The sequence below is a fragment of the Sinohyriopsis cumingii genome, chromosome 8 (genome assembly GCF_028554795.1).
Source record: "Sinohyriopsis cumingii isolate HCF-2022 chromosome 8, ASM2855479v2, whole genome shotgun sequence".
NCBI classification, from domain to species: Eukaryota; Metazoa; Mollusca; class Bivalvia; order Unionida; family Unionidae; genus Sinohyriopsis; species Sinohyriopsis cumingii.
Window position 1 is genome coordinate 97,193,324 of NC_142968.1, and position 72,089 is coordinate 97,265,412.

Below are 72,089 nucleotides of genomic sequence, written 5' to 3' on the forward strand. Positions count from 1 at the left end.
TCATTTATTCCATTGTTTCCCTCATTGCAAACAATATATGTACTTATTGATTTACAGAAAACACACTATTCTTGGGAATGGATGTAAGTTTTAAAGGAAAATCTGAAATTAAGGTACTTATGAAAAACAAAGACCTTTCCTAATTTATTATCCCTTTCTTCCGAAACGGCAGCTAAACACTGTTTTATTCACCAATCTACATATGTTTGCTTTCAAAATTATAACACTTTGAAATGCGATTATTGGATTTCATTATATGTATGGTATAATGTGAATTAGATGAATGCATAGGTCAATATCTGGTCGTGTTTCTATCTAATAGGTGTATTTGCTTATGTATTTATGTCCTACCTTTATGTACACGTGTTCCTCGCTATCAGCTTCTGTCAATTGAATAATCGTCGCTTTGAAATGCCTTTAGAATGACATGATTTTGAAATCCAAGATGTTAGAAGTTTAATATATCAACATGATTTAGAAGAACCAGTAAAAATTAAATCGAATAATGCATTGAAGATATATAACTTACCTGTTTCTGCAGTTGGCCCGATGGCTTTCCGGCCGCATTTTTCTATAAAGTATGCAATCCTGTTATTTGAGATGACCTTTCAACGATATCAACCGTATTCGTTTATTAATACAAGTGAGGTTTACGAAAAGGTTAACTATTTATTCAATTGTTTAAAATAAGTAACATTTCAGGACAATATTTAACAATTTAAGCTTTCTCGTAAAAGGACAGATTTACAAAAGTATTATTTACATTTTGTTTTCAACTTCTTTTAGTTTATTAATAGGTTCACCAGTTCAGTAGAGATGATTGTACATTTTATTATCTTTTTGAATAATGTATATTACTTTAGTCAAAAAAACAAGACAATAGTGGTACAAGATAACGAAACAAAAATAGAGGAAAAATAAATCAATAAACCTGTTAATACATTACCCACCTCTTCCGGAATAACGATACTAACATCATGACTCTGTAAGGAAACACTACATAAAGTGAGGCAAATATCATTTCTAATAAATTTTCAAGATCTTTTAATATCTTATTTAAACTTTGAAACAAGTAAATTCTAACAACGTTATCTGTAGTATGCGCTTAATCCGTAGATATGTGAAAGTAATTAGTGCATAGGATATTACCATTAGCACTGCATAAACCCTTTAGGGGGCGCTCACCAGTTATTATGTACTTTTGAGAGAGTGACGTACGTAAGGTGAAATTGTTTGTATTTAAAACATGCACAGTGGAGAGAATGTTGGCATACCTCTATGCTACTTTAATGTAATGTAGCTGTACTTTCTTTTGGATATTGTACTTTTGGAAATTGTACATAATCTAAGCACACTGCTAACTAAAATGACTGCTCTTTTGTGCTCACAAATCGGCCTTAATTAGTTTAAAGTACACTATAGATCTATACATAGCAGCGATTAAAATAGGGAAAATGAATTTTTCCACACTAGAAAATACCAGCTTCTGAAAGTGCAATGAATGAATTACCAAATACATAAAATGTAAATGGTTATCGGCTCTTTGTATACAATTTACCTCTGAAGTTCAGGAAGTGAAAATGACCAAGTGGAGCTAGCACTTCTTTGAAAAGTGCACATCTGGAGTAAGGCCAAACAGTATACTTTATAAACCATATTAAACCCATCAATCAAGCAACAAAATAAAGGAAATTATAGGTTCCTTGAACCATACGAAAGATACAAAGGTCTTTTCTAAATAGCCAGTATAACCAGTGAGGAAAGCCGGGGAACTTCTTTTTTATTTAAATTTCTAACTCTATGCAAAATACGAAACAGTAGAGCGCCACCTTATGAGCAGAGTTGCTTTCAAAAGATCTCAATTGTATAACTATACCGGAAACTACAGATACTATGAATGAGGATAGAACATATTTTGGAAACCGTTTATCAGTAATATTTTATTTCAGGTATTGGGAAATTCAAAAATGTAATTATCGCCTTCTTTCATTATAAGTCAATATGTAATCTCATTGTCATCGTATCTGGAATTGCATTTAAATCATTGCAAACAAACACATTTGACATTATCATTTAGAATTCCAACCTCGCTAAATCAGATATTCATTTGAAGAAAATCTTTTCTATTGAAGAACTAAGATAATGGAATTGCTACAGTATGTTCTCCTTCGACATTATTTGATAGTAGACTAAATGCAAAATATGAAGGAGAACTTTTCGTTTCCTAAATAAGCAGGAATAAATTCCCATATAGATAATGCCTCATCTACTTCTTTTAGCTAACACAATCTGTTTTAAGAAATCAATTTGTAACTTATTCATGTTTTTATATTTATCAAACAAACAGTAAATGATCTTGAAGGACATCAAATCATTGAGACTAAGTAGACTTGGCCTGTCTTCGCCGATTTTGAAGTAACATTATAAATGGGTTTTTCATTAATGTTTTTAATGATTTGACAAAAATCCAATGTTGTGTTTATAAATCCGAAATGTCAATGCGCACTTTAGTAATTCATATGAATATGTAACATAAATAGTTCCTCTTGAACTCTTCTGACTTCAAAAACATAACTGGATTCCAAAGACTGATCAAAAACAGGAATAAATTATTCGTTTATTTATACACATTTATTGGAGCTAGAACGTCATATAAGGTGTAGATTCTCAACAGAGAAAACTTGTATAACTGTTAATAAGACTGACATTGAGTACTTGCTACTAAAACATTTTGGTTCACAACTTACAAACATGTACAAACTTTCGCTATATAGACATGTTGTAATAGCTTACAGCTATGAACAAATTTGTTAAACAAACAATATAAATTAAATATAAATACGAATGCGAAATGTTTACAAAGTAGAAGTGGGATAGGTATAGACAATATACATAGATGAAATAGGTAGGTAGTGAACTACAATTTCGCTTAAGCAATATATTGCGCGTTTTATATCTTGTTTTCAAATTTATGTTGGTTAAAAGAAACTATTGACTTTAATTATACAGATCGTCATCGGTTCTGCTTCTATCTTACAGATACAACTTCTCTGTACACACGTTTCCTCGCTTTCCCCTTATACAAATTCAAAAATATGTGATCGAAAACGTATTTAAATAACATTATATATAGATACCATGTATATATATATATATATATAAAGATTTATATATATAAATATATATAAATATATATATATACATATATATATATATATATATATATATATATATATATATATATATATATATATATATATATTAAACTACTAATCAGGTAATCCGTTCAATTTAGAAATACCAGGAATAAACAAGAGTTTCCTCGAATTCGTTGACTACCCCGAGTTTTCGAAACCGTCACATCACAAAGTGCAGGGAACTCTATTTTCGTCATAGATACAGGTGTGTTGGTTTTCTAAAATAAAGAAACTAAACTTGATACTTGAGGTAGACCTTATCTGGTAAATGTTGTGAGCAATGAGTTTGGTGATAGTCTAAAACGTTTTCTTTAAACAGTTGATTTTGGAAATTAGGAACTCTGTAAACTGAAAAGCACAACGCAGAGCCATTCACGGTACATATTATCTTTGTTAGAACATTAATATTCCATGAGAATCACATTACACGACGCTCAATCTAAACAGGCACCCCATAGTTTACAAGAAACCTGAATTGGCGTATTTGAGCGATATAGTCATGGTAAATTTGAAATACAAGGTTGACAATACCTTTTAAAGAAAGTTATCGTATAATAAATCGCTAAATAAAATTCAGAATAAGCATCAACAAAATATAGCAAATATTCAAGAAACACACAGAATGAATCAGAAGATCACGTTTTGCAATAACTATTACATTTTGCCCATGTGCAGACTTCTGCCTTTTAATAGTTACTACTTTGACATTTCCAAGAAATAGAGAATGTCGAAATTGTAAATTAGAATGAAAGGTACAGAACAATTTATGAAAAAAGGAGACCTTTAAATAAAGTTTGAAAATCAGTACCATTATTTGGTTCTCATTTTAAACATGGCATGACATTTATTATATAATATAATAAGAAATATTTCATGTGCTGAAAATCAAGGTAAATACTCTGTCGTGCGGACAACTGTACTTTTTAAGTAGATACAAACAGTTTTCCTCGTAAAAGTTATTAAAATGTAGACAATTCTCAAAGATGAAACTGGTACGTAATGAGCAGGCTTTTATATTGATCAATGTAAATGTTTTGTTTATATTGTATGGTTAAGCTATTGAGGAAGTTATATGTGATGCTTATAGGAGACAGAGTAAAATTGAAAAAAAAATTCATTTCTTCTATTGTTTTCTTCGTTGCAAGCAATATATGTACTTATTGATTTACACATAACAGACAATCTTGGGAATGGATGTACGTTTAAGAGGCAAATCTTAAATGAAGGTAATTATCCAAAACAAAGACCGTTGCTAATTTATTATCCCTTTCTTCCGAAACGGCAGCTAAACACTGTTTTATTCACCAATCTACATATGTTTGCTTTCAAAATTATAACACTTTGAAATGCGATTAATGGATTTCATTATATGTATGGTATAATGTGAATTAGATGAATGCATAGGTCAATATCCGGTCGTATTTCTATCTAATAGGTGTATTTGCTTATGTATTTATGTCCTACCTTTATGTATACGTGTTCCTCGCTATCAGCTTCTGTCAATTGAATAATCGTCGCCTTGAAATGCCTTTAGAATGATATGATTTTGAAATCCAAGATGTTAGAAGTTTAATATATCAACATGATTTAGAAGAACCAGTAAAAATTAAATCGAATAATGCATTGAAGATATATAACTTACCTGTTTCTGCAGTTGGCCCGATGGCTTTCCGGCCGCATTTTTCTATAAAGTATGCAATCCTGCTATTTGAGATGACCTTTCAACGATATCAACCGTATTCGTTTATTAATACAAGTGAGCTTTACGAAAAGGTTAAATATTTATTCAATTGTTTAAAATAAGTAACATTTCAGGACAATATTTAACAATTTTAAACTTTCCCGTAAAAAGACCGATTTACAAAAGTATCATTTAAATTTTGTTTTCAACTTCTTTTAGTTTATTAATAGTGTCGCCAGTTGAGTTGAGATCATTGTATACTATCTTTTTGAATAATATATATTACTTTAGTCAAGAAAACAAGACAATATTGGTACAAGATAACGAAACAAAAATAGAGGAAAAATAAATCAATAAACCTGTTAATACATTACCCACCTCTTCCGGTATAACGATACTAACATCATTACTCTGTAAGGAAACACTACATAAAAGTGAGGCAAATATCATTTCTAATAAATTTTCAAGATCTTTTAATATCTTATTTAAACTTTGAAACAAGTAAATTCTAGCAACGTTATATGTAGTATGCGCTTAATCCGTAGATATGTGAAAGTAATTAGTGCATAGGATATTACCATTAGCACTGCATAAACCCTTTAGGGGGCGCTCACCAGTTATTATGTACTTTTGAGAGAGTGACGTACGTAGGTGAAGTTGTTTGTATTTAAAACATGCACAGTGGAGAGAATGTTGGCATACCTCTATGCTACTTTAATGTAATGTAGCTGTACTTTCTTTTGGATATTGTACTTTTGGAAATTGTACATAATCTAAGCACACTGCTAACTAAAATGACTGCTCATTTGTGCTCACAAATCGGCCTGAATTAGTTTAAAGTACACTATACATAGCAGCGATTAAAATAGGGAAAATGAATTTTTCCAGACTAGACAACACCAGCTTCTGAAAGTGCAATGAATGAATTACCAAATACATAAAATGTAAATGGTTATCGGCTCTTTGTATACAATTTACCTCTGAAGTTCAGGAAGTGAAAATGACCAAGTGGAGCTAGCACTTCTTTGAAAAGTGCACATCTGGAGTAAGGCCAAACAGTATACTTTATAAACCATATTAAACCCATCAATCAAGCAACAAAATAAAGGAAATTATAGGTTCCTTGAACCATACGAAAGATACAAAGGTCTTTTCTAAATAGCCAGTATAACCAGTGAGGAAAGCCGGGGAACTTCTTTTTTATTTAAATTTCTAACTCTATGCAAAATACGAAACAGTAGAGCGCCACCTTATGAGCAGAGTTGCTTTCAAAAGATCTCAATTGTATAACTATACCGGAAACTACAGATACTATGAATGAGGATAGAACATATTTTGGAAACCGTTTATCAGTAATATTTTATTTCAGGTATTGGGAAATTCAAAAATGTAATTATCGCCTTCTTTCATTATAAGTCAATATGTAATCTCATTGTCATCGTATCTGGAATTGCATTTAAATCATTGCAAACAAACACATTTGACATTATCATTTAGAATTCCAACCTCGCTAAATCAGATATTCATTTGAAGAAAATCTTTTCTATTGAAGAACTAAGATAATGGAATTGCTACAGTATGTTCTCCTTCGACATTATTTGATAGTAGACTAAATGCAAAATATGAAGGAGAACTTTTCGTTTCCTAAATAAGCAGGAATAAATTCCCATATAGATAATGCCTCATCTACTTCTTTTAGCTAACACAATCTGTTTTAAGAAATCAATTTGTAACTTATTCATGTTTTTATATTTATCAAACAAACAGTAAATGATCTTGAAGGACATCAAATCATTGAGACTAAGTAGACTTGGCCTGTCTTCGCCGATTTTGAAGTAACATTATAAATGGGTTTTTCATTAATGTTTTTAATGATTTGACAAAAATCCAATGTTGTGTTTATAAATCCGAAATGTCAATGCGCACTTTAGTAATTCATATGAATATGTAACATAAATAGTTCCTCTTGAACTCTTCTGACTTCAAAAACATAACTGGATTCCAAAGACTGATCAAAAACAGGAATAAATTATTCGTTTATTTATACACATTTATTGGAGCTAGAACGTCATATAAGGTGTAGATTCTCAACAGAGAAAACTTGTATAACTGTTAATAAGACTGACATTGAGTACTTGCTACTAAAACATTTTGGTTCACAACTTACAAACATGTACAAACTTTCGCTATATAGACATGTTGTAATAGCTTACAGCTATGAACAAATTTGTTAAACAAACAATATAAATTAAATATAAATACGAATGCGAAATGTTTACAAAGTAGAAGTGGGATAGGTATAGACAATATACATAGATGAAATAGGTAGGTAGTGAACTACAATTTCGCTTAAGCAATATATTGCGCGTTTTATATCTTGTTTTCAAATTTATGTTGGTTAAAAGAAACTATTGACTTTAATTATACAGATCGTCATCGGTTCTGCTTCTATCTTACAGATACAACTTCTCTGTACACACGTTTCCTCGCTTTCCCCTTATACAAATTCAAAAATATGTGATCGAAAACGTATTTAAATAACATTATATATAGATACCATGTATATATATATATATATAAAGATTTATATATATAAATATATATAAATATATATATATACATATATATATATATATATATATATATATATATATATATATATATATATATATATATATATATATATATATATATATATATATATATATATATATATATATATTAAACTACTAATCAGGTAATCCGTTCAATTTAGAAATACCAGGAATAAACAAGAGTTTCCTCGAATTCGTTGACTACCCCGAGTTTTCGAAACCGTCACATCACAAAGTGCAGGGAACTCTATTTTCGTCATAGATACAGGTGTGTTGGTTTTCTAAAATAAAGAAACTAAACTTGATACTTGAGGTAGACCTTATCTGGTAAATGTTGTGAGCAATGAGTTTGGTGATAGTCTAAAACGTTTTCTTTAAACAGTTGATTTTGGAAATTAGGAACTCTGTAAACTGAAAAGCACAACGCAGAGCCATTCACGGTACATATTATCTTTGTTAGAACATTAATATTCCATGAGAATCACATTACACGACGCTCAATCTAAACAGGCACCCCATAGTTTACAAGAAACCTGAATTGGCGTATTTGAGCGATATAGTCATGGTAAATTTGAAATACAAGGTTGACAATACCTTTTAAAGAAAGTTATCGTATAATAAATCGCTAAATAAAATTCAGAATAAGCATCAACAAAATATAGCAAATATTCAAGAAACACACAGAATGAATCAGAAGATCACGTTTTGCAATAACTATTACATTTTGCCCATGTGCAGACTTCTGCCTTTTAATAGTTACTACTTTGACATTTCCAAGAAATAGAGAATGTCGAAATTGTAAATTAGAATGAAAGGTACAGAACAATTTATGAAAAAAGGAGACCTTTAAATAAAGTTTGAAAATCAGTACCATTATTTGGTTCTCATTTTAAACATGGCATGACATTTATTATATAATATAATAAGAAATATTTCATGTGCTGAAAATCAAGGTAAATACTCTGTCGTGCGGACAACTGTACTTTTTAAGTAGATACAAACAGTTTTCCTCGTAAAAGTTATTAAAATGTAGACAATTCTCAAAGATGAAACTGGTACGTAATGAGCTGGCTTTTATATTGATCAATGTAAATGTTTTGTTTATATTGTATGGTTAAGCTATTGAGGAAGTTATATGTGATGCTTATAGGAGACAGAGTAAAATTGAAAAAAAAATTCATTTCTTCTATTGTTTTCTTCGTTGCAAGCAATATATGTACTTATTGATTTACACATAACAGACAATCTTGGGAATGGATGTACGTTTAAGAGGCAAATCTTAAATGAAGGTAATTATCCAAAACAAAGACCGTTGCTAATTTATTATCCCTTTCTTCCGAAACGGCAGCTAAACACTGTTTTATTCACCAATCTACATATGTTTGCTTTCAAAATTATAACACTTTGAAATGCGATTAATGGATTTCATTATATGTATGGTATAATGTGAATTAGATGAATGCATAGGTCAATATCCGGTCGTATTTCTATCTAATAGGTGTATTTGCTTATGTATTTATGTCCTACCTTTATGTATACGTGTTCCTCGCTATCAGCTTCTGTCAATTGAATAATCGTCGCCTTGAAATGCCTTTAGAATGATATGATTTTGAAATCCAAGATGTTAGAAGTTTAATATATCAACATGATTTAGAAGAACCAGTAAAAATTAAATCGAATAATGCATTGAAGATATATAACTTACCTGTTTCTGCAGTTGGCCCGATGGCTTTCCGGCCGCATTTTTCTATAAAGTATGCAATCCTGCTATTTGAGATGACCTTTCAACGATATCAACCGTATTCGTTTATTAATACAAGTGAGCTTTACGAAAAGGTTAAATATTTATTCAATTGTTTAAAATAAGTAACATTTCAGGACAATATTTAACAATTTTAAACTTTCCCGTAAAAAGACCGATTTACAAAAGTATCATTTAAATTTTGTTTTCAACTTCTTTTAGTTTATTAATAGTGTCGCCAGTTGAGTTGAGATCATTGTATACTATCTTTTTGAATAATATATATTACTTTAGTCAAGAAAACAAGACAATATTGGTACAAGATAACGAAACAAAAATAGAGGAAAAATAAATCAATAAACCTGTTAATACATTACCCACCTCTTCCGGTATAACGATACTAACATCATTACTCTGTAAGGAAACACTACATAAAGTGAGGCAAATATCATTTCTAATAAATTTTCAAGATCTTTTAATATCTTATTTAAACTTTGAAACAAGTAAATTCTAGCAACGTTATATGTAGTATGCGCTTAATCCGTAGATATGTGAAAGTAATTAGTGCATAGGATATTACCATTAGCACTGCATAAACCCTTTAGGGGGCGCTCACCAGTTATTATGTACTTTTGAGAGAGTGACGTACGTAGGTGAAGTTGTTTGTATTTAAAACATGCACAGTGGAGAGAATGTTGGCATACCTCTATGCTACTTTAATGTAATGTAGCTGTACTTTCTTTTGGATATTGTACTTTTGGAAATTGTACATAATCTAAGCACACTGCTAACTAAAATGACTGCTCATTTGTGCTCACAAATCGGCCTGAATTAGTTTAAAGTACACTATACATAGCAGCGATTAAAATAGGGAAAATGAATTTTTCCAGACTAGACAACACCAGCTTCTGAAAGTGCAATGAATGAATTACCAAATACATAAAATGTAAATGGTTATCGGCTCTTTGTATACAATTTACCTCTGAAGTTCAGGAAGTGAAAATGACCAAGTGGAGCTAGCACTTCTTTGAAAAGTGCACATCTGGAGTAAGGCCAAACTGTACACTCTATAAACGATATTACACCTATCAATCATGGAACAAAATAAAGGAAATTAAAGGTTCTTTGAATGATACGTAAGATACCAGGGTCTTTCATAAATAGCCAGTATAACCAGTGAGGAAAGCCGGGGAACTTCTTTTTATTTAAATTTCTAACTCTATGCAAAATACGAAACAGTAGAGCACCACCTTATGAGCAGAGTTGCTTTCAAAAGATCTCAATTGTATAACTATACCGGAAACTACAGATACTATGAATGAGGATAGAACATATTTTGGAAACCGTTTATCAGTAAAAATTTATTTCAGGTATTGGGAAATTCAAAACCGTAATTATCACCTTCTTTAATTAAGAGTCAATATGTAATCTAATTGTCATCGTATCTGGAATTGCATTTAAATCATTGCAAACAAACACATTTGACATTATCATTTAGAATTCCAACTCGCTGAATCAGATATTCATTTAAAGAAAATCTCTGCTATTGAAGAACTAAGATAATGGAATTGCTATAGTATGTTCTCCTTTGACATTATTTGATAGTAGACTAAATGCAAAACATGAAGGAGAACTTTTCGTTTCCTAAATAAGCAGAAATATATTCCCATATAGATAATGCCTCATCTACTTCTTTTAGCTAACACAATCTGTTTTAAGAAATCAATTTGTAACTTATGCATGTTTTTATATTTATCAAACAAACAGTAAATGATCTTGAAGGACATCAAATCATTGAGACTAAGTAGACATTGCCTGTCTTCGCCGATTTTGAAATAAGCATTCGAAATGGGTTTTTCATTAATGTTTTTAATGATTTGACAAAAATCCAATGTTGTGTTTATAAATCCGAAATGTCAATGGGCACTTTAGTAATTCATATGAATATGTAACATAAATAGTTTCTCTTGAACTCTTCTGATTTCAAAAACATAACTGGATTCCAAAGACTGATCAAAAACAGGAATAAATTATTCGTTTATTTATACACATTTATTGGAGCTAGAACGTCATATAACGTGTAGATTCTCAACAGAGAAAACTTGTATAACTGTTAATAAGACTGACATTGAGTACTTGCTACTAAAACATTTTGGTTCACAACTTACAAACATGTACAAACTTTCGCTATATAGACATGTTGTAATAGCTTACAGCTATGAACAAGTTTGTTAAACAAATAATATAAATTAAATATAAATACGAATGCGAAATGTTTACAAAGTAGAAGTGGGATAGGTATAGACAATATAAATAGATGAAATAGGTAGGTAGTGAACTACAATTTCGCTTAAGCAATATATTGCGCGTTTTATATCTTGTTTTCAAATTTATGTTGGTTAAAAGAAACTATTGACTTTAATTATACAGATCGTCATCGGTTCTGCTTCTATCTTACAGATACAACTTCTCTGTACACACGTTTCCTCGCTTTCCCCTTATACAAATTCAAAAATATGTGATCGAAAACGTATTTAAATAACATTATATATAGATACCATGTATATATATATAAAGATTTATATATATAAATATATATATATATATATATATATATATATATATATATATATATATATATATATATATATATATATATATATATATATATATATATATATATATATATATATATTAAACTACTAATCAGGTAATCCGTTCAATTTAGAAATACCAGGAATAAACAAGAGTTTCCTCTAATTCGTTGACTACCCCGAGTTTTCGAAACCGTCACATCACAAAGTGCAGGGAACTCTATTTTCGTCATAGATACAGGTGTGTTGGTTTTCTAAAATAAAGAAACTAAACTTGATACTTGAGGTAGACCTTATCTGGTAAATGTTGTGAGCAATGAGTTTGGTGATAGTCTAAAACGTTTTCTTTAAACAGTTGATTTTGGAAATTAGGAACTCTGTAAACTGAAAAGCACAACGCAGAGCCATTCACGGTACATATTATCTTTGTTAGAACATTAATATTCCATGAGAATCACATTACACGACGCTCAATCTAAACAGGCACCCCATAGTTTACAAGAAACCTGAATTGGCATATTTGAGCGATATAGTCATGGTAAATTTGAAATACAAGGTTGATAATACCTTTTAAAGAAAGTTATCGTATAATAAATCGCTAAATAAAATTCAGAATAAGCATCAACAAAATATAGCAAATATTCAAGAAACACACAGAATGAATCAGAAGATCACGTTTTGCAACAACTATTACATTTTGCCCATGTGCAGTCTTCTGCCTTTTAATAGTTACTACTTTGACATTTCCAAGAAATAGAGATTGTCGAAATTGTAAATTAGAATAAAAGGTACAGAACAATTTATGAAAAAAGGAGATCTTTAAATAAAGTTTGAAATCAGTACCATTATTTGGTTCTCATTTTAAGCATGGCATGACATTTATTGTATAATATAATAAGAAATATTTCATGTGCTGAAAATCAAGGTAAATACTCTGTCGTGCGGACAACTGTACTTTTTAAGTAGATACAGTTTTCCTCGTAAAAGTTATTAAAATGTAGACAATTCTCAAAGATGAAACTGGTACGTAATGAGCTGGCTTTTATATTGATCAATGTAAATGTTTTGTTTATATTGTATGGTTAAGCTATTGAGGAAGTTATATGTGATGCTTATAGGAGACAGAGTAAAATTAAAAAAAAAAATTCATTTCTTCCATTGTTTTCTTCGTTGCAAGCAATATATGTACTTAATGATTTACACATAACAGACTGTTCTTGGGAATGGATGTACGTTTTAGAGGCAAATCTTAAATGAAGGTAATTATCCAAAACAAAGACCGCTGCTAATTTATTATCCCTTTCTTCCGAAACGGCAGCTAAACACTGTTTTATTCACCAATCTACATATGTTTGCTTTCAAAATTATAACACTTTGAAATGCGATTAATGGATTTCATTATATGTATGGTATAATGTGAATTAGATGAATGCATAGGTCAATATCCGGTCGTATTTCTATCTAATAGGTGTATTTGCTTATGTATTTATGTCCTATCTTTATGTACACGTGTTCCTCGCTATCAGCTTCTATCAACTGAATAATCTTTGCTTTTAAATATTTTTAGAATTATTTGATTTTGAAATCTTAGATTTTATAAGTTTAATACATAATCGTGATTTAGAAGAACCAGTAAAAAATTAATCGAATAATGCATTGAAGATATATAGCTTACCTGTTTCTGCAGTTGGTCCGATGGCTTTCCGGCCGCATTTTTCTATAAAGTATACAATCCTGCTATTTGAGATGACCTTTCAACGATATCAACCGTAGTTGCTTGTTAGTGCAAGTGAACTTTTCGAAAAGGTTAACTATTTATTCAATTGTTTAAAATAAGTAACATTTCAGGGCAATATTTAACAATTTTAAACTTTCCCGTAAAAAGACCGATTTACAAAAGTATCATTTAAATTTTGTTTTCAACTTCTTTTAGTTTATTAATAGTGTCGCCAGTTGAGTTGAGATCATTGTATATTATCTTTTTGAATAATATATATTACTTTAGTCAAGAAAACAAGACAATATTGGTACAAGATAACGAAACAAAAATAGGGAAAAAATAAATCAATAAACCTCTTAATACATTACCCACCTCTTCCGGAATAACGATACTAACATCATTACTCTGTAAAGAAACACTACATAAAAGCGAGGCAAATATGATTTCTAATAAATTTTCTAGATGTTTTAGTAACTTATTTAAACTTTGAAACAAGTAAATTCTAGCAACGTTATATGTAGTATGCGCTTAATCCGTAGATATGTGAAAGTAATTAGTGCATAGGATATTACCATTAGCACTGCATAAACCCTTTGTGAGCAGAGTTGCTTTCAAAAGATCTCAATTGTATAACTATACCGGAAACTACAGATACTATGAATGAGGATAGAGCGTATTTTGGAAAGCGTTTACCAATACAAATTTATTTTAGGTATTGGGAAATTCAAAAACGTAATTATCACCTTCTTGAATCCAGACTCAAAATCTAATCTAATTGTGTCAACGTGTTTGGAATTGCATTTAAATCATTACAATCAAAAACATTCGACATTCTCATTCCGAATTCCAACCTCGCTAAATCAGATATTGATTCGAAGAAACAATCTCTGCTATTAAAGAAATTAGATGATTTAAGTGCTACTGTATGCTCTCCTTTGACATTCTATGATAGTATACTAGATGCAAAACATGAAGTAGAGCTTTTCGTTTTCTAAATGAGCAGGAATAAGTTCCCATATAGATAATGCTTCATCTACTACTTTAAGCTTACACAATCTGGTATGAAATCAATTATTAATTTATGCATGTTTCTTTATTTATCAAACGAACAGGAAAAGTTCTTGAAGGTCATCAAATCATTGAAACTAAGTTGCCCTTGCCTGTCTTCGACGATTTGGAAATAAGCATTCTAAAAGAGTTTTTCATCACATGTTGATATCATTTTGTCAATTTGGTTTATGGCTCTGTATAGGACAGTCTAAATGTGATAAATAATTTCATTCCGTTTCACTGCAAGGGTAAAGGAAGATATTTTTAACTCTTTTCCTTTCAATGCTCATACAGCCTACCATATCATTTCAATGGAAATATTTATAACGAGGCTGATAATATACAATAACCACATTAGTATAACCATTTCTTTTCACAAAATATTGTCAAAACGCAAAGAAAAGGCAAATTCTTGACATTCTAAATTCTTGTAATATCTATGTCGTCCAAGAAGTGTGAATGTGGGCTTTGAAAGCCATCTCTATCCCAAGAATTTTCTCTTGAATCACATGTGATTGCATGATCTAGGTGACAAAGTCAGTGCCATTCATTATATATCCTTGCAACTATACTGCATATGATTTATTTTGCAGTGATTGCTTTTCAGTGCGACAAAACACTGCAGGAATACGATTATTGGTCATAAATACACTGTATATGAAATATTCTGCAGATAGTATCTGGTTTGAGTGAGAATATTTTTTATTGATTGTGGTAATATTTCTATGTAATATATTTTGCATAGATTTAGCGAGAATATTGAGTCTACAATATATTTAATAGAGATTGTATTAATGTACATTATATTAGAGAATTACCTCGAGATACACGTGTTATTTTTTCTAATACTCAAAAGGAGCATCTTGATAAATTAAATGACTTAGTGATTTTACTGGAAGAACAATGTCGTAAACAAGGACAAGATTATTAAACAAAAATCTGAAACTCAGTATAATGATATTGTGCAAGAAAACTTTAAGCCGCTGACGTTGACACCTCTTACGAGTCTATGCTCCTAAAACACGTAGCAGAAAGCCTAGTAAAATTTAACAAGTAATTTCTTTCCCTAGAAAACAAAGTGAAAATGAGAAACAAGAACTTATGGAATTTTGAATCAAATCTCAATATTATCTAAAAATTACATACACAAGTCCTAGTAATTTAAAGTCCTGAATAAAATTCAGTACATGTCCAGGAAAACTCCAAACACTGAGGGCGATGATGTGTCTGTTTAGAGTCCTATTGTGTTCATGTGCCAACAGTCTTTTGTTGAATCCCAGAAATATAAATCCAGGTTTCAATACACTATAAATTCCAGTGAATGTCTCTTTCCAAGAATTTTATCATGGCACTTTTGTATTTCCAGAGAAAATGATCACATGAATTCAATAAGTTGAATAAATAAAATTCAGCCCAAAATTACTGGTCAGAACATAGAATACAACTTGAAAGTGCAAGCTGTTAAAGCACCAATGATAATTTGCACTCAGTTTCAGTATATATTGTTCTCTACTTGACATCAAGTCACAATTAGCATTTTCTAAAGTAAAACATTACCTAATGGAAAATAACCTTCTAGAATGATCCTGATGCTAACAAAATAACAACAATAACCTGTTGTTAAATTCCAAAACCCGGACCAAAATAAACATATTTACTTCTTCTATTAATAATAATACTGATTTTAAACCCGCACACATAGAGAATAATTTAGCTTTGTATTAGTTGTTTACAATCAAGAAAATAAAAAATCAGTTTGGGTCAAGGAGAAATGAACTCAGTTTTGGACAAGGTCAAGTCCAACATACAATGCTACATTAAAATATCATGTAATGAAAATAAAACAAAAAACAAAACTAACAAACAATTAAAGTAAATATACATAACACATCCATTTGTCAATACGTTAATAGTGACATTGACACAAATGTTGAAGACAGTAGCAGCAGTGAAGTTACTGTCACAGACTAAACGTATTTTTAAACGAATTATTATACAACCAAATGCTATCCATTGAGAATATCTGTACAACCCTACATATTTTTTGAGGAGGACATATGACTGAAGTTATGTACACCATCAATTGAGAGCATAGATGATTATTTATATTAGAGAACATAAGCCTCAAATATCTAAAATGGCATATAAAATGGCGTTAACATGCTATTAATGCAATGGTGTATACCTTGAAAAGTATGAACTATACAGCTGAACATACCGTTACGAACACTATAAATCTAATTTGCTCACGTTAGGTGGTGGCCTCGGTGCTCCACCATGTCTTAAATGTGGCTTTGGAGTAAAGTCGAATCATCGAAATTCTCAACCATGATGATCTGTTTGCGAGTATTATCGTTCCTCTCGATTCACCAACGGAACAAATCAAAAACTTGTTATATAAACACCCGAAGTCAACAACGTTAAGGAAAATGATACAAAAATAAATGAAATAATAAACCGGATTAAAGCCTTGCAGTTTGTGATCTGTTTTAACAAATGCTTTTACGGAACTTAAACTTAGACAATTGTTGTCCTTTATATACTAGCATTCAAACAGTGGTTCAACTAAGGAATCTCGCGCTAGTTCGTGGGATGCAAATATCAAACGGTGAGCGAAAAGTTGGTATACTCGAGCCATGAGGATTCGTTAATGATCCACAGCCTTTTGTGCAATTGATCCTGAGTCATTAACAAATAAACCACATATGCTTAAACCAGTTGTGAATCAATTAAAACAATTCGCGAGACAAAGTGGAATAAAATTAGCAATATTTCAAAGATAAAGTAAATGAATTTGTGTTATTAGATTTTTTTAGTCGAACTCGTCTATCTGAAAGCGAGCGTCGTGAAAGATCATCTCAATTAAATACCATGACAATTCATTTGCTAGTCAACCGGGTGGTAATTATACGCATAGTCAAGGATGAACAAAACAGCAAACACATCGAAGCCACTACTGCCGCTGAAGCCGTTACATATGTTTACCAACAATATGTCCCATAATGTAAGTTCTGTACGAGCTCTATGATCTTCAGGATTGCCGGGAGATCATTTCAAGCAGATATAACACAAATAGAGATTCTGTAAAGCTTCTATCAAATATGCGTCAGAAACATGTATCAACTTTACAGCACGTAGGCAACACAGCGTATCCATCTTTATGGAATGCTGTAATGGCTCTTAATTTATAATTAACCAGGTCTGATCGGGTAACCAATGAAAGCTTTGCGTCATCTATAACATCACAGCCATAGTTTCACAGTTGAGTTTGTGTAATTTTGAACAAATAACTACGATCCATAGTATATTCAAAATGGATGCTGTCCAGATGCTTGGAATTTTAGTATCATATTTTCCCATATATAACTTTTTGCAGTTCGAGTTACATTCAAACACCGATTTATTGGTAGAAGTTACTGACATCAGAACGTTTATGCTGCTCAGCCCTGACATCATCATTGAAGAGTTTGTTTTGGCCTGTAACCAGTCGGACTAACCACAGGATAGCCGCAGGTTATAATATTGACTTGTTGAGCAACATGGATGGTTCAGTGGCGCGGAATTATTGCATGTGAATAACAGATTACCTAAACAGCAAGCACAAGGGTAAAAGTTTTCCATGCCGACTGTGCATGCATGTATGTTGCACCCAATAATGACTCTCGAACCAGGAATTATATAATGCCGTGGAAACCAAAGCAGATAATAATGTCAGAACCTGGCAAGACATTTTGAAGTTTTAAGCGGTGCTACGAAAAATGCAGGTACCGTATATCATCTTAATGGCCCTTGAATGCTTACCGACGCCAACTTCGAGATTTAGGCAAATGCGATTTAAGGTGTTAGACATGTCTAGTGCGGGTTTTGATGCACTCTAGTCAGATAATATGGAGTGAATTGCAACCTATGTTGTATGGTGACAATCACCTTGTCGATATGTTTGAGGTTGCAGCAAAATAGATCCGACATCAGCTATCCTCGCCCTCAGATTTGATTATGACCAATGATGGCACACTCCAAGTTTCCACGGAAACTCAACTCTGGATATGCGATGCTGCTTTTTGGGACTCAAACAATTATTCAGATTACTAACGCATCCGAGGCTCTTAGGAGCCATGCAATGTGAATGCACTCTAACGTTTCAAATTAAATCGTGGATATGATATCCACTTTAAAACCCAAGTAGTCGCAATGGCATTGAATTCACCAATATGCATCATCCCTTAAAAATTGGAGAAAAAACTGACGTTCACGCTGGCCCAGTTCTTTGACTAGCAAAAGTTTATATTGGTCTAGACAAGCTGGTCAGTAAAAATGTAGCAAATGGTAATAATCGTTATACAAGTGACACCTTGGTGCTATACATGAACCAGAAAAGTTTATCCTGCTCACTAGTTAAGGCCTCTAGCATTACGAATATATGAGTGATCATAAGACATTCAGTTTCACCTAATACGTCTTTTCATTCGTCGCTGTCTCGTGAAGCTTTTTCACCGGTGATGACGAGGACGCTAATAAGGTACGGGCTGCGTTCAGTTGCTATTATCTCGGTGAAAACCCACTTCCGCCTAGGTCGCCACCGGATTGTATATTAATAATAATAGTCGTTTGTGATAATTCCGTATCTCTCGGACAGACGCTCTGCTAGAATGCTTGTCTCCCGTGGTTGGATCTCAGACTGGTCTCCCATATGTGTTATTTGAGCACGCTCTTTGACTCGGAATGCCAATCCTGTCCGAGATTATAAATGCATCTGCGCACCATATAGGGTCAGTAGCACGACACTTTGTAATTCTAACAGTCCTTACAGATACCAATTGTTTCTGAGTGTGGTTAACCCAGATGGTTGTAAAACTGTCTTGTGAGTAATTGTGAGTCTCAAGTCTAATCGCCTCAGCGGGTTTTAACCGAACTGGGCGTGTGATTTCATTGCTCAACGCAGCTACGATCAAGCAAAGTTGTGTCACCCACTGGCGAGATTGCTCTAGACTGCCAGCACTCCAGGCACATTTCATTGTTGGTATACTTGAGTTATGATGATTCGTTAATGATCCACGGTTTTCTGTGTAATTGGACCTGAGTCATTAACAAATAAACCACATATGCTTAAACCAATTGTGAATCAATTAAAACAATTCCCGAGACAAATTGGAATAAAAATAGCAAGATTCCAAAGATAAAGCAAACGAACTTGCGTTACTAGATTTTATAATCGAACTCGTCTATCTGTAAGCAAGCTTCATGAAAGAGCAGCTCAATTAAACACCATGACCATTCATTTGCTAGTCAACCGGGTGGTAATTATACGCAAAGTCAAGGATGAAAAAAACAGCCAACACATCGCGGCCACTACTGGCTCTCTAGCCGTTACATATGTTTACCAACAATATGGCCCATAATGTAATTTCTGTACGAGCTCTATGATCTTCCAGATTGCCGGGAGATTATTTCAAGCAGATATAACACAAACATAGATACTAGTTAAGCTTCTATCAAATATGCTTCAGAAACATGTATCAACTGTACAGCACGTAGGCAACACAGCGTATCCATCCGTATTCAAGGCTGTAATGGCTCTTAATTTAGAATTAATCACGTCTGATCGTGTAAGCAATGAAAGCTGTGCGTCATCTATAATATTACAGCCACGGTTTCACAGTTGTGTTTGTGTTATCTTGAACAATAAATACGCTCCATAGTATATTCACAACGGATACTTTCCAGATGCTTGGAATTTCAGCTTCATATTTTCCCATACAAAACTTTTTGCGGTTCGTGTTACATTCAAACACCAATTTATGTGTAGAAGTTACTGACATCAGTACATTTAAGCTGCTCAGCCCTGACATCATTATTGAAGAGCTTGTATTGGCCTTTAACCATTTGGACTATCCACAGGGTAGGCGCGTATTATAATATTGATTTGCTATTGTTGAGCAACATGGATGGTTCAGTGGTGCAGAATTATTGCCTGTGGGTAACAGATTACCGACACAATAAGCACAAGGGTAAGAGGTTTTCATGCCCACTTTGCATGCATGTAAGTTGCACGCAACGATGACTCTCGGACCAGGAGTTATACTGCAGTAGAAACCACAGCAGACAATAATGCCAGAACCTGGCAAGACATTTTGAAATTTTCAGCGGTGCTACGAAAAATGAAGGTACCGCATATCATCTTAATGGCCTTTGAATAGTTCCCGACGCCACCTTCGAGATTTATTCAAATGCGATGCAAGGTGTTAAACATGTCACGTGCAGGTTATGCTGTACTCTAGTCAAATAATATGGAGTGAATGAGCAACCAATGTTGTATGGTGATCATCACGTCGTCGATATGTTTGATGTTTCAGTTAATGGATCCGACATCAGCTATCGTCGCCTTCAGATTTGATTATGACCAATGATGGCACAATCCAGGTTTCCACGAAAACTCAATTCTGGATCTGCGATGGTGCTTTTTGCTACTCAAACAATAATACAGATCACTAACGCATCCCAGGCTCATACTTAGGAGCCGTACACAGTGCATGCACTCTAACGTTTCGAATTACCTCGTGGGCATGTAATCCACCTTAAAACCCAAGCAGTCGTAATGGCAGTGAATTCACCAATATGCCTCATCCCTTACAAATTTGGAAAAAAAAGATGACGTTCCCACTCGCCAGTTCTTTGACTAGCAAAAGTTTCTACTGGTCTCGACAAGCTAGTCAATAACAATGTAACGAATGATAATAATCGTTTTACAAGTGATACAATGGTGCTGTTGATGAACCAGAAAAGTTTATCCTGCTCACCTGTTAAGGAATCTACGATTACGAATGTATGAGTGATATATGGCATTCAGTTTCACCAAATACGTTTTTCATTCGTCGCTGTCTCGTGAAGCTATTTCACCGGTGATGACGAGGATGCTAATAAGGTATGGGATGCGGCCAGTCTTAGATGCGCATGGATGGTTAACATTTAAATTATATTTACAATGGTTAAAGGAAACCTCTGTGTCTCCAAGTACCCGATCATGTAGAGAAACAAAATATTAGCCTGATGAACTTCGCTGGACATTTTCACATCCAACCATCTATGGCAAATTTTCCCTAACGCATGTATGTAAATTTGCCACATCGTTTATTTGGATCACTTTGTTCAAGTAAACACGGAGAGGTCACTTTTCCTGTGCTGGTTAATATTTCAACTACTGTTTTACCCTTACAATAAGTTTGCGTATGTAGCATATAGCGACAAGTTACTTATCCATGCTTGTTTGTTTTTTAATTATATCAGTATATTTAACCTCCAATGAATGAACTTTATCTATCACCATGTAGCGCGATAGCCACCACCAACATACATCCTGCGCTTCATGCCACCTTTGATCATTCATCTAGCTATTTTTTCTCTGATTGTGGATTTGGTGGCATTCAAATCATGGATGAGAGCTATATCAGCGTGTTGACACGCATGGACATCACTTGATGCTTTGTACTGTAGATCAAGTCGGTAATATGCAGCATCGACGCAGCTTATATGTTCGTTTATCCAGGTTTGTTTTGTTTTGTTTTGTTCCTGGCACGCAATAATTGTATACAAAGTATGTTTTTCACCAGGGTATTTACTCCATGGTGACCAAGATAGCTTCGTTCACACCGCAACGATATCATCGCCGACATTTACGTAAATATTTACACAGCATCGGACACGAATACACACAATTGCGTCTCGACAAAGGTCTTCGTTGCCTTGTCTTCCCTCGCTGCACCTATCGCTAAATAAGTTCCAATCTGAGTCGTTAATAATAACAGAAAACGTTGCTGCGGATCAGTTGAAAAGTCCGGGATTGAGACGACGTTCAATCGATTCGAGCTCGATTACGTCAATTAGGGAATCGAGTACTGCGGGTTCAACCAAGTAACCAGAGGCAATTACACATCCATCGATAGGAACAATTCTGTCACCTGTCAGTAAGAGTATCATTGAAGCCACTGAATCACGGATAACCGATTGAATTATTGAAAATGCAGCAATTCAAGGTTGATACGTGTGGGCACTGAGCCTGCAGGCAAACAATGATATTAGACGAAACCAATAATGTACAAATAGTGGCATCATTTTTACGGAAGTCACTGACATGAACACGCCTATGATGACAGATCGAAGTAAAATTATTTTTATTGCTATTTTACGTGACTAAGGATCCTGGAAAAAGAGGTCGAATCGATTTGTTTATGATACTTCTCTGTATTGGGACATGTTACGTGTGGAAATTGATGGAAAACTAATGCAAACCAACACAAATAATTACGCCAAAATGCCTGGGTTGCATTTTTCAATAATGTTATCTTGGCGCTGGTTAGCAGCATACATTATTTCATCAATGGAAGGGAAATCGAAGCATGCTTGAGGAATGTTGACCTTGCCACGACAAATTTCAGACTCGCCAAATACAGCGATGACTATGCAAATCGTCTACCCCGGCTATGATGCTTCACAAGGATGGATCGCACAGTGCTAATCTGATTCAGTATACAACTGCAAACGTGTACGTCTGCGTTCATTTCTTCGGTGGCTGCAGAAACACTTTTCCTGTGGTTTATGAGTTCTTGAGTTACATCACCGCTGTCATTGCATACGCTTACCAAAGATTTTTATTAAGACAACAATCAACAGGTATGACAATTAACTGCCCAGCTGAGTTATGGGCTGTTGGAACTACATCCGGGTTGACTCTTTAAGAGGAGTTCGCTTGAAAAATCTATGATTTTTATCTCGAAAAAGGAAAAGGCCTTCGACTACTTGAGACAACTCACAGAATATCCTCAGGTAGAAGTCTTAGACTACCCAGTAACTAGTTTTGACTGACTCGCTATTGCAAAGTCAGTCAAGCGTTTCGGAGTTGTCTTTATGCGGAATGACCTCTGATCCATGATCCCACACACAAGAGAAACCGGGATTGTTAACTTGTGTTTGACAACAGGACTTGGGACTCATTGGGTAAAATAAGTTGTAACACCACAATATCTTTATATTTTGACTCATATTAGTTTGCATCGCCACTTGAAGTTGTTAATTATATAACCCCAGGCACTGACGGGCCAAAATGATCAAATATTATGGTGCAAGCATTGCGTGCACTCGAGCGTTCACGAACATCTCATTCTTGATTTTACCTTATTACTTAGAAAGTACGGTAAATAGTAAACCAAATGCTTATCATCAATATTTACAGACGTTAATCAAACCCGACGCAAAACCGATGTGGATCTGAGCTGGTTTGTCACCAAACTTACTTTACCAGCAGAGTTGTTGTTGATGTCGACCCAAGATCAAACTGGAAAATTTTAAAAGCCTGACGTGGACATTCAAGATCTTGTTTAGCAGCTGCCAGTCGGTATTGCAAAAAGAAATGGCCGAAATCAACAAGATCGGGAAAATTAAAGATTGGCGTGTCTATTGCATTTAACAAAATCTACGTTGACACAAACACGGTATCGAACTCTGGCGATCAATTGCGTCGAGACTTTATTATGAACATAACTCGAATTCAAATGATTCAAGATAATATCGATGATACTGATCTTGTGACAAAAGAAAAGTTTAAGGTAAAGATTGTGGAGTTGCCCTAAACTCCACACGTAGTAACAGCAAGAGGATCAATCAACCAAATCTAAGCCCTTGAGTGAGTAATACACAAGATAAGCACAACATGTGGTCAATTGATATTGAATGCTCTATTCGATTGGTGTGATCCTGAATCACCTAAACCTCACATCTTAAAGTTGCGCAAATCTGGATCGTATTTATTCATCTTGAAAGTATTTCATCCTGTGTGGGGTGTCATAACAATATTGATAAATGATTGCGAGGATGATAACGATCTATAACACCTGGCGGAGGCGATAAACTTAATGTGTTGTTTATATATGCAATATCAGTGTAATTAGACGAATGATCTGAAATTCAGTTCGATGGACTCCGCTTGTACTTAACTATCTTTGGTGGTTGTGTTTAAGATTAGATTTATCGTAACAATTAAGCTGTATATTCCAACTGCTTTGATATCTTTGTGGAATTTGCCGCGGGACGTTGCATCAGCTGACCAGTGATACCAACATCGATAGCAAAGTCGTTCCACACGCTGATGAATGTCTTCTTAAAATGGCATTAACAAACACTCTTATACGCTCGCATATAATATAAGGTAGGGCACCATAGAACTCGACCGTTGAAACCACCTGCCTAATGCATCAAAACCAACTTAGAATGATTTCATTAGCTCGCGAAAACACCTGACTGTTGACTGCAAAGCCAGTCCTAAATATATTCAGTGATTGTTTCAACAACGAAAACGTGGACTTCACCGACAAATCAACCCCGCACTCATTTCACGTATATTACACTGAACCAAAACAGACTCACCAAAAAGATAAAAAAAAATCTCAACTGTTATTCCCGCGAAACGCTTTTTCGGCGAACACAAGAACCTTGTTTTCAGAAACATTAAATGGTGATATCGGTGTATTTCTATTTGAACATGGTGCTAGGCCCCAAGAACTCACAATTGCCAGAGATTTAAATATCCCTTACGTACCAGTAAAAACGCATAACTGGTTTGGGTTTTTAATACATGTTGCATCTGGAGAAGGCAATTATATCGGGCAGTTATACTTCGCGATCACTTTATTAATAGAAGAATTTCGATAGACCATCGAACGTATCCACGTGAGAAAATAATTGAAGCGGAAAAACAACTACGAGATGAAATCAAGAGAAAAGCACTACTTGTAAAATGCAAATGTGTGTGCGTGTGTTATTGTAGATGCTATTTGCGGAATCACCGTGGCGACCACTGTTGGCAATGGTATTACTGGCATTCTGTCCACAGTAACTGTCACAGCTACAACAATCGAATTTGTAGTCGGAGGTTACATGCGGTGCTACTATCCTAAATAATACATGTACCTACCCTTTCTGAAACTGAATGTAAATTTTTAGAGCACACAAAAACTGCCCTGCTACTCGAAACGCATATATAAGTAACGGCCAATGAATCAACACGTTGTTATTTTCTCAATCCAGAAAAAGAAAACCTTGCGGTGGAAATGAAAATTACAACTGTGACCTTAAACATTATTTGCCTAACTTGAAGAAAAGTTCTTGATTACGTTATAGGATAGGTGTATTTGAGGAAATAAAAAGCAGCATAGAAATTTCAATCAGAGGAGATGCTCAATATATATTTGAATTTACATTATTTTTTGCAGACATAATTTTTAATATTTTGGCAGCAAAATTGTTGACAATTGTTATGATTGAGCAAATTATAAAATTCTATGTTACCTTTGTTGAAAGACAAGATCCCATTTTTACCTGGCTAAAGGTAAAAGTGTTGCAATGCCTGAAATAAAAAGCAAATGTATTTTAATAAGTCATTAGAAACAAACACACACAAACATATATCTCTCACTTTCTCTCTCTCTCTCTCTCTCTCTCTCTCTCTCTCTCTATATATATATATATATATATATATATATATATATATATATATATATATATATATATATATATATATATGAGTTCTTGAACAAGTTTAAATAGCGACAATCTATCAATACCATTAACTCCTGAATACTGAGAAAAGAAATCACTAGCTTTAAATATTTAGTTCAACCTGTCAATAAATACTCAAATATATTAAGTACATTGTAATAAAGTAAAGATACAATTTAGTTAAATTAATGCGTTAGATCTCGCAATGTTATTTTCGGACCATACTAGTAGCTGCAAGATTATGTGATGATTTTGAAAAAAAAAACAACTTGCGACAGAATTACCTATATTCTAATGGTACATTTCAACCAAGGGGCATTTAGAACATTAAAAAGTTTGTTTCGTTTTTAGCCTAGACCAAAATGATCAATTTTAAATTGAGTGCAAGCTGTTATTTGCATATCTATTTTGCCGAGACAGTCCGCCCTTGAATATTTCTTTCTTTAGTTTCTGTTGATTGAACGATGTACACATTAAATGAATCGTTCTAAAACTTATTTCCATGGATGTAAAGGGGAATGATTGTCCTGTTGTGATCGAACCGAACTCTCCATTTCAAAACTTTCTCTATGCATCAAGTTCTAGAAAACTAGTGACTTCGTGCAAACATCAACAATTGCTCTCAGCAAGTATTAGCTTTGAAAAATATTATAGTGTATTCTTGCACACTCCGTTGCTTCATAGGTACCAAATAAAGCTGTCCATTTGGTATGATTAGATAATAAAAATAATTCAGTTTTTACTGTATTAGGTTTTACTGTAAAGTAACTGAAAATACGTACTGCTGAAATGTTATAACCAAAGAACGACCTAACAATACAAAGGTACTTTCAATAATTAATCTTTGCACGTTAATTCTAGAAAAGGCAAATATTATTATTGATGAAACTGGAAGCTTTAAAGATATATACCCAATAAATTTCCTACTTTGTTAAGTTTTTAGTGAAAATAACTGTTACGTTGCCTACCGCGATTACGTAAGCCAAGAACAAAGGAATTGTTAGAAGCGATGTATATATGTTAGACCCTGCGGCTATATTGGTCCTGTTCGTAATCGTTACGAGAGCCCAGCTTCTTGGGTGTCAAAAATCACATGTGGACGTTGAAAACTTTGTTCAAAAACAAAGGACCCTTATTGGTGTCGTAACTCTCACCACGCTGAAGACGGCCGGAGCATTGTCTGCTATGTTGAATAGAACAGGGTAGAATCGAAATCCAATCGGAATTGAGAGAGGGAGTGCTCACCATTTCGACCCGAATATAACTGAGTAATTTAGACTAAAAACCCCAGTCATTGTGAAACATCGTGCTGAGAAGTTGTAGCAAGAACTCCGGGAAGCCACTCGTAAATTGGAGGGAAAATTTAGGAAATTCTAAGGAAAGACAAAGCTTCTTAAAGGTCAGTGAGTTATTTGCTCGATTGTTGCAGAATATTACGGCATTGTAATTGTAATTATGTGCAGTATGTATACTTCATTACTAGAATCGTTAGTATACAGAATTACCTTTGTAGTGTTTAATTTGCATGGGTATTTGAGAAATTATGTAAATAATTATGTAGATTGCTAGCTCGTAGTTACAGTTAATATTGTAATTCACAATTCACTGTTTGGTTAATTCGTAGTAAACTAATGCATTTATTCATGTGATATTCTAGATTTTGCAACTGTTGAATTGAATTGTAACTTTGCAAAATGGTTGCAGTGTGTAAAATTAGTTAATATGGATATCTGAACATTTGTGTACACTTGTGGGAGTGTAATGTACAGAGATGCGTCTGATTGCTCTGCTATTGTTCAGTATAATGAGATTAAGAATATATATATATATATATATATATATATATATATATATATATATATATATATATATATATATATATATATATATATATATATATATATATACGGATGTGACGCAATTTATTGATGTCTGTATTATAAGTAGTTGATACCGTGCTTTTATTACGACGTTGTTTACCATACAAGAGAGTATGGGTATTTTGATGTGTACGAATGCGTGACCGAAAAATGTAATAGACTTTATCTGATAATTGATTGTTGGTTTAGTGAGACCAGATAGCTAAGGAAATATGCTAACGTCCTTGTGTTTTCACAGGAAGCTTTTAGGGGACAGACTTCCGGTGTGGTTTAGTCCCGAGTCTCTAGGAGAGAGACGCAATAGAGACTAGCGGAGAGCAGAAGACTAGTCGGAGAGCAGAGCCAAGGAGGGGGAGGAAAAGGAGTCGAGGAGGAGAAATTGGAGAAGGATCAGTCAAGAAGGTGCTAAGAAGGAAGTCGGAAGAAGATAAGGAATTGGCGGGATAGGAGAGATACAGATGAGCAGAAAACAAGGACAGGTGGAAAAGCGATCTCACACTATAAATCACGAGATGCAATAGGCTATCACTTGGTCGAGAGGAAGAAGAGTGATTGGGAAATTAGTACCATGAATATTGAATTGTATTAAATTGTAATTCTTTTGAATTTCACCTTTGTGTTCCCAATAATTTAACTGTCGGCATTGCTGACTGGGTCCTCAAAGCTTTACTTCTCTCTATATCACTAATTTCACTTCCTACAAGATCGAGCCTGGGTGGGACTTCCATAGCAATTTAAATAGTATATTGGGAGCACCCAAACCCTACCAAACGCCACAATAACGTTTTCCTCATTCTCAGGGAAATTTTGGGCAATGCTATAAAAAGTCAACTATTGGTATCAATATTTCAAAGGATGCGCTTGAGTTAACCAGCTTTAGAACATACAACTTGTGAAAGGCTCTCGAAACTTTAATCCACATAAAAATTGCAAGTAACTAAGTAGAAACATTAGATAAGGTTGTTAAATATGCGCATCGATACACTGAAGCAAACGGATCATTATTAGACAAAATGAATACGTACTAACTTAAAAAACGTGTCGATTGCGAGACTTTCAACAACAAAGAGTGATGTGTTTAAGTTTCTGAAACCTTTTAAGTATGACCTTTTAAGTTTTATATTGCACTAATGTTTAAGTATTGTATCAATACATTGCTACTACTCTCAAAGACTGAGAATGCTACTATTTCACCTTCGGTTTTTCAGTATCTTTCACAGATACATTTTGTCCTTATTCAAAATGTAGAAATTCAAGACAACACTTGATGATGTAGTAAATAAATTAACAAGTTTTAGATATTTTTCTATACATACCAAAATTAGACCTCTCAAAACAACTATGTGGTTTCAAGGTTGAATCCAGTTCTGAAAATAAACATTTGACTATAGATCTAATTAACTAAACGCTACAGTCAAATATAATCCCTGAACGTCTGGAAAAATGTCAATTCGCTGCAATTTGCGCCAAGAACAACCCTCTTGATACAAGCAATTACAGAACAATTAGTATTCTGCCAATCACCATGATAATAATATCTAACATAGTGTTACAAGGCAGGGGTCATTACTTGACCGACTGAGCGGTTGTCAAATCCTGGCGCGATTCCCGCTAGAAGTAATAAGTTTATCCCAACTTTCCGAAGACTTCCATACAACTTCATTTGTAAATTAGAAAGCCCGACGTGTCCGTTTTATATACAAATTTTACTCTAATCAATGCAAGACCACAGATAGAACAACCTGCCAAATATCTATCAACAGCACACCTGCATGGTTTTTCTTTGTTAGAATTCCGTACCGCCAGCAGTTCACGCCGTTGAAACTATACAACTAACCCTTAACACAAGGAACTATTTTAACTACGCCACCTTAGGCCAGTCAAACTATGGTTTCCAGGCACTTTTCGCTAATACAACTGCATCCCCTTTGCCACCATAGCGACATAAACGGTATCCGCCGAATCCCTTTTTATTGATTCCATTGTGTAATTTGCCGGTTTCCTACCGTAAATGCTGCCACTGCAGTCACACCACTAACGTACACAACTTGATTTTAGTAGGGAATTTATTATTCATGGACACTCATTTGGTTTGGACCTGAATTCACTACTAGTGAAACATGGCATCATGGAATCTCACTAACACGTTACTCCGTGACGTTTGCTAGTAGTAATTTTCTAATTATTTCGGGCAAAGGAATATTTCTATTGCACCGAATTCCAATAATCAGACAAGTAATCACAAAAATCTAAGAATTCCTTAAACAGGGGCGCTATAACCAAATTTATTACAATAGTTTAATTGATATAAATCGAACTACTGCCAATGAATCAAAACTAGTTCCATTGGTATAGACTATTTATTTGTTTACCTTACGTCTCAAGTGACACTTTTGGAAAACCAAAATGTGCAAAATAGGTCATAGTTTTCTTATTTCAACATATAATTCTAATCAATTTTCCTAATTGCATGAAGAAATAGTTAAACTTAATCGAATAACACTATGTAACGTTACTGTTTATAAATTAGAACATGTGAAAGGCATTGAATATTGAAGGAATATTTTATGACGAAGAGTTATCTCTATATAACAAACAAGTCGATATATTCAAGTCTAAGAAAACTTTGAAGACAAAAATGAAAGAATAAAGATATGCTCTACTAAACTAGAAAGAATGTGAATAATCCTTTAATAGATGAGAGTCAATAGAAAATTAATAATATTCATATGTAATTCAAAGTGTCCGTTATATGGTGACAACTACATATTACAAGTTTTGTAAAAATAAGAGTGCACACCTGATTAAATGTCGAAACTCACTGCATATATGATTAAATATTGACTGATGTCATAGCAATGGAAATGATACAATGCCCAGATAGTTACTTGCGAATGTGCAAAACTATAAAACGGGAAGCAGTACCCTGTTTCCTTATCATTGCAGATCATGTCAAAGCAACCATTCGGTGTGAAGTATTCATTCCAAGAATCGTAAACGTTGCGCCCATGGGCCCTACCATGTCAAAAAGTGGAGCTATTTTGGAAGCAAAGAATGAGAGATCGCTAATACCTTTACTTGATTATTGTTTATTCAAGGAAAATTAGCTTCTTGTCAATATCCTCCGCCCATACCATGATTTTGGATTTTTCATGATCCAGTAGCGATTCCCTCTATATTTTTCGAATAGCTCAGTCTACATGGTTTCATTTATGTACATTACTTTGAAAATATATGCAGCAGTAGCTTTTGCTGAAGATTTCATCTTCTTTTCTTTTCATGTTTTAACCATGATCATCGAGCATGTGTTTTCGATTTGTGCAAACTAATCGCAATTAGTAAGACATTTCTGCCAGACATTTAAATTTTTCATCTTAAACGTTTCTGACAATGAACACATTCCATTCAGTAAACTAACATGGGATGCAGTTGATTTAGTCTAAATTTAATGTATTCTTATTTTCTGAGATCTAGGGTGCCATAGAAAGAAAGTCTTGCTTCAAAGAGGAGACTGATACATAGATTTACCATTTATATCGTTGAGGTTGTTCTTACTGATTAATGTGATGTGTCTGGGTCCAAAATAACCTTCCGAACACCTCTGTAAAATCCAAATATATGACTGAGTAGAATCGCACATGAAAACCTTAATTAGGCTGCATCAAGTTGTAATAGACGCTGTGCACATCCAATGTTAGAATTCGGGTTTCTGCCAATGATCATATTTTTATTTGCTAAAAAGTCACCCATGGGATTGCTCGATCATGGTTGGTCAAACAAGCGTTGTGGCAAATTCACATACCAGCATGAAGAAAGAATATTTTCTTGAATACATACTGTTCAAAAAAACAAAGGAAGATTTCTTGTGGATGGATTGATGTCAGAACACCCAACGATATTCATCAGGCTGATCTTTTGTTTCTTCCAAATGCTCGGATATGCAGAAGTAAATACAAGCACTCATCAACTATTGCAGATATTGCCAGCAGATACAATGAAGAGGAGCCGTTGAAAAAAAAATGATTCGGCATGTGTTGCAGAAGCGCTTAAGCGTATTTATACACGTTCACCACTAGCATGGCCACGGTAATTGCAAGTCGATCTAGGTAAAGAATTTATCGGAGCTTTTGCTGCGTAGTTGATAAAATATAAGGTGTTCGCATATTAACATAAATTACGATTAAGCCATTGTGGAACAATTTAACCGCACAATTGCTAAATGATTATTCTAACTTATGTAAGAATTGTTAATGAGGTTTCGGAGTGCTCGTTCTCTCGAGTGCATAACACGACTTCCGTTAATCATTCAAGGACTAAATAATGAATCACACGCACGATTGGGATCAAACCTGCTGGAACGATTCGACCGAAAACTGCCACCCTTACATATAAAATGATTTCATAAACATCGCCGTTAGACCCGGTCGGAAACAATTTTTTATGGTGTCTGTGTGCAGAGAGCTAGTTAGAATGCGGACAACGTCGTGATACTGACCAGGTGCGTTCGATTGATACATTTACAATGAAGGATCGGATTGATTTTCGGGACGAGCAACATGTTATGATTTAATACCAGCTGGCGAGCGGGCAGCAAAGTCATCACTTGGTGCATTCGTGTGAGAAGAAATGTAAGTGTTTGACTTGGATAAAGAACTAACACCAAAGTCTATTTAATGCGCTAGCGTGTCAGTCGTAAGTTGATTGACAAATCGCTTGGTGTCCATCCGCGCAAGTGGTGATACCTTTTGGAGAATATCTATCAATCGGTGTCAATAAGGGACATACTAAACTTATTGAAACGATACACACCTATGCGATGTATCTTTGACGGAATCAGATTCGCTGTGTGTCTATTTTTGGGGCGTAGTTCCACACACCCTTCGACTGGCCTTTCCGAGCTCTTACCCTTGAACTTACCAAGAATCCTTTTACTAAATAGTGGATGAGCTTTCGGATACTCGCTGTTTTCAAATTCATTGAATAAACTTGATTCAGCCATTTCCGTGTATGTGTCAATTGTTGTGACATGCAACAAAAGCGAGTCTGTATCTGTAGAATATTTTGATGTCGTCACCATAGCGTCATCTTGTAGTAAAACTCATATGTTTGTCAAGTCTAACAATAACATGCGAACATAGGTTGTGCACTCTTCAGCCAAGCTTTGTCATTGTGGACGGTTACGGGTCCGCCGCCAAATATTTTCCATGTCTGATTAAGATCAGCATCCATTGCGACGGTTGTGCTCAGTTTTGCCAAACAACAGCATTGTTTGTCAGTTTGAAGTCGTTCACAAATTCGTTCGTAGCCTTTGTGCGCAGATCCAAATTTATTTGTATATACTTAGCCGTCCAGTCACGTTGGAGAAATCCAAGCACCCAGTGGACTTTGCTCATGTGCATTCCTAATCGCAAACATAAATGCATGTTTCATACATGGATTACGAAGTTGGTTTTAGTCCAAAAATGTGGGTCAAGGCAAGTACATTTGGTAAACTTACGTTTGGATTTGTCTACGAATGCATATTGATACATGGACAACTACCTGCGAGGCACCAAAATGCTTCTGTAGTCGGCGGATAATCATTACGGGTGTTGTGGAGCTAGTCTGGATACTCTAAATCAGCTTCAAAGACGGATCCATGGTCACCGTTACTTACTTCAATAAGTGTTTGCGAATGTCTATATGTTTGGGGGCACTCTATTCAAACCCACCTACAGGATTGGGTTGCATCATTGCCTACCAAGAAGTTTAGTGGCGTTAAGATAGATGATGTAATTGGTAGAGAGGGGTCGCATCCATTCAGGTTTGGGTTGTTTGCACGAGTGTATCTGTGTCTTGCTATAAAAAAAGAAATCAGCGGATAGCAAGTTCCACAAACAGATGCAGGTCAATAGCATCGAGCATTCCAACTCTACCTTGGCGATTGACAGTGCATCCCATGCCAGTCACTGTGATGAAAGATATTGCGCGGGATCAAGAGAGAGCAAACCCTTGGTTTTATCACGAAGCGTCTCAGATTTTCGCGAGCAATGACACGTATACGATCAGATACAGATCGTGATAGTAACAGAGATTTTTCACAATCAAACGTTCACCAGATATTTCGTAATCGTTTTTCCAAAATACCTTTGGGAAACAACGATTAATGGCATGCATAATCGATGTTTACTGTGTCTCAAAAAACTTGTTCCAGACCCTGATGTGCTCAGAAATAGATTCATTTGCGGGTGGGGTCATATCCACTGCACTGACGAGTGATTTACTCACAAGTTTGTCGAGGCTGGAATTCAAGAAACAATGAACTGCAGCCTAAACGTATTTTTCCATGTGGTTGTGGATGAAAGTTGTTGACGCATTCGATACCGTTGCAATTACTTGTACTATTAAGTTGTCATCATCCACGCGCAGGTTATAAAGCACTACGGGAATTCGTGTTTTGCTTAGATAAATTCGCATCCGTATACTGCATGCGCTGTGCACGATTTACCTTTTCACTGGTGGAGCGAAATGGTTCGCTGCAGATCCAAAGACGAGTAAGCTTACAAAAGTATGACTATCATCATCAGTCAAAATCATGTCTGCGGTCAAGGAAAACTGTTGTCGGATCCATGTCTGCGTAACCTCGAGCAACTTAATAAATACCTTAACGGAGTCCTGATCTCGAAACAACATTTGTGTCTCACATCTGAAGGCAACGAAATAAAATCCGTATGAACTAGTTCAGAAACTTTTTATGTATTTGAATGAACATCGCTGTAACGTTCGGTTGGAGACGCAGAGCTTCACATGGGAACATTCAAGCATTCGAAGACCAAATAGATAATATACGGGACTTTCATTTTTCGTTTCAAAATTCAAAGTGTTCTTGCCGGGCTACTGCATTATTGTTCAATGCGGCTTTTCTGTTTACTGATTCTACAACAGTAAAACTTAAGGTTGTCAACCAACTGTTTTGCGTGCTAATGCATGCGTGCATCGTCAACATGATTATTTTTCCCCTCATGATCAGAACCTGCAATCATTCAATCCTATTATTTCATTGATTTCTGTATATTTTAATCGACTTTGGTGTTTCTACAATCATTTCGCAAGTAAATGAGATTTACTTATTTGTAATGGCATGTTCTTCGCCAGAGGTCATATTTTCCAAGACATTCACCTTTACATTAATTGAATCCTAATATATTGAAGTTCTTAAATGTATATTTACGAAAACGTTAATCCCTAATTACATTTTCAGATGCTTTTATCTGTCGTCTTTTTTCTTCTTCTTTCAGGTTTTACATTCTGTGGTATAGATTCTTTATTTAAATATATATTTGGTATATGGGCCAGTTGTCTTGCTTTAAGATCGTTGTATAATTTATCGTATTTCTTCACAAAGTTAGTGCGTGTGGGTGTCATTGTGCACGATAGTGTGATGTAAGAATAAAATCATGGGCTAAAAAGGGCTTTGATATATATTAGCAGCTAAATACGAAGCCCCATAACGATGCTACTAAGGTGAAAAGTGTTTTGTTGACATCATCGAAAGGGGTATCATATTCCTTTCGACAGAAGGATACCTGCTAAAAATATAGTGGTACTCACAGACTTATCATTTGGATCACAACCAAACATGTTTAGTTTTTTGTAAAAGGTTTGGGTAAAATAAAATATAACTAATATTACTATAAATAATTCGAAGATAGAAAATGTCACTGATGTGATCGACAAGGTAAAAATGAACCAAATGAACAACAAAAATAAGGAGCTGGCAAAACAAGGTTCACTAATGTGGTGAATTAAATTGCGTCAATAATGGTGGAGAGGAATGAACAAAGTATATAAGTAATATGAGACTTGTGAACGTGGACAAATAAAAATAAAACAGTCATTTCATTGTTACTTTAAAGATACTTTCATGCAAGTTTTATAGAGCATAAAATGAAGTAATTTAAACAATCTTTAAATAAAAAGTACTATAATAAATGGAAACTGAAACAAATAATATTCTAATAGAAGATAATCCAATACCAACCTGCATAAGGATAAGATTACCACCATTACCACCTACTTTCGCGCTTTTCTAAAAAGAAGAGAATCGAAACAAACAAGCATACAAACCCGATGTCAGGAAACAAAAGATTTGCTACCGCCTTCGAAAAGGAAATTAAATCGAACAAACAGATTAAATGTTTAGTCATACAATTACTAATATCATTAAAACACACTGAAAATCCTTAACAAAGCTTCACACGTACTAATTTAGGTAGAAATAACCATCTTCATCTTTTATCTAATTGTGTTTAAATTTCCAAACCTATATGATTATACGAAGAAAACTAGGAATGTTGATTTTATCAATGTTCAGTTTGATCAAGTTACTATAGCTGGGAAGCGCCCAGTTGAAGATGAAGAACAATTGGAACTACAGTGTGATATCACGTAACAAGACCTCTGTATTAATGAAAAAAAGCTAATATAAATAATGAATATTTATTCGACACCATGCACACAAAAATGTGGATGGGGATAAATAGAAACACAAATAGAATGTTTATCAAATTGAACGCTTTAGCAGTATATGAACAAATGCAACGAGTTATTTATCAACATAAGCCAAAAAGCAAAATAGGGTGTCTTCATTGCGAAAGGGCAAGAAAACCAATGTTTAGGATTTCTTCGATTTTGTTTCATCAGAATCTATTTTAGATACATCAGGAGAACAAGTAGAAAGACCGCCTATCTATAATCATGACAAATATAAAGAGATTGGTTTGATACAAAGCCCTATCAGAATACAAGACATTGAAAATGAACATATATATACAGGAAATTATATGAATCCAACAGGAGTAACTAAAAAGAGAAAGAAGACAAACAATTTGACCGAAGGATTATGGCGGAATGTAAATTGATGTATGTTTGTATCATTTCATTTGATCAGGCAAAATGGCCAAAAATTATATTTATAAACATTGTTAAATCCTATTAATGATCCAGTGAAGTTGTTTAAACATCTAATAATATGTTATGAGGTAGATACATCCGCAAACATCAAACCAAAAAAGGATACTAGATTCTAGTCTAACGTTTATAATTTATCCATCCTAATTAAAACACTTGTATGCAATTTATTTAGAATATAATCCAACCCATATATATATATATATATATATATATATATATATATATATATATATATATATATATATATATATAATGTGCGTGTGTGTGTATTAAAGTAAAATTTTACGGACCCTACAAACAGGGAAGCATATACGTACATACTTTTGTGCAAGCATGAAATCATTTCAGAAGGAATATAACCATATTGCTTACAGAGGAAATTATTTTTGCAAATATTCCCTGAAAGTTTGCAAAAAATATACGAACAAGTATGTGGAGAATTAAGACTTTCAAATGCTGTGAAAATGATCTTCACAATGGACTATAAATCATACTCATATGAAAAGGATAAGTGAAGAGAAATGAAACCGCCTCTGGCGAGTCGCACTTGGTTAAAGATTAAAAGGGACCTTTTGTCCGCCGAGCAAGTCGGAGTATTGGACCGTTCTTGACCGGCAGCTTGGGCCATAAGGACAGCAAGATGACATTCGACAGCGTCCACGCAATCCGCATCAGCGGCTGGGAGAGCTAGGATCATCGCCGCCTTGGCAGCGATCCCCATGTAAGGGATCAAAGCTAAAGGTGGAAAGATATATTTTTGATGGCTATTACAGTCGAAAAGGAAATTGTGAAGTCGATGCCGCTCTTGACCTGGGAAATATCTAACATATTAGGATTACTCCTGCTACGCACAACCACAGTCGGTCACGGCGCTGGGTATTCAAGGCTGTGGTGAGCCTATATAGATGGTCTTCGGTGCATGATACAAAATGTCGTTTGTGTCGCGAGATCCATATTTGTTCTTTCTGGGGTCTGTTGTGTGTTGTTATGTACGCAATGGTACCTAGCCTTTGTATACATGTGATTTCGTGATTGTCACGGATTAGGTGACTACTCCTCACGTGACCTAGGGTTTGGATAAGCTTAACTATGCAACTCACTAAGGAGTTTCCCAGTTTTTCGTCTGGTCATTAGTTTTCTGAATTGTGGCTTGTTGACCTGATGTCGGCCTCCACAGCGGTTCTTTTGCAGTGGTGCCTGCATTGTATTTCCATCATATTAGTAGCCTTATCCCATCTCTATAAGAATTTTAGTCAACACGGTTCTGTCTGTCCCCAATGCATCCATGTAAACTGGTGGTATAACATAGACGTACCGCGCCTCTAACTTGCTACGCACTTCGCCATGACCACTCCCATAGCCTATGATGGCATAGTACTGACACACCTCCACTCTAAAAATAATCTGTATTGGTGCCTAACCATTTTTAGATACCCACCATACTACCCCCTCAATGACCATCACCTTCCTAAGCAGAGCCTTTTACTCTCTATATGACCGCCGCTCTCCTATACTACTCCATCAACATTCCCTTCCTCCAAAAGTGACCCGCCAAAATCCCCGGATGTATAGATATGCCCCCCATGTTACAAATTCAACTATGTAAATAATACATAATAAAATCAAATTATTCTTCCAATCTACAGTCTGTTTCTTTAGTGAAAAACAAAATTGACAATTTAACACTTATGGGTTTTTCTCAAACATTTGTTTACTCCCCATTGAAAAGTGCTTGAAAAGTGGTTTTAACTTCTTTCCCCTTCATGAATTAAACTTATGGTCTCGATGTTTTAGGGTTACAAGTAGAAAAGGGACAAATTGTTTTAATTAATTCATGTTTTAACTGATAAAGTCATCTTTCAAGTAGAAAAAGAGATAAAGACCACTATATATATATATATATATATATATATATATATATATATATATATATATATATATTCCATGGCTAAGGATCTATCTACATAGTGTATAATTAGCCAAAATTTGATTCTGGTCCCTTTTTCCTCGAAAACCTTTTCTTTACAGTGGGCTTTGTTCAGTCTGAGGTCTAGTGTGTTCCTAACTCTTTTATGATGAGTATGTCATTTGTTACGGTTTAGGAATTCAAGACCATCATATAGCTCTTTCGAAATGGTCTACCTATGTATTGTACAATAAGCTATTTTTTCACATTCGTCTCTTTTTCTGAAAACCCTGATTTTTCCCAATGGTATGGGAGATGGTATGGGACCTTTCCCCTCCATGACCTTTGATTGTGATTGTAAGTCTTTAGGAATTAACGAAATGTATATAGTTTTTTTTCAAACAGTCAAAACTGTGACAATCTTCGGCTATTCGTCCATTTTAATCTAATCGGTCATAATCGTCCTATATAATCTTAACTATCAACATCTTCAATCTTTGAAAGGAAATTTTATCTTTTCATATTTTTCCGCAATATGTACTTTTTCAGCGTTTTAAATCGCAGCTGAGAAACATTCTCCATTTGGTTTTGAAAGAGAAACTGAAATGCATCATATTTTCGCGCCTTAAAACATTCAAATCTGAAATTTCCGCGTAAAACCGTTTTTGTATTTCTCACATATTGTGAAAGTACATTATTCAATTTTTCTATTTCTCAAAATTTTATCAAAGTCCAATACTAATTTAAATTTAATTTAATTTAAGATCCACATTTTAGTAAAATAGAGTTGAACAAACTTTTGTATTATTTATCACTTATTATTTTCTTCCGAAATACATTTATGTTATCCCCTAAAAAATGCACTGTTCATTTAGATAGAGAAACTGCTTTAGCGAATGAATCATTCGCAAAGATGAGCATTTAATTAATGCTTCAATAATATTTTGATTTAAAATCAGATATTCCTTATCGCTATCGTATATGCTAGAGGTAGCAGTATACACTGTGAAGCCGTCGCTATCACTGCCATCTGCTAAATTCACTGATACAAATAAGAACTGCTGTGTGGGGAAAATGGTAAAATTGTTATTTTAATTGGAGTAAGAGTATAAACTAGAAGAATGTCTTCTCAATACGTAAGCATATTATGTGACTTTATAAAATGAGTTGTTTTGTATTGATTATGTTTCTTGTTTTTTTTTGTTTTGTTTTTTATCATGTAGATGCATTAGGTCACCATCATCGCCAATTAGAGGCACTCGTATCACGATTCAAACCTTGTAAATTTTGAATAATGATTTTATCATATGGCACGATCTTCCATATTCCCATATCACACCCACCACCACCACTACTCCAATACCACCCCAATAAAGATTGCTCATTTAATTTCGAAAGAGAAGATAGAATGGTGTGTTTTCCTAGGGACTTATCACAACCGTATGTGTCAGATTTCAGTATAAATCATTTTTTCTATAGCTGCAACATTCTCAACGTACAATGCAAATTTAACTCTTGATGATCGGCAAGCATTATCATTTTTATGGGGGTGTTGCAGCAACTTCTGTTAATGTTTATCATTGATTAATCTGGAAAAAAAAATACATTCGTGCTATCTTCTAAAATAGTAGCAGCATGTACCGTGCAGCTATTAATGCCCCTGTCAGCTCCTAAATGCACGCATATAAATCAGGAACTGGTTTGTGGGAATGTGGTACAGTCCTTATTTTAATTTGGAATAAGAAAATATGCTAAAAGTGTCTTGTCAATATATAAACATGTATCTCGTTAACTCAAGATATTTATTCATTTTCAGATGAAGTGAGTTGCGATTTTTGTGGGATTTGTTTTGTTGCTTGTTTGGTCTTTGTTTATTAAAGTTCTAGTATAATGAGTTTTAAAGTGTGATCAAAAAGCACCCGCCAAAGAGGACGATTCGTTGCAAACCTAGAGTGATTATTGCGTCTCATGCTTCATTGCTTAAAAATCATAACTATTCTTAGATATAAAACTCAACCTCGCCAATATTGTTGTTCATAGCAACAAATTTTACCATGCAATATAAAGAAATATTGATACTTACAGTTTGTGGATTACCATGTCAACAAGAATTTTTGGTAATCAATTGTGGCTCTTAAGATCCTGCCAGTCTTTAATTGGACAGGTACGCAAATATCATTACACGGAAAGATCTCGCAGATGTTTCTTCGATTATTGTTTTTTCTTTCCCTTTTCAAAGGTTGCATCATACAAGACCTTTTGTAAATTTTCCAGTCTCAGCTATTTGTTGTCCAGGTATACGTTTCCTTATGAAAACCACAATAATGATCCTCATTAATTTAGATCTGGGTCTACTCCAAAGTATATGCTGGAGATTTCAATTCATATTAACAAAGACTTTGATTATTTTTCCCCTGAATTTATGACCTCATGTTTTACATACTCAGACAGGTAGTCTTAAACATAGTTAGAAAAATGTAGTAAGTAGCAAGTAAAGGTCACATCAGTTGTTAAAAATGTTATTATCCACCCTTACGATATGTTTAATTTGCACAATGGTATCTGATCGGTGGAAGGTAAACCTAGTGCAACAGGCAGCGCAAGCAAGGCGCTTATCTTGAAAACGTAAAATCTCGTATATATCGATATAATTAACACCTACACCCCTAATATAATGAAAAAGATACAAATGCTTAAAAAGTTGTTTTTCCAATAGAAAATGTGTTCTATTAAACATTGATTATAACTTAAGTATCAAACGATTTTCTATTATTATATAATAAGTCAACTAGAACTTACCAGAAAGCACCAGTTCCAATTCACTTCTGTCTACTTGGTTTACTAGACCTAAACAATTTTGGAGCAAGTCTATCGTGTAATTAACAAAGTGAGCCTTTCTTGAACTAACGTACTTTATCGCTGCGATAAAGAGGAATGTCAGATTTACCTAATGTGTGACTTATAAACCTAACAAAACACTGATAAAAAGTAACTATATCAACCACAAGTTAGAAGAGGGAATGGGGTATGTATAATTTCTACAAACATTATTTATATTATGAACAAAATGCATTTATTTTCTCTATTATAAGCTGCTTTACCAACTATGTATTAATCCACCCGTCCATCTATCTATGTATCTACCTATATATCTACCTAGCTATCTTTAGGCGTTGTATCACAAATAGCGTCTTTGTTTATGATGACACTGAATAGCAACACCAGGATATAATTATTTATAACTACAGCTATTCTGTCTCTTTTGCCACACTAATGCTGTTTCTTAACATTAACATTTTAAACAATTATCATTGCAAATTTAGTTTTATTTTTGGATCTAGTTCAATCACAAAGCAAATGGAAATAACGTTGGAATATTAAACCTAAATAGGTATCAGCTTGCAATCGTTATTAATATTAATGTCAAGGTTTTTTTAAATTAAATCAAAGCAAATTGTTTTATTCATGACTTTTGACAAAGAAGATTTCAAAACATACTTTATAATGGAGAAGATATTTTGACGCTGGATATTTGGAATTTAAACGTGAGACCTGTGTGGTTAAATTGATTTTATTTTATTTTTGTTCATATATAGGAGGTTCTCATTCAAAAATGCTGAATAATAAATCAATATAAATACGTAATCAAATTATGTGATTTGTGATTTGGATTTTTATCGTAGTTTTAACAATTTTCCAGTCATATCGCTACGATGTCTGCAGTGTGGCAGTTTATAGTGATGTCTAGCACTGGGGCATCATGCCGCAGACATGTAGCACGATGTCACACACTGTCACATTATCCTGACACCAGGCCGACCAGTCACAACACTAACCTCTTAATGTTGAGTGCTTAGCGAGGCAACTGTTAGTACCATTTTTATAAGTCTATGGTATGACTCGGCCCGGATTCGAATCTGCGACCTCCCTCGGACGCTCTAACCACTAAGCCACCAGAACGTCTATCAAATTATGTAACAGACGCTTACATGTTAGCTACCGTGTAACATGCGCTTGTTGATTAATGCACCCAGAGTAAAGAGTAAAATCAGTAAAAACAATCAATCAAAAAATTATAAAATCTCCAAGCAATCGTGAGAAGGAAGCAGAAACAAAAATAAATAACGGGACGACGCTTCCTTCATGCCTTTAAAAGCGGAAATGTGCCTATATAATAAAAGTAAGGCGGATAACAGGTTTCGCTCCTCTTGCGATCATATGGTTCTAAAATCCATATTTGTCAGATGGTCAGTTCACAATTGGATAGGGGCACGGAGTGGCTGAGTGGACTAAAGCGCTCACCGTTCCGGATCACTGTCATCTCACCTCTGTCTGCGTGGGTTCGAGTCTCAGGCTCGGCTAACGTAGGTACGTAAAAAGCTTGCCAGTAGCTTCTTGTACATCGGTGGTTCTTCCCGGGGTTTCCAGGGTTTTTACTCCACCAGTTATACTGGCCGCCATGTATAGCCTATCTTGTGCTGAAAAATGGCGTTAAACCCTAAAACAATAACAACACAATTGGACAATATACTATTCTGATAAATATATTACGACCTTGTTTGAAAGTTAAACTTGGAATAGGAAAATAATTTCACCACAATGATCTCAATTTTTCACTGTCAAAATAAAAGTTGCTAGAGAGACAAGTGACGTACACATTCTTTGATTACTACGACGAATTACAAGAATTCAGTACTCTTGATCAAGTCTCTCTACAGATAGGTACTCTGATTTATTGATTCCTGTTTCCTTGCATAATTATATTTAGTTCTAATTTAACATAGTTTACCATATAAAAGCGTTATAGTTAGTCCACTTTATTCTTTATTCATCAAAAATTTGTGACTCTTATTCAATATCCCCGTCTTGAAAACGAGAAACAGCTGAATGTTAGGTATGCCCCTGCGCAATGTATCTAAAATACATTCCTACTGTGATTTTATGCATGACATGATACCTAATTTGCATTGTGAACTTGCCATATAGCAGCAGGGAGGGCGAACAGACCAATGGTCGAAAAGCGTCGAAACGTCGAAAATAAGACTTTCTACAAATCAGATAAAAGAAAAGCGTCGACAAAATTTTAAAAAGCGTCGACACTTTACTGAGAAAATCTCTCCGGAATTTTTCTAATTGTCGTTGGTGATTTTTTTCATGTTTATTATGCACGCTGTTTACACAATTACGTCTTAATTGAGGTTCCGCCCTCCCTGCTGCTATTAATTAAAAAAATTATTGTTATAATAAAATGGTTCACTCTGAATCTCATACTGCAAGAATAGCACAAGAACGATTAGAAGCAATTAAGAAATTTCTCCCTGTTAGAGACTCATTTAGAGAGAACTTACGAGCGCGGCAAGAAGCACAAGTTCAATACGAAGAAGACACTAAAACGTTATTTAAACCCGTCACTGCAGCTACTGAGAAAGTTGCAACCGTCATCAAGGAAGATCTTCTTCCTGTATCAAAACAAACTGCAGAACAAACTGAAAAAATAGCAGTGAGAGCTAAAAAGACAAAAATGATTTTACGAGATCTTCCAACTGATATAGCTGCAGCTCAACCTCCACCTGTCGGTGAAGAAATACTTAAAGGTATTGGTAAAATTCGTACTGAAGTCGCCGACGTGAAAGAAAAACTTGCACCTAAACCTAAAGTAAGAAAAAGAAATGTTGAACTGATTAAAAATTTAACGAAGGTGTTGTTAAAGAACTTAGAGAAAGAGTTAAAAAAGAAAGATTTTTCTCGTGTTGCATTTGATAGTTTTTCTCAAAAATCTAAAATTTTAAATTCTAAGTACGTGAACATAAATGCTGATACTTATTTTAAATGGTTATGTCGCGTGTATTATAATAAATCCCAGGTTAATACTGGTGATGAAGTATACGATGAAGATGTTGACGACATAAATAAATTTTATTTAGAGTCGCAACAACAAAGACTACAAACCCCCCAGCAGGAACCTTCCTATCAACTTCCTCCACCTCTGCAACAAATAGAAAGACAACAAATGGAACAACTTCCTCCACCTTTGCAACAAGTTGAAGTACAAGAATCTTCTCCACCTTCACAACAAGTTAAACAAAAAAGAACCTCAGGTAAAATTCCGAGTACTCTTACTGATGAAACTCTCAAAGTTCTCAGTGATCGAGAAAAATTAATTGAAGCTGGTGCAAATTATAGTCTTTGGTATCAATATCTAAAACCAGAATATGTTGACAAAGTAGGACCCACCAATTGATTCCAATACTATGTTTTAATGCTTACGGTATACAATTTGATTCAAAATATCCAGATTATATAAAATTTAGAAGGGACGTGGTTGCGAGAAGAAAAGAATTAAATATTCCTGGTTCTTTTTTAAAAATTTCTCCTGATGTACCTACTTCTGGTAGTGGTTTCGGAGGTAATATTATTTGTCCTGACAATATTCTCAATGACGAACAACGGTTAGAAGTTTCATAGGAGGAAAACGAGCTGGAAATAACTCACCAGAAATAATTAATGAAGCAGCTGATATTTGCCAGCGATTATTTCGTGGTGGTATCATGGATATCGGTGTTTACCGGGAACTTATTGATGAGCTCGTTGATGAACATCACAGTGACTAATTGTTAGATAAATAAATAATTAAATAATAAATGATTATATACAGTTCTCATCGCAGACCAATCATGGTCAGGGCGGTAAATTCACGATTATCTATATATAGAATAACTTACGGAGATGGACTTGGTGATGTTGTTCAGGGATTATTTAGAAGGATAGCCCCAAAGGTAGCACCTGTTCCAAAAAAATTATCAATGAAAGCTATCGATGTTGTTCGTGAAAAAGCTCCTGGTGCAATTATCAATGTTGCTGGTAAGGCGTTCTCGGCGATCAAAGATAGACTAGCACCATTAATAAGACGAAAATCACAACCAGTAAAAGTACCGAGTACTGAAGTGATGCCCGCAGATGTCAGTAAAATAATAAATCAAGCTGCAAATAAAAAACTAGCAGAACTAGCAGATCAGGGACTCGGTGAATCCGGAAATAATGTTCAAGTTTAATATCAGGAAGCGGAATTTCCCAAACGCGGAAATCAAAGTGTTAGACGAAAATAATTATAATAAGATGTTCAAGCACATTTCCGACACAGCATTTGACATGGAAGCACCTGTCCTTAAAGATGAGTCTGTACGCGATTATCAGTTTTATTCTTATGACGCACGATTACCAAATCAACGTGGAAGAATTGAAGTTCATGACACAAGTAGATATTTCTCACCCACTGAGGCTTTTATTGAGGTAGAAGGTACAATTGTAAGAACAAACGATGCTAATTACACAGATGCAGTACAAGTTGGTTTTGTCAACAATGGTATTATGGCGCTGTTTGATAGTGCCACATATATGATTGATGGAAAAAATATCGAATCGATTCAGAAAGATGTCGACGTTGCTAAAACAATAATAGGATTGGCAAGTTATTCTGATGATTATACAAGATCAGCACGTCCCACTGATGATGTTTGTAAAAGATAATACTGGTCACCCTGAAAGCGATCCATATAACATAAGACGACCAAGAAATTTTGCCGGAAACGCTGATGCTGATGTGACTTCAGTAGTTCAAGGTGCTAACCCAAATTTCAAGTTGAGATTTGCAACGCGTAAAAATATGTTGCTAGGAGCCAATAGAAGTTTTTCATGTACAATTCCACTATCGCATATTTTTGGATTTTGTAGAAATGTTAGAAAAGTTATTTTTGGAGCCAGACACACGGTTGTTTTTGTAAGAAAGGTGATGATAACGATGCTCTGTGGAGACCTGCTGGTGATGCTGGTAAAGTAGTATTAACAAAATTTTCCTTGTGGATGCCGGTAATGACTCCAACGATCGCAGAAGAACAAAAATTGCTTTCTTTCATGGACACAGGTGGTAAGTCTCTGTTGTCGTGGTTAACAACAAGCACGGATAGTATACAAAGTGATACTAACGGTCAGTTTACATGGCATATAGCATCACAACAAGGTGTTTCTGCACCACGGCATATTTTTATTGCGTTTCAGAACTATGATCGCTTAAATAATCAAGAACGTACTTATATGATATTTGATAAACTAGGTATCACAGATATTTCTTTACGGATAAACGGACAAGAAGAACCAACAGAAAATATACTACTTTATTATGAACAAAATCATATAGGACGTGTATATCGTCGTTTGATGTCATTCATGGGTCGTGATCAAAATGTGGATACCGGTTTGCAAATATCACAACATGATTTTAGAACTTTGTATCCTATCTATTACTTTTCGCTGGAGCATCTTGATCTATCAAAACAATCTGTCGTTGATACACATCTTAAAGCAACATTAAATACAGGTGGTGGTGTTGATTATAGAGTAATCGCGGTCATACTCAGCGATAAAGCCATGTTACTTGAATGTGGTAGCGGTCGAATGAGAGTCATTGATGCACCAGTGGAAAATCTTTTATCATTATTTGGAGCGTGGTAAGTATTTATCATAAAATGTCGTACAGTCATGTTAATGTCACTCTGATTCCCTGTCAGGTGAAGAAATTTCAATCGAAAAACGCCAACAAATGCGGAACAAAAATATCAATAAAGCGAGATCAGATTTCTAGTGGCGATCCAAGCAAATTATCGTTGACAAATAATCAGATTAAACATTTCAATAAAGCGCTGCAATAAAAAACCGGAGTTCAATTTCATCTTTCTCCGAGCGCCATTAAAGATATGGTTAAAACAGGTGGTATTTTTCCACTTCTTGCAGCAATACCGGCGTTAATAGCTGCTGCTGCTCCAGCCGTATCAAAAGCAGCTGCGTTAGGTGCTGTTGGAACCGCTGCTGGAATGGCGCTGAAGAAAGCAACAGGAAAAGGGTGCAAAGAAAGGGACGCGGCCTAAGATTACCAGGATCTCGCTGGGGAAGAGGTCTGAGGCTTCCAGGCTCACTTCGTTAGACGTTCCAGCATCAAATTTTGATTTACTTAATGCTGCTAAACAACTAAAAATATCTGCCTTTAGATGTGTTTTTATGCGAAATCAAATACCGAAACAATCGAACGAACTAGAGACGGGTATTATTAATCTCGATTCGAATTCAGGACCCGGTACTCATTGGGTATCATACGCAATTGATCCACGTGGAATTGTTTATTTCGATTCGTACGGGTTAGCTCCACTCGTTGAATTTATCAAAAAAGTTTGGTATTCGACATTACCAACACAAACAATGACAGATCCACCAATATGCGGCCGTGAAGCAATTAATGTATTTGACGGTATGTCAAAATCATCCAAACCTCCACATAAAGTTGTACATGATTATACAAGTATTCGCTTCATTGCGCGCAAGGTGTTTTAAACAGATCAAGGATCTTATATAATGATTGATATTTACGGAAGATCTTCCTCTACAAGTAAGAAAAGTAAGAAAAAGTCCGATGACATTGATCTGTCGAAGTATGCGACTAAAGATGAACTCGCTGATGTTATGAATCTTGCTGAAGATGACCGAGATGAAGTTGTTGTTTTTCAGGACCGATATGGTGTTTTAAAAACGAGTAACATCAAATGGAATGACATAGTTCGTCGAGTACTCTGTGCGATCACGGATAACATCCCTGTGTTTACTGACAGCGGAAAAATCAAGGATTCAAGTATATCATTTACAACTATCAGAGATGAAATTGCAAGAAGCGTTGCTAATCGTTTAAGAAACACCGGAGACACAATGAAGGGAGAACTCAGCATGAACGGGAATAAAATAGTAGTGCTCAGAGATCCAACATCCGACGAAGATGCCGCAACGAAGAAGTACGTCGACACCAACTACAACACCGTAGATGATAAATTATCCACGTTGCCGGCAGAGTATGATGTTCACGTAAACGCGTTTGCAAATCTCCGTAGAAACTTTAGAAAAATTAACAAAACCGCAGAGGAATGTTTTGGTACTCCGCCCACCGCTGATATGAAACTCTCTGATATCAAGACGAATATTGACACGATTAAAAAAACACTCGAAGACATCGTAGCGGGGATTCCTGAGATCATTAACAAAATTAGTTTGATTAAAATTCCACCTGGAATAACTCCCGGGTATATTACCAACATAGTATACACGGTATCATCTGGATTCGCAACATGGTCAGAGAAAAATAAAACTATTAAATATACCGCAACAGTCACTGGCGTGTACAGGTTATCTGTGTTTAGTGCTGCAAAATTTGAGATATTTACAAAGTATCTATTTCAACATTCCACCGATAGGTTTTCCGGGGTTGTGTCTGTTGTATTAAATAAAGGAACCGAAGAAGAATTTATGCTGGAAACAGCTGATAAGACATTAAACGCAACATCTTACTGGTGGTGTTTGGAATTTGTAGCTGAAACACTTCAATTATTTACTGCATAAAATATAATGAGTACCTCAATCGACGATGCATCGCAACATTACAGTTCCAATCAAGCGCTGAATGGCAAGTAAAGTTAAAAGATATCATCGAACAATATACGGTGAAAATAAAAAAATATCATCGACGACTGGTTATCGTCGACGTAATTGTTTATTCAGTATCCGCTGTTGTTGCTGGAACAGGTGTTATATTGTCAACAATGAGAATGATGGCACCAGTAGCCGTAACAATCTGTATTTCAGCAGCAACAACAATTGCAGGTGTTTTTAATATCGTATCAAAAAAAAAATGTGTACAAGCATGAATGAAAAATCATCCGATTACGTAATAAAATTACACACAGCGACGGTCACATATTCCAAATTATCCTCGTTGTTATCAGCAAGCCACAGCGATAGAATAATTTCTGATTTTGAGTTTTCAGAGATGATTAAAATATATAACAGTGCTGTTAAAGGTGCGAGTATTAATAATGACATCACTGACAACGTCAGGAAAGCTACTTCAACAGATCGTGACAAACACAGCTCCGCCAAAAACCACGATGATCTCAGTAAGTTCGACTAATCCCGAATTTAACGTTAATTTTCCAACTGCGATTCGCGCAAATGAAATCGCGTTAGCTCAATTACGAGTATATTACAGCTGGCCAAACATCAGATCAAAGTCATTTAATGGAACACCAGCAAATAATTCGCTTGTATTTGCTAATAAGAACAAACCAGATGGAACACCTGATTGGGTCGTTGTTGGAATACCAACTGGCAGTTATGAGATTGAAGAAATCAATGATGAATTTCAAGGTAGAATACAATCAATAACAGGAAAAGAATCAAAAATATCAATTGGCGTTCATGAGCCAACTTTATCAGCAACGATTGAAATACATTCACCTGATTACGCCGTTGACATTTATCAATCATCGATAAGAAATGTGCTAGGTTGGCCTGAAATTCCGCCAGAGTATCATGGACCACCAGAACCGAAAAAATCTGATTCTGTCACGGATAGGCAATCATATCATGAAATTGCCCCATCATACAAGCAAAAATTATTTAATATAAAAGATTTAACGTTAGTTAGTGATTTTATATTCCTAATGATAAGAAAATTAATTGGAAATTTATGTCTGAACCCCCTAAAGAGGGGATAAGACCTGTTTTTGTTTATAATATGAACATTGATGAACTTATTGAGTATTTTAAAGAAATAAATCAACATCATAAACAACAACAAGAGCAGCTACGGCAGTCCTTCCAAGAATATCTTTTTGATATAACAAGTTCACGCCGTAAAATCATTACACGTTTAGAAATATCAAATCAACTTGTATCCAACATGGAATATCTTAACCAACGATTAATTCAGACGGTAATTGCTGTTAAAGCAGACCGCGTCGATAAACAAAATTTTTTAAATAAATATTCGATAACAGATAATGATTTGCCGAATTTTAAATTTCCCGGGTATAACGCAGATGGGTTAAAAAAAAATCCACCAACGAAATCATTGATGAATTCTTTCCTAAAACACTCGATGCGTGGAAAAAATAGTTCCACCCGAGCCTATCCTCAGACATAATAACGACCCGTACGGAGGCGGTTGACATATTTCTCCGAGAATCGTTAATATAATATCAACGATCGCAGTCAATCTTGTTTGTGATGTTATCGATGGCAGCTATCAAATAGATCTTGGAAAGTCAAATCAGGCTCAGCAAGGATATATTTTATACACATTCACTCCTCAAGTATCTCATGGGAGTTTAATCGTGCAAGAGCCAACCAATCCTGTTTATCTACGTACACATAATCAGTATTTCAAACTCACTGACCACCTAGGACGATTAACTGACCTGCTTGGGGAAGAATTAATTGTGAATTTACATGTAAGATCGTAGATCTTTTTGGTAGATTCTTGTCTTAAAGACTTTTATAGTAATGATTTTTTATCATAGATCTCTGATCAGAAATATTTTTATTTTTTCTGAAATATTTTTATTTTATCTGAAATATTTTTATTTTATTGATTTTATCAGAAATATTTTATTTTATTTTATCAGAAATATTTTTTTATTTTCTTCTGAAATATTTTATTTTATTAGAAATATTTTTTTATTTTTTCTGAAATATTTTTATTTTATCTGAAATATTTTTATTTTATTGATTTTATCAGAAATATTTTATTTTATTTTATCAGAAATATTTTTTTATTTTCTTCTGAAATATTTTATTTTATTAGAAATATTTTTTTATTTTTTCTGAAATATTTTATTTTTTCTGAAATTGATGGGGTAGTTGGTACTCAGAATTATGTAAAATGATCAAATTCGTAATTTTGATGGGGTAGTTGGTACTCAGAATCGTGCAAACCAATCAATTTCGTAATTTTGATGGGGTAGTTGGTACTCAGAATGATCAAATTTTCTGAAAAAAAATATTTCTGATATAAAAAATGTTTCAGAAAAAGATAGAAAATAAAAGTATTTCTGATAAAATAATATAAAATATTTCTGATAAAATAAAATATTTCTGATAAAATAAAATAAAATATTTCTGATAAAATAAAAAATATTTCTGAATAATATAAATATTTCTCATAAAATAGATATTTTTGATAAAATAAAATAAAAATGTTTCTGAATAATATAAATATTTCAGAAAAAATAAAATAAAATATTTCTGATAAAATAAAATAAAATATTTTTGATAAAATAAAATATTTCTGATAAAATATCGTTTCATGATCTGACATAATTTTTCTTAATTGTCTTATACGAGTACTAATTATTTTCTTTGCTTCGTATTCACGGGATAATTCCGATCGAACTTTTTCTACTGCAGCAGAAAGAGGAACGAATTCCTTGACCTGATCATCCTCTACAGTAGCTAGCGACTGAAACATCGCCGCCTGAATTATTTTTATGAACTTATATTCGGATGATAGTATATCTATCCCTTGATTTTTACGTTCAGGATTTAGTTCATCAGATATATTAATTCCATTTTTTTTCTAGATTTTTAATAGCAGAAATAATATCATTAATATTTTCGTAGTTCATTATTATACGGTATATATATATTTAAATTTAAAAAATGGGGGGGTCATTGACCCCCGTTTTCTGAAGCATTTTGAAGCATTTTGAAGCATATTTACAGCATTGTATTTGCAGTATATATAAATCTTAAATAAGGACAGTACAACATATATTTACAGCATTTGAAGCGTATTTAACCCTAACCCCAACCCTCCCAACCCTAACCCCAACCCTCCCAACCCTCCGAACCGTAACCCATTGTATTAACAGTATATATAAATCTTAATTAAGAACAGTACAAACATAAATCCTAATTAAGGAGGGCACAAACATATATATGGGGCCATTCTCTACGCTCAACAGATTTTGACTCACACACCCCACAATAATCAGCCCGTGGGTGATACAAAACATGTATCTACCACGCAGTCACATGGTGGGAGGGTATCTTTTTTCTGTTGAGTTTTGAGGGCTGTCGGGGCCCCAATTAATTATAAAAACGTTAATAAGCGTAACCACCGACAGTTGTCAGTCATGGGGACTCGATCGCCGGACCTCGAGTTCAGTAATTCTACACGCATGCAATAAGCTACGGAATCATCTGACAAATATATGTTTCAGAAATTATTATATCGGTTTCTGAATGGATTGTAAATATTTCTGTATGGATATAACGGCGGTTTCTGAATGGACTGTACAATATTTCTGCATTAAAACAGCGGTTTAAGAATGATTGTAAAATATTTCTGCATTTAAAACAGCGGTTTCTGAATAGATTGTAAATATTTCTGCACTAAAACAGAGTCTTTATCATAATAGCGAAAGTATCCTAAAACTGAGTTGTTTTCACCAGCACCATCAAATATTTTATAGTTACCTACAGATCGGTTTCTGAACACACTGTAAATATATAAATGTAACAGCGTGTTCTGCCTCGATTTCTCGTAACAGATTTTAAATATCTGCACTCAAACAGCGTGTTCTGCCTTGATAAAATATATGTACATCTCCTACCACTGCACCATCAAACGTTTTATAATTACCTACAGATCCGTTTAAATATTTCTGCATTATAACAGCGGTTTCTGAACAGATTGTAAATATCTGCAGTAAAAGAGCGTGTTCTGCCTCGATTTCTCATAACAGATTTAAAAATAACTTGCTATATTGTACGATATAAAATATGTATATTCTTCTATTTTGTAAGCTAAAAAACCATAAATATCTTTCTACGATTATAATTATTGATATTAATTACGACGTAGATAGTTAATTGACTAATTACGATGGTAAAAATCAGAAATCTACGGAGAAAGATATACATGTATTACAGAATTATCTCCCTTTCGCTCAAGTCGAAAAAATAAGTAGTATACGAGTGGAGAATGCTGGGGCCCCAAAATAAAAGTTAAATAATTGGTTTAGTAAATATAATTCTACGTAATTACTTGATAGTGATGATAGTTCTTCTCTATTATTGATATTGGAAGGTGATTTTCTGTTTATATTTTTTTGAGAAAGCGGATCTGGTTATATTTTCTGCGACTTTTTGTACTGAAGACCGGCAGATACCAAAATATTTTTCAGCTGAATTCATTGATTGAAATATAATTTCCTCGCCAGTTTCTATACTTGTGGACACAACTGCTCTGGCATTCTTATCATTAGAGCCTGTGTTTCTAAATCTACAATTCTGACTTTGCGTGACAACTCTCAGATTGGATAAGGAATTGTTCTGAGGGTTTGAGTCAATATGATTGATCACAAGACCATCTTTGATCAACCCATTGTGACACTCATATACGAAGCGGTGACAGAGATAATGTTTCTTCCCAACAGTAAAGACGAGATAACCAATATTATTAACTGCACCGACTGGTTTTTTCAACCTGCAATTTCTGATCACACCATCAAGATTTGATTCGTAGTTTGTTATTACAGGATGTCGAACAAATTCATTTTTCTCCATTTATATAATATTATTTGTTTAAATCATAATTTGTCTGAAAACTTATTTAGATAGTCCTCCACGGATTTTATAGCTCCGTCACTGACATCATTTTTTTATCGTAGTATCTTTTAAGTTCTCTGTATTTTTTACCACCGAAATTTGCAAATAACTCTGTTTTACTTCGTACTCCAACACCATATCGCAGACACAGTATTGGCCCTAGACTTCCGCTGCGAACGGACTGTAAATGTTGTCCACAAAAGTCCTTTCTGCAGAGTTTATTACAGTGAGTCAATGATCCGATCATCAACCATTTGCACTTGTTCAATTTAAATACTTGTCTGAAATATAATACGGGAGAATTCGAGATATTATCCAGAATCAAGCCCTGGAAAACAAGTAAATTTAATCTCGACAGTTTGATCAATAAAATTCACGATGCCAAGAAAGAATTTCACACAGATGGTGCATCTCATGTCTGGTCAACGTTCATGATTATACGCGACAAAGATATCATCGACGCTACGATGAATGACAAACGAGCGGCAACGACCATTAACTACCTTGACAATCGAAAATATTTATTCAGAGTAAAATTTGTTGCACTTGCAGAAACAGATAATTGGATTATCCGTGGCAAATACGATCCTGTCATTGGTAATAAAAAGCATATCGTTACATTAAGTAAAACTTCCAAAGCAGGAGCGCTGACTGGTATTGACAAACCGTATTATGAGCGAGCGTATCCTGTAACAGCAGTTATTTATGGAATTTATCCGATAAATAAAAACCCCAGCATTAATAAACTGGCGCCGATGAGATTTTCAAAGCTAAATTGTGTAGCCGAGCGAGTAACAGAACATTTTACAAACACGATGCGCAGAAACGGTCTGACGAATTTACGACGTGAAAAAATAAACAAATGGGCTGATTTAGTGAAGGATACTGGAGCTACAATAAACGATGCTGCTAAGTTGTAAAAAATACTAAAATTCCCAATAACCGTAAAAACAATAACCGGAGAGATCTTGTATGAATCGAAATATAAATCAAGAGGAGCTTCAATAAACATCATTGATCATAACGCTCACGCGTGGACCAGCGCAGTAACAGTGTTTCCACGAGATAGAACTGTAAGATTTTACCTCGGAGACATGTTTGATTTTATTAACGAAATGAGTAAAAACGATCCTGTGTCAGTATGGCTGTTTCAGAGTTCTGAAAACGACGATCTGATTAGATCAGATGGCAGTATTTATACCGAAGAAAAAATTAAGTTCGATCAGTTTCTTCGACCAAATGGTGTTATTTATCGAACAGATCTTCTCCACGAAAAAATGAAAAATCTTGCACTGCAATATACTGATGATACTGACGAACTATTGAGCAAATGTTTTACTGCTCCGTCAGTTGCGGCTCATTTTGCTAGAAAGAAAAATTCTTGGAAGCCAACTCGGTCTGATTTTCTTGATGATATAATACTGAGTTGTGTCGAATACGGGCACGGTGGACTATGGAATACTAAATACGATCATAACGATGTTATTTCGGTTGATATGGTTGCGTGTTATCCTGGAAGTTTTGTTGGATACGGAGATTGTTCTGTATACTTTGAGCGATTCGGTCATCCGACGCACGAGATGACGCGAGTATCGATAAATGGACATTACCGGATTTTGACTTAACTGGATTTGCTTGTATCGAGTCATTTGAAATGTCTAAAGATCTCCATGCGATTTGTTATACCTGGTTTGGAAAACAGTTTTCAGAAAAAATGTGGGCACCAATAGTACTATTACGGTATATGCTCGATTGTGCGATGTTAACACTATTGATTGTAAGTGAAGCAATTATATCATATCGGAAACAAACCGTAGTTTGGTTACCACAACAAAAGAAATATTCTGATGATGAAAATCCTGATATAACTGATTACAAGAATAAAATTACAAAAGATCTTGGTAGAAAAATAATCGGCAAGTTCACCCAAGGAGGAGCATATGATTACAAACGACATTGTACAAGATTGATTATGGATGATGCTGAGTTAGATTTTATAATCGCTGATACAACGAACAGAAATACGTTTATAAGTCAAGAAATAGCTTTCTTGTCAAATGCAACTAAATTAGGTACAATTGTAAGTTATATGGACGGTGAGTCACCGCAGTTTACTCATTTAAGATCATCAATGTTAGCGTACGTTTCGATAAATTTATTATCGATGATAAACAGAATTTCTGTATTCGCTGTCAGAGTCGCTACGGATTCGTTTTATATCAATAAAAGATATTCAGGGTTGCTAGAACAACTACATATCGATACTTGTGCATCATGGGGTTCGTGGAGAATAAAGAAAGAAAATATACTTGATTATTTCGAATCAGCTGATGTTGAAGTTAAAGATATTTATTGTAAAAAAATCAAATATTAAAGCTATCGTCTGCACCATCGGTATACGATCCAATAACTAGAAATAAAATGGTTTATCTAAACGGACTTGGAGGGTTCTGGTAAAACCACTCGAGCAATCGAACTATTTCAGACTTCAGATATGATCGTGCTAACACCAACACATAGACTCGCGCGAGAGATGAAACAACATCAGATGAAACAATCTGATAAGTACAATCCTGTACTTATCACAGCTTTATTAGATACAGCGGCGATGCATGGACATCTTTAAGGACGGGCGAGAAATATATTCCAAGGATCATCATTTGGGATGAAATATGCACGGTGCCGTTAGAAACACTAAACACATTTCTCGATTGGTTATTATCAAGAAATACTGCTGTAGTAATATGCTGCGATCACGGTCAACCACCACCGTTTGTTGGATTATCTCCACATGGATGGCTAAAGAACTTTGTCGACCACTACGAAGTAGTGGCTGATGATCACAGATCTCTTGATGAAGAACTAAAACAATTAAAAAAATTAATCAGACTACAGCCGAATAAAATTCAGTGTGAAGTAATGCGTGGGATAATTCCACAATCTTCAATGAACGATTTTCTACAAACGTGGAGACCAAATGATTTGATAGTGGTAACACGTGTGACTTTTGTTGCATCAGCGAGTTTACTAATTCCTGCGTTACCTTTCCAGTATCCACTTGGGGAATAATAAATCGATTCCATTTATAATTAATTACCAGCACCCAGCGCTAATTTACCTTTCATCGCGGATCTTGCTAACCAATTAGCTAATAATTCTCTTATATTTTTATTTTTCATAGAATTTAAAGCATGAATTAATTTCACATCTGCAATATGTCTGTCTTGTAGATCTTCACTTTTATACGCTACATCATGAACATGACACGCTTTATCAATAGCGTTTATTGGATACTCACCTGGTTTTGGTTGATCCTGATTGTCAAGTCTGATATCAAGTCGAGTACCAGGATCACAATAAATATATCCTGGTAGATGTTTTTCTCCTGGCTATTTAGCCCACGGAGTTCCTGGGAACTTTGTCATTAATTTAGCAATATTACCACCATCTTTTATAGGTAAAAAAGAAAACTTTTTTCTGTTACATACTGCACATCTTCCACCATATGCTATTCTCGCATTTTTTGTTGTAACCGTGGATAGAGCATTAGTTGGGGTTTTAGTTCTACAGCGTAAACAATATAGATTCATGTATTTATATATTGTGGATATAATTGATTTCTCAGCGACTCGAAAACGAGAACCTGTAAAACACCATCCTGCGTTACCAAATTCCATCAAAATGATAATAATAGGACCATCTAGAAGTGGAAAGACACAGTTATTACTTAATCTGATAATGAGATGGTTGAAATGGGATAAGTTGTATTTGGTAGCACCATCAGTTGATGATCAGAGATACTACAATGTGCTTAAAGATTTTAATGAAAACACAAGATTATTGGACAAAGATAACGATGTTATCTAGTTTATAACCGATATTGATGAAGCACCATCTGTAGATGATCTAGATGGATTTATTAATAATTTAGTTGATACGATGATGTGATGCTGAACAAACAGTCAAATCCACTAGAATATTTTCTCGAGGAAGACATAAAAACACTGATGTGATATATGTTACTCAGCGATACGTACAGATTCCGAAAGTAATCAGGGATAACTGTAATGTTTTAGTTGTGTTTAATGGCGTCGACACACATACGTTGCGCAATATTCATCAAACTTGGTGTAGCGGAGATATGGATATAATTAAATTTAGAAATTCCTTTTCACGAGCGCAAGCTACTCCACACGGATTTATAACGATAAATTTATATGATTCTAGATCCCGATATCGTGTAGGTCTCGATAAAATATTTGGATAAATTAATAACAGCAGGGAGGGCGCGACCTCAATTAAGACGTAATTGCGTAAACAGCGTGCATAATAAACTAGAAAAAAAATCATCAACGACAATTAGAAATATTCCGGAGAGATTTTCTCAGTAAAGTGTCGACGCTTTTTTAAATTTTGTCAACGCTTTTCTTTACTTCGATCATTTGTAAGAAGGCTTATTTTCGACGTTTCGACGCTTTTCGACCATTGGTCTGTTCGCCCTCCCTGCTGCTCATATATAGGAAATACAGGGTTCTCCACAGAAAAGGCGTTGTCAGGTTACAAAGATGTTTTTGATAACAAAGGCACATATTTGAGCGACTCACACAAGGAAATAAAAAATGTTATTTACACCAACCTAATATTATCTTCATATGATTTTCCTTTTTATTTCATTTTCTTATTACCTATTATCAAATAAAGGCTCCATCATGGATGCCCGAGGTATAAAGTTAATACAGATTATTTAACAATGCTTGACTTTACTGAAAGTGAATTAGACATTTTGTAGCTTTCTACTTTAAATAAATCTATATCTTCCAAGTAATGGAGGAAATGGTAAACTTTAAGCAGTTTAGCAGCAGAGGGGGTGAACAGACCTTTGCCTGAAAGGCGTCGAAACGTCGAAAATAAACCCTCCTACGAACGATTGAAAAATAAAAAGCGTCGACAGATTTTAAAAAGCGTCGACACTTTACTGAGAAAAATCTCTGGAATTTTTCTAATTAATATTACTCCATTGTCGTTGGTGATTTTTTCTAGTTTATTATGCATGCTGTTTACGCAATTACGCCTTCACCGAGGTCATCACCCCCTCTGCTGCTATAATAATTAAATCTAATGTTATAATAAAATGGTACATCCGGAATCTCATACTGCAAGAATAGCTCGAGAACGATTAGAAGCAATCAAAAAATTTCTTCCTGTTAGAGATTCATTCAGAAAAAATCTACAAGCGCAGCAAGAAGCACAAGTTGAGTATGAAGAAGAAACTAAAAAACTGTTTAAGCCCGTCACTGCAGCTACTGAAAAGGTTACAACAGTCATCAAAGAGGATCTTCTTCCGGTATCAAAACAAATAGAGGAAAAAACCGAAAAAATAGCAAGAAGAACTAAACAAACAAGGAAGATTTTACGAGATCTTCCACCTGGCATAGCCAGGGAAATAGCTGCAGCTCAACCTCCACATGTCGGTGAAGAAATACTTGAAGGTATTGGAAAACTTCGTACTGAAGTCGCCGACGTGAGAAAAAAACATGCATCTGAATCCAAACCAGTAGGAGAAAACTTAGAATTGATTGCAAGATTTAACGAAGGAATTGTTGAAGATATTAGAAATACTGAAGAAAAAAAATTACCTGAAATGGTATTATCTGGTATATTTAATAAATCTAGTATTTTAAAACCACGTCATGAAAAAGTAAATGATGATAATCTCATTAGATGGATATATCGCGTATATTACAACAAAAAACAAGCTAGAGGTTCAGAATACGAAAGTCTTAGTAGAGAAGTAAAAAGACTTTATAGAGAGAGACTGAAACAACAAGAACAATTCGCCCAGTATCAACTTCCTCCACCTCTGCAACAAATAGAACAACAACAATCTTCTCCACCTCTGCGACAAATAGAACAACAACAGTCTTCTTCGCCGAAACTTAAAGAGATGTATCTTAAAAAATCAAAAGAAGAAAGATCACCCTTAAGACTATTTAAGAAAACAGCAGAAGAAGAAGCTACTGGCAGTGGTTTGGAAAATAATTTTGTTTATCCTGATAATATCCTCAATGATGTATCACGGTTAGAGGTTCTCATAGGAGGAAAACGTGCCGGAAATAATTCACCAGAAATAACCAATGAAGCATCTGATATTTGTCGGCGATTATTTCAAGGTGGTGTCATGGATATTGGCGTTTACCGAGAGCTTATTGATGAGCTCGTTGATGATTAGTCATCGCGATTAGATAAATGGTAAATAAAATAAGATGATCATACACAATAATCATCGTAAATCCGTATCGGTCAGAGCGGTGAACTCACGATTACCAATCTACAGAGCTACTTACGGAGATGGTCTTGGTGATGTTATTCAGGGATTATTTACAAGGATAGCTCCAAAAGCAGCACCTATTGCAAAACAATTATCGATGAAAGCTATTGATATTGTTCGTGAAAAAGCTCCTGGTGCAATTATCAATGTTGCTGGGAAGGCGTTCTCGGCGATCAAAGAAAGACTAGCACGATTATTGCGACGAAAACAACAACCACCTGTGAAATTGGCAAGTACTGAGGTGATGCCAGCAGACGTAAGTAAAATAATAAATCAAGCTGCAAATCAAAAACTAGCGAATTATCTGAAGAAGCGGAAAAAAATATAACAGCAAATTTAATAGCAGGAAGCGGGCTTCGTCGACGATGATCATCATTTGGAAAAATGGTAATTATAATAAAAATGTTCAGGCGCGAATCAGACCCAGCATTTGATATGGAGGCACCTGTCCTTAAGTATGAATCTATACGTGATTATCAGTTTTATTCTTATGACGCAATACAACCAAATCAGCGGGGGAGAATCGAATTACAGGTTCATGATACAAGTAGATATTTCTTGCCCGCTGAGGCGTTTATTGAAGTAGAAGGTAGACTTGTAACGAATGTTGTAGCTAATACGCCATATGCTGCTAATTTGCGCGTTGGTTTTGTCAACAACGGGATTATGGCGTTGTTTGATAGCGCCACATACATGATTGATGGAAAAAATATCGAATCGATTCAGAAGGATGTTGATGTTGCTACAACAATAATTGGTCTAGCGAGATATTCTGATGATTACACAAGATCAGCCGGTCCAACAATGATGTTTGCTAAAGATATTACCAACAACACTGATCATGTTCAGTATACCAAAATACGAACACCACGAAACACTGCATCTGATCCACAACCAGTTGATTTTGAACACGCAGACAGACCAGCTGATGTTTTTGATATTATAGGAAGCGTTAATGCGACTTACAACCTAGGATTTGCAACACGCCGAGCAACGTTGTCAGGAAATGATAGAAATTTTTCATGTGCAATTCCATTATCTCACATCTTTGGATTTTGCAGAAATGTTAGAAAGGTCATCTTTGGAGCTAAACACACAATTGTGCTCGTAAGAAAAGGTGATGATAATGATGCAATCTGGCGAGGTGCTGGTGTTGCTGACGGTAAAGTAAATATATCAAAACTTTCACTGTGGATGCCAGTAATGACTCCATCTATCACTGAGGAACAAAAATTACTTTCTTTTATGGATCAAGGCGGTAAATCATTGCTATCATGGTTAACAGTAACCACAGATGCTATTCAAAGTAATGTTAATGGTTTATTTACATGGCATATAGCATCACAACAGGGTGTTTCTTCACCACGACATATTTTTATTGCGCTGCAAAATAATGACCGAACGAATAATCAAGAACATTCATATATGATATTTGACAATCTTGGAGTTAATGAAGTTTTCTTACGGATAAATGGACATCAAGAACCAGCCGAGGATATATTGTTAAATTTTGATGAAAATCATGTAGCGCGCGCATATCATCGTTTAATGTCATTCATGGGACGTGATCAAAATATAGATACTGGTTTGCAAATATCACAATTAGATTTTACAAGTCTATATCCGATTTATTATTTTTCGCTGGAGCATCTTGATTTATCCAAACAATCTGTCGTTGATATACACTTTCGAGCTCGTGTTACTAATCCACCAGGTGCTGGTACCTTCTACAGAGCAATCGCGTCATACTTAGCGATAAAGCCATGTTACTTGAAGGTGGTAGTGGTCGAATGAGGGTCGTTGATGCACCGGTGGAAAATCTGTAATCGTATTATTTAGAAAAATATATTTTATATAAAAATGTCGTATGGTCATGTTAATGTTACTCTGACTCCTGGTCAGGTCAAAAAACTTCAATCAAAAACCACCAACAAATGTGGAACTAAAATATCACTAAAACGAGATTAAATTGGTGGTGGTCCAAACAAATTATCGTTGACAAATAATCAGATTAAACATTTCAATAAAGCCCTGGAATCAAAAACTGGAGTTCAATTTCATCTTTCCCCGAGCGCCATCAAAGACATGGTTAAAACCGGTGGTATATTTCCACTTCTTGCGGTTATTCCAACGTTAATAGCTGCTGCCGCGCCAGCCGTAGCAAAAGCAGCCGCGTTAGGTGCTGTTGGAACAGCTGCTGGAATGGCTCTAAAGAAAGCAACAGGGCAAGGATACAAAAAAAAGGGACGCGGCTTAAGATTGCCAGGATCTCGTTGGGGAAAGGGTCTGAGGCTCCCACGTTAGACGCTCCAGCATCAAATTTTGATTTACTTGATGCTGCTAAACGATTAAAAATAAAAAAAACTTTAGAGGTGTTTTCATGCGAGATCAATTACCAAAACAACCAAACAAACTCGAAACAGGTATTATTAATCTCGATGAACGTTCTGGACCTGGTACTCACTGGGTATCATACGCGGTTGATCCACGTGGAATCGTTTATTTTGATTCGTACGGGTTAGCTCCACCAGTTGAATTTATCAAGTATGTCGCACAACTCCACGCAACAACCAGAGTTTGGTATTCAACGTTACCCACACAAATAATGACAGATCCACCAATATGCGGCCGTGAAGTAATTAATGTACTTAGCGCTATATCAAAATCATCCAAACCGCCACATAAAATCGTGCATGATTATACAAGCAACCGATTCGTTGCACGTAAAGCGTTTTAAACAACAGGTCTTATTATAATGGTTGATATTTACGGAAGAAGATCCTCACGTGTTAAGAGAGCATTCGGCGATGTTGATTTGTCAAAGTACGCAACTAAAGATGACCTCGCTGACGTTATAAACCTGGCTGGAGTTGACCCAGATGAGGTTGTTATTTTTCAAGATCGACATGGTAAACTAAAAACAAGCAATATCAAATGGAATGATATAATCCGACGAGTACTTGGTGCAGCTACGGATAATATTCCTGTGTTTACTGACAGCGGCAGAATTAGGGATTCAAGTATGTCACTTAAAACCATCAGAGATGAAATTGCAAAAAGTGTTGCTAATCGCGTAAAAAATACCGGTGACACAATGACAGGTGAACTTAGCATGAACGGAAATAAAATAGTAGTTTTAAGAGATCCAACATCCGACGAAGACGCAGCAACAAAAAAATACGTCGACACCGTTGACGGTAAATTATCCATGTTACGGGCCGAGTATGATGTTCACGCAGGCACTTTTGGAAGATTTCGCAGAGTCCGTCAAAGAATCGTAGAAGAATTCTTCGGCATTCCGTTTGTCGTTGACATAAAACTCGTTAATATCAAAACCAACATTGACACGATCAAACAAACACAGCAAGATATCAAAACCAACATTGACACGATCAAACAAACACAGCAAGATATCAAGACCAACATTGACACGATTAAACAAACACAGCAAGACATCGTAGCGGGGATTCCTGAGGTCGTCAATAAAATCAGTCTGATTAAAATCCCAGCCGGAATAACTCCCGGACATATCACAAACATCGTATACACAGTATCATCGGGATTTGCAACATGGTCGCAGCAGAATAATAATTTCAAATATACCGCAACAGTCACTGGCGTGTACAGGTTGTGTGTGTTCAGTGCTGCAAAATTTTACATATTTACAACGTATCCATGGCGTCATTCCACCGACAGGTTTTCCGGGGTTGTATCTGTTATATTAAATAACGGAACCGAAGAAATATTTATTTTGGAAGCAGCTGATAAGGAATTAACCGCAACATCTTACTGGTGGTGTTTGGAATTTGTAGCTAAAACACCTCAATTGTTTACTGCATAAAAATATATGGACGGTCCACAATACAGGTACAATCAAGCGCGTGAATGGCAGGCGGCGCTAAAAGATCAAGTCGAACAATATACAGTAAAGGTAAAAAAAATACCGACGACGATTAGTTATCGTCGACGTGATTGTTTATTCAGTATCCGCTGTTGTTGCTGGAGCTGGAATAATATTATCCACGGTAACAATGATGGCACCAGTAGCTGTAAGTATTAGTATTTCAGCAGCAACAACGATTGCAGGTGTGCTTAATATCATCGCAAAAAAATATGTACTTGCACGAATGAAAAATTATCCGATTTCATAATAAAATTACACACAGCGACGGTAGCATACTCGAAATTGTCCTCGTTGTTATCAGCGAGTCTCAGTGATGGAATTATATCTGATTTCGAGTTTTCAATGATGACTAAAATATACGACGACGGTATCGGTATTAAAGATACAAATATTAATAATGACGGAATTACTCCAGCAGATCGTGACTAATACAACTCCGCACAAGACAACGATGATCTCGGTAAGTTCAACTAATCCTGAATTTAGTATTAACTTTCCTACTGCAATTCACGCTAATGAAATTGCACTAGCGCAATTACGGGTATATTACAGCTGGCCAAATATCAAATCAAAATCATTTAATAGTACACCAGCAAATAATTCGCTCGTATTTGCTAATAAAAACAAACCCGATGGAACACCTGACTGGATAGATGTTGGAATACCCACTGGTAGTTATGAGATCGAGGAGATCAATGATGAATTTCAACGTAGAATAAAATCAATAACAGGAAAGGAAGCAAAAATATCGATTAATATTCATGAGCCGACGCTGTCCTCGACGATAGAGATACATTCTCCTGATTATGCCGTTGATATTCATCAATCTTCAATCAGATCCGTACTAGGTTGGCCTGATGTTTCCCCGGTACATGAAGGACCACCAGAACCGAAATTAATTGAATTTCTTACTGACGAAGCCAGTTTTATAACAACTCCAGAATACCGAGATTCGTATCCATGGGGGGGGGTTGGGTAATTATTACATTTTAAGAGATGGTTAAGAATATACTTTACCACCGTTTTCTATCTATGATTATGATGCAAAAACTGCAACTAATATCGTTTATGAAGGATATCTCAGATTATATGCTAACAAAATTAGAATTGAATATACAACTACATTAACGATACTAGCACAGTTGTTTAAAAAATATATCCTGGAGTATCCTAATGACGATCTAAAACATCAGATCATTGCAACGATACAACATTTAAATCAAATTGTATTAGATCTTAAATATTTTAATCAGAGCATTATTGAGGTAATAAATGCTAATACTTATATAGATACAGGAGAAAGAAATAGTATCAAACAAGCATACATTGATCATTATAAAATAACTGAAGCAGAATTATTAAAATTTACACTACCAGGATTTGAAACCGACGAATTGATAAGATCACTCAAGGATCTTATCACGGAAAGTCTTTCTGAAATACTCGATGCGTGGAGAAAACTAGCCCCACCAGCAACTGTTCTTTGATATAATAATGATCCACTCGGCGGTGGAAGACACGTATCTCCGGGAATCGTTAATATAACATCGACAATCGCGGTTAATCTAGTTTGTGACGTAATAGAAGGCAGTTATCAAATAGATCTTGGAAAATCAAATCAAGCTCAACAAGGATATATTTTATATACATTTACACCACAAGTTCCCCCTGGGGATTTGATCGTGCAAGTACCAACCAATCCTGTTTATTTACGCACGCATAATCAGTATTTGTCACGAATAAATTTCAAACTCACAGACCACCTTAATCGCTTAAATGACCTACGTGGAGAAGAGCTTGTGATAAATTTATATGTGAAGTCGTAGATCTTTGATCAAGAATCTTCGATTCTAAGTACCAACTAGCCCATCAAAATTACAAAATTGATTGATTTGCATGAATCTAAGTACCAACTAACCCATCAGAATTATAAATTTGATTGATTTGCATAAATCTAAGTACCAACTAACGCATCAAAATTGCAAATTTGATTGATTTGCATAAATCTGAGTACCAACTAACCCATCAGAATTATAAATTTGATTGATTTGCATAAATCTGAGTACCAACTAACCCATCAAATTCAGAAATAAATAATAATTCAAAAATAAATATAATAATTCAGAATAAATAATAATAATTGAGAATAAATAATAATAATTCAGAATAAATAATAATAATTCAGAATAAATAATAATAATTCAGAATAAATAATAAATCTAAGTACCAACTAGTCCATCAAAATTGCAAATTTGATTGATTTGCATAAATCTGAGTACCAACTAACCCATCAGAATTATAAATTTGATTGATTTGCATAAATCTGAGTACCAACTAACCCATCAGAATTATAAATTTGATTGATTTGCATAAATCTGAGTACCAACCAACCCATCAAAATTGTAAAATCGATCATTTTACATAAATCTAAGTACCAACTAACCCATCAAAATTGCAAAATAAATAATAATTCAGAAATAAATATAATAATTCAGAATAAATAATAATTCAGAAATAAACAATAATTCAGAAATAAATAATAATTCAGAATAAATAATAATTCAAAAATAAATAATAATTCAGAATAAATAATAATTCAAAAATAAATAATAATTCAGAAATAAATAATAATTCAGAAAAAAATAATAAATCTAAGTACCAACTAACCCATCAAAATTGCAAATTTGATTGATTTGCATAAATCTGAGTACCAACTAACCCATCAAAATTGCAAATTTGATTGATTTGCATAAATCTGAGTACCAACTAACCCATCAAAATTGCAAAATCGATCATTTTACATAAATCTAATTACCAACTAACCCATCAAAATTGCAAAATTGATTGATTTGCATAAATCTGAGTACCAACTAACCCATCAAAATTGCAAAATAAATAATAATTCAGAATAAATAATAATTCAGAAAAAATAATAATAATTCAGAATAAATAATAATAATTCAGAATAAATAATAATTCAGAATAAATATAATCTCAGAATAAATAATAATTCAGAATAAATATGATCTACACGTGGTCAGGCCAGTCATTTTCATTTTCATTTTGGATCGTTTCACCAACTAGGTTACTCGCTAACATAAGTTTTCTCAATAGTCTTATGCGAGTACTAATTGTTTTCTTTTCCTCGTACTCGTGGGATAACAACGATCTAATTCTTTCTACGGCGGCAGAGAGAGGAATGAATTCCTTCACCTGATTATCTTCTACGGTAGCTAGCGACTGAAACATTGCCGCCTGAATCCGTTTCATGGGCTTGTATTCAGATGATAGTGTGTGTATTCCCTGGTTTTTACGTTCTTGTAAAATCTCAAAATCAGAAACTATTTTTTCAGGATTTAGTTCATTAGATATATTAATCCCGTTTTCCTCTAGTATTTTGATAGCAACAATTACATCATTGATATTTTCATGGTTCATTATTTAGTATATAAATCTTTAAAATAAAAAAAAAATTATCCCTAGAACCCCTATCGAGTCTTTAGCGAGTTCGTCGGGATGTTTCAAGGACAACAATGAATGAAGAGCTCCTATCGAGTGTATTAGCGAGCTCAGATTATGAATGAAGAGCCCCTATCGAGTGTATTAGCGAGCTCAGGACGGCACAAACATATAACTTAATTAAGGAAATGAATATATACAATGATGAATATATAATGAAATGGATATGAACCTCTATTCGAGTCTTTTAGCAGGTTCATTAAGTATGCAATGAATGAAATGAAATATATATAATGAAATGAATGAATGAAGAGGCCATTTTCTCCGCTGAGAACCCACCAAATAATCAACCCGTGGGTGGTACAAAACATGTATCAACCACCAGTTCATATATGGGTGGTGTTTCTCGCGGAGAGAGGCTGGCGGTGCCCCAATTAATTATAAAAATCGCTAATATGCGTAACCACCCGACCAATTGTCAGTCATGGGATTCGATCCTGGATAGCGAGCGTCACAGTCCAATACCATACTGACTGAGCTATCGAACCTTGTTACGAACATATGTTTCGGAAGTTAATATATAGCTAAGGAACCAATACAATTCTGAGTTCAAGAAATACGTTTTCACCAAACAAGTTATTTATAAAAGCTGGATTATTTACTATACCACGCCATCTAACTGTTAGATGTTTTCATCCTTCCTGTGACTATACGAGATTTTCAGTCCTCTCTATAACTGTTCAGTGGAGAAATATATTTACGAGATTTCCCACTCGTAAATCTGTATCGTGGTCAATGGAGTATTTAGTTGTTAATATTACTCGAAACACACACACGTACACACATATATTTTGCTTTGAACAAGGAAAATGCAACTGATTTTTAATTCCTACATGTATTTCTGTAATCGAGTAAATGCACGCAGGATCCCTGTACTGTTAACCCCACGATCGATACAGACTAGACGCTGGATTCTGCATTCAGTAAGCTGGCATATACATGACGGTTTTCTGTAGGTTAGATGTAATGTTGCTTCTATGTGTTGTGTTGTTCTAAATGTTTCACGAATAGAACAGAAAAATACACGAACTGTATATTTTTGTAAGTTAGAAACCGTAGATAATTATGACCATAAAATTACCTCCCTTCATGAGTCAAAAAATAAGTAGTGTATGGGGGAAATACTATGACATAAATTTAAAAAATTAATTCGAGGTGGTGATGATAGTTAACAATACTGAAAGGTGATTTTCTGTTTATATTTTTTCGATAAAGCGGTTTTATATATATTTTCTGCTACTTTTTGTACTGAATGTGAGTGAATATCAAAATATTTCGCAGCAGCACACATCGAACGAAATATAATTACTTCGCCAGTTTCTGTGTTTGTAGCCTTGATCACCCTTCTAGAAACTGTCTTACATCTTCCAGTGTTACCACGTGCATTATTCTCGCTGTGAGAGATAGCTTGTAAATTGGATAAATTATTGTTTTGAGGATTTCCATCAATATGATCAATAACAAGACGGTCATTGATCACTCCGAAGAAACATTCATACGTAAATCTATGACATAGATAATGTTTCTTTCCCCCCCCCCCGCATGTGAACATTAGATAACCAACATTAGTAATATAACCAACCAGTCTTTTTAACCTGCAGTGTCTGATGACACCATTAATATTTGATTCATAGTTTGTTATGACAGGATGTGGGATAAATATATTTTGCTCCATTATAATAATATTATTTGTTTAAATCATTGTTTGTTTGAAATCTTGATATATAATCCTCCACGGATTTTATAGCATTTTCACTATTATTATTTTTTTTGTCATAATATCTTTTAAGCTCTCTGGATCGTTTACCACCGCACTTTCTGCATAATTCTGTTTTGCCTCGCACTCCAACACCACACTGCAGACATGGTATTGGTCCTAGACTCCCCCGCCGTATGCCCTGTAAGTGCATCCAACAAAATTCACCTCTATAGGATTTATTGCATCGATTTACTGAACCCACCATGAGCCATTTGCATTGAGACATTGTATACATATATTCTTTATTTAAATATTTGTTTGATATATATGAACGAATTCGATAGATTATCCCGAATAAAACCCTCAGGTGGAAATAGATTTAATCTTGACAGAATATCCTCTGACTTACCGATGAAATATTTGGTTGATCCGAAAAACAGAGGTTTGATTAATAAAATTCACGACGCCAAGAAAGAATTTCACACAGATGGTGCATCTCATGTCTGGTCAACGTTCAAGATTATACGCAACAAAAATATCGTTAACGCTATGATGAACGACATACGAGCGGCAACTATCATTAACTTCCTCTTTGATATTCATCAAGGTAATCGCAAGTATCTTTTCAGAATAAAATTCGTCGTGTTGACAGAAACAGATGATTGGATTATCCGTGACAAATATGATCCTGTCCACGGCAATAAAAAAACTGTCGTACTAAGTAGAAATTCCAAACCAGGTCTATTGACTGGCATTGACAAACCGTATTATGAACGAGCATATCCCGTGACCGCGGTTATTTATGGAATCTATGTGTTAAATGAAAAACCCAGCGTTGATAAACTATCACCGATGAAACGTTCAAAAATAAATTGTGTGGCTGAACGAGTAACAGAACATTTTACAAACGCGGCCCGTGGAAACGGTCTAACGGATAAAAGACGTAAAATAATAAACACGTGGGGAGATATGGTTAAAGATACCGGTGCGTCTATCAAAGATGTAGCTGGGTTAGGAAAAATATTAAAATTTCCAATAACCGTAGCGACGATAACAGGGGAGATTTTGTATGAATCAAAATATAAATCAAAAGGAGCCTCAATTACAATTATTGATCATAACGCACACGCGTGGACTAACGCAGTAACAGTGTTTCCACGAAATCGAACTGTTAAATGTTATTCCGGAGGTATGTTTGATTTTATTAACGAAATAAGTAAAAACGATCCTGTGTCAGTATGGTTATTTCAGAGTTCTAACGACGAATCAGATATGAAATTTGATCAGTTTGTGAGACCAAATGGCGTTATTTATCGAACAAATCCTCTTCACGAGAAAATGAAAAATCTTGCACTGCAATATACTGATGACGCTGACGAATTATTGAGTAGCTGTTTTACTATTCCGTCAGTTGCGGCTCATTTTGCTAGAAAGAAAAATTCGTGGAAACCAACTCGGTTTGATTTTCTCAATGACATAGTATCTAGTTGTGTCGAATATGGACACGGCGGATTGTGGAATACTAAATACGATCACAGAGATGTTATTTCAGTTGATATGGTTGCGTGTTATCCCGGAAGTTTTCTTGGATACGGAGATTGTTCTGTGTATTTTGAGCGATTCGGTCATCCGACGCATGAAATGACGCGAGTATCAATAAATGGACCATTACCGGATTTTGACCTAACTGGATTCGCTCGTATCGAGTCATTCGAAATGTCTAAAGGACTTCATCCAATTTGTTATGTTTGGTTTGGAAAACATTTTTCAGAAAAAATGTGGACACCAATAGTACTATTGCGGTATATGCTTGATTATACGATATTAACACGGTTGATTGTAAGTGAAGCAATTATATCATATCGAAAACAAACCGAGGTTTGGTTACCACATTCGGACGAAACCGATTCGAAGGATCTTGGTAGAAAAATAATTGGCAAGTTTACACAAGGAGCAGCATATGATCACAGACGACATTGTGCAAGATTGATCATGGACGATACTGAGTTAGATTTTATAATCGTTGATACAACGAACAAGAACACGTTTATAAGTCGAGAAACAGTTTTCTTGTCAAATGGAAATAAATTAGGTACAGTTGTGAGCTACATGGACGGTGAGTCACCTCAGTATACTCATTTAAGATCATCGATGCTCGCGTATGTTTCAATAAATCTATTATCGATGATAAATAAGGTTTCTGCGCATGCCGTCAGAGTTGCTACTGATTCGTTTTATATAAATAAAAAACATTCAATACTGTTAGAAGGATTAAACATAGGCACTCATACATC